This window comes from Triticum aestivum, chromosome 3B, assembly GCF_018294505.1.
Source record: "Triticum aestivum cultivar Chinese Spring chromosome 3B, IWGSC CS RefSeq v2.1, whole genome shotgun sequence".
Lineage (NCBI taxonomy): Eukaryota > Viridiplantae > Streptophyta > Magnoliopsida > Poales > Poaceae > Triticum > Triticum aestivum.
Genome location: NC_057801.1, coordinates 605,735,053 through 605,807,141, shown reverse-complemented (window position 1 = coordinate 605,807,141; position 72,089 = coordinate 605,735,053).

Genomic DNA, 72,089 nt, shown 5'->3' with positions numbered 1-72,089 from the left:
ATAATGAAAAATTCCCACTAGTATATGAAAGTGACAACATAGGAGACTCTCTATCATGAAGATCATGGTGCTACTTTGAAGCACAATTATGGTAAAAGGATAGTAGCATTGCCCCTTCTCTCTTTTTCTCTCATTTTTTTGTTTTTGGGGCCTTTTCTATTTTTTGGCCTCTTTTTTTGAAAAAAAAGCGTCTGGAGTCTCATCCCGACTTGTGGGGGAATCATAGTCTCCATCATCCTTTCCTCACTGGGACAATGCTCTCATAATGAAGATCATCACACTTTTATTTACTTACAACTCGATACTTAGAACAAAATATGACTATATGAATGCCTCCAGCGGTGTACCGGATGTGCAATGAATCAAGAGTGACATGTATAAAAGAATTATGGAAGGTGGCTTTGCCACAAATATGATGTCAACTACATGATCATGCAAGGCAATATGACAATGATAAAGCGTGTCATAATAAATGCAATGGTGGAAAGTTGCATGGCAATATATCTCGGAATGGCTATGGAAATCCCATAATAGGTAGGTATGGTGGCTCTTTTGAGGAAGGTAAATTGTGGGTGTATGGTATCGGCGAAAGTTGCGCGGCACAAGAGAGGCTAGCAATGGTGGAAGGGTGAGAGTGCGTATAATCCATGGACTCAACATTAGTCACAAAGAACTCATATACTTATTGCAAAAATCTACAAGTCATCAAAACCAAGCACTACGCACATGCTCCTAGGGGAAGGGTTGGTAGGAGTTAACCATCGCGCGACCCTGACCTCCACACATAAGGATGCCAATCAAAGAAATACATCATGCTTAAAATTTGTTACACAACGGTTACCATACGTGCATGCTACGCGACTCACAAACCTCAACACAAGTATTTCTCAAATTCACAATTACTCCACTAGCATGACTCTAATATCACCATCTCCATGTCTCAAAAAAATCATAAAGAATCAAACTTCTCATAGTATTCAACGCACTTTTTATGGAAGTTTTTATTATATCCCTTTTGGATGCCCATCATATTAGGACTAAATTCATAACCAAAGCAAATTACCATGCTGTTTAAGACTCTCAAAATAATATAACTGAAGTAGGAGAGTTCATCTATTTCTTCAAAATAAAACCACCGCCGTGCTCTAAAAGATATAAGTGAAGCTCTAGAGCAAACAACAAACTACTCCAAAAGATATAAGTGAAGATCAATGAGTAGTCGAATAATTATGTAACTATTTGAAGACTCTCTAACATTTAAGAATTTCAGATATTGGGATATTATTCAAACAGAAAGCAAAACAAAATAAAATAAAATGACGCTCCAAGAAAAACACATATCATGTGGTGAATAAAAATATAGCTCTAAGTAAAGTTACCGATGCACGAAGACAAAAGAGGGGATGCCTTCCGGGGCATCCCCAAGCTTAGGCTCTTGGTGGTCCTTGAATATTACCTTGGGGTGCCTTGGGCATCCCCAAGCTTAGGCTCTTGCCACTCTTTATTCCATAGTCCATCGAATCTTTACCCAAAACTTGAAAACTTCACAACACAAAACTCAACAGAAAACTTGTATGCTCCGTTAGTATAAGAAAATAAAATCACCACTTAGGTACTGTTGTGAACTCATTCTAAATTCATATTGGTGTAATATCTACTATATTCCAACTTCTCTATGTTTCATACCCTCCGATACTACTCATAGATCTTCTATATCTAAATAGGAGCACCCCACCATGTGATTTTCCTGCCTTCTCATCAAGCCATGTCACCTGAATTGTTCTAGCCATTGATGCAGCATAGATCAGTAGTCTATAGCCATCCAATCAAGTGTTGGTCAAATTTACTAAGAGCTGCCACCACCAAGTAAAAATATACCGTTTCATTCTTACCACTCGCTGCTGGCCCCAACACCATCTTTTGGGCTGGGCGTAAGATTTGCTAGCAGGGTTGTTCGTACGAGCCCATGGGAAACAAAAGCCCGTAAACATCAATCCAGCCCATATAACTGTTCGCAGTAGGTTTCTAGGGTCCGTCTTCTAGTTTCGATCGCCGCCGCCGCTCTCTTCTCAATGCCGCCGCTATCTCTTCTGTTGCCAGGAAACGACATCCACTAATACACATGAAACTACATCATTCATTGCCCTTTAATACCCCACCCTCCATTACCTTGCAAATGCAACCATCTGCGATGCCACAACCCACCCTTCACCGGGCAGACACAGCCTCCTCCCATGCTTCCCCCAACCAGCCGTTGCTACTAATCCTTCTGCTATCACTATCATCGGATCCCCGGTGAGCCGACGCTGAATAGATGTGCAGTGCCACCCGCTTCGACGAAGGATTCCTCCTCCACGCCCGACACTCCCCCAGCACAGTGCCACGACCGACGTTGCCCATGGCCAGCCGCCATAGGTAACCCCAACGTCGCCATGCCCGACGGTTCCCCTGCCAGCTACCGCCGCTAGACCTTCCTCCGCGCCAGATTCGTTAACTCCATCATATTCGTTCATCTTCGTGCTGCCATTTTTATTGCTGCACATCAGGTGTCTCTTAATTTTTGTACCCTCAACATGCTTCTGAATTTCAGGACATGATATGGATGAAAAGGTGCTCAGCATATTAGATCTTTTGCTGATCTAATTGGCTGCTTCACGGGTCATATCCTAATGTGATAGTCTAGGCTTTCAAGTTTTATGGTACATGACTTATAGATTGCCAATTGTTCCTTTTATTTGATGATATTACCAATTGTTTCAAGATACTATTTTGCAGATATTCTAAGTGTTCCTGCTTATTAGCTATAGCTCTTGGCTATTTTCGCACCATAGTTTATTCTGACTTGACCTTATGTTTTTGAATTTCCAAGATTATGATCAGGATCCAAAGGTCGATATTTTCCTTCATAGGTCGGTTGCTGCTCGGATTAGATTTATTCCTAGGTACGTCTCTTCCTGCTAGCATTGGTACACAAGCAGTCAAGCACTCATCTCTGAATTTAATTATTTACCTTTGCTTCTCCGTCTTTTATTTTCCTTCTTCGCATCATGTGTGGGTTTAATCCTCTTTTTGGAGCTCGTTATTAATGAAATTGGTTGAATAGAAAGAATATGAGGATATTGGGAAATATCTTCCCTTTCATTAGTATTCTCTTCATCTTCTATTTTTTTCTTGTCTTTATGTAATTGGCAATATAAGGATTTTCAATGCAATTCACCGCACAATACATATAAATTTCCTCTAGATCAATATCAAGAAATTTCTCAAGGTTATATTCTAGAATTTCCTTAGTTAAACGTTTCATTTCTTCATAACCCAAAAGCAAACTGAGTTCATTATGATGTGCAAGGGAAATCAAGTCATCACAATTTTTGTACACGATTCGATCATGAAACAATTTGCATTCGAGATTTAAATGACCATGTTCATTGCAAAGTTCACAAGTATGGCTAAGAAATATTAAATTTTCAGCACAAACATGTAGCCTCTCTTGCAACCATTTAGTTTCTAAATACTTATGCCTCTTGCAAAATCTATCTTCCCTATTTGGTGTGTACTTGCAAACTCTATGCACTCCACAAAAGTTGACATGCTTATAAGAGACATTTTCATCATGACTAGTGTAATCATCATTAGTACTATGGATATTAAAAGAGTTCATACTAAGAACATTGCAACCATGCCCGTCATTCAAAGATTTAGTGCCAAACATTTTAATGCATTCTTCTTCTAACACTTCGGCACAATTTTCATTTCCATCATTTTCATGAAAGACATTAAAAAGATGAAGCATATGAGGCACCCTCAATTCCATTTTTTTGTAGTTTTGTTTTATAAACTAAACTAGTGATAAAACAAGAAACTAAAAGATTCAATTGAAAGATGTAAAGATATACCTTCAAGCACTAACCTCCTCGGCATCGGCGCCAAAAAAGAGCTTAGTTGACGAGGTGTTAGTGTCGCTTACCTAGCCTCCCCGGCAACAGCGCCAGAAAAGAGCTTGATGTCTACTACATAACCTTCTTCTTGTAGACGTTGTTGGGCCTCCAAGTGCAGAGATTTGTAGGACAGTAGCAAATTTCCATCAAGTGGATGACCTAAGGTTTATCAATCCGTGGGAGGCATAGGATGAAGATGGTCTCTCTCAAACAACCCCGCAACCAAATAACAAAGAGTCTCTTGTGTCCCCAACACACCCAATACAGTAGTAAATTGTATAGGTGCACTGGTTCAGCGAAGGGATGGTGATACAAGCGTAATATGGATGGTAGATATGGATTTTTATATTCTAAAAATATAAAAACAGCAAGGTAACTAATGATAAAAGTGAGCACAAACGGTATTGCAATGCTTCCAAACAAGGCCTAGGGTTCATACTTTCACTAGTGCATGTTCTCTCAACAAGGATAACATAACTGGATCATATAACTATCCCTCAACATGCAACAAAGAGTCACTCCAAAGTCACTAATAGCGGACAACAAACAAAGAGATTATGCTAGGGTACGAAACCACCTCAAAGTTATTCTTTTCGATCAATCCATTGGGATATTCCTATAAGTGTCACAAACAGCCCTAGAGTTTGTAGTAAAATAACACCTTAAGACACAAATCACCAAAACCCTAATGTCACCTAGATACTCCAATGTCACCTCAAGTATCTTTGGGGTATGATTCTATCGGAGAGTCAAGATGAAAACGTGTGCCAACCCCTATGCATAAGTTCACAAGGTCACTGGACCCGCAAGTTGATCACCAAAACATACATCAAGTAGACCACGTGAATATGCCGTTGTCACCACAGATAAGCACATGCAAGACATACATCAAGTGTTCTAAAATCCTTAAAGACTCAATCCGATAAGATAACTTCAATGGGAAAACTCAATCCACTACAAGAGAGTAGAGGGGGAGAAGCATCATAAGATCCAACTATAATAGCAAAGCTCGCAGTACATCAATATCGTGCCAAATCAATAACATGAGAGAGAGAGAGATCAAACCCATAGCTACTGGTACGTACCCTCAGCCCCGAGGGTGAACAACTCCCTCCTCGTCATGGAGAGCGCTGGGATGATGAAGATGGCCACCGGTGATGGGTTCCCCCTTCGGCAGGGTGCCGGAATAGGCTCCCGAGATGTTTTTGGTGGCTACAGAGGCTTGCGGCAGCGGAACTCCTGATCTAGGTTTATTTCTGGGGGGTTTATGTATTTATAGAAATTTTGGCGTCGGTCTTACGTCAGGGGGGGGCTCCTAGTTATCCATGAGATAGGGGGGCGCGCCCAGGGTGTCGTGGTACTAAGTCTGACAGTAAATACAGGGGGTACGAATTAGGAGGCAAGGTACTATCTACGGCAAGATTGTACACAAGTGTTTACGAGTTTGGGCCCCTCTCGGAGGAGGTAAAAGCCCTACGTCTTGGTGCCCGGAGGCGGTCGACTGGATTCTATGAGTGTGTGTATGTTACAGGGGGTGCGAACCCTTGTGCCAGAGGAGGGGGTGGCTTATATAGAGTTTGCCAGGACACCAGCCATCCCCCGTTACAGAGGGTTCAATGTACATAAAGATTGGGGCGTTACTGGTAACGCCAGCCTTAAGTGCCTTAAATGACCTTAAAGACTACGGAGTGAATGCTTGCCCGTTACTATTCGGAGTGACTCCTGGTCTTCAATAGGTTGAGTCATTTCTTGTATGGTCGAGTGGTTGACTGGTCGTGTGACTTCAGGAAGAAGGGGTATCCGAGTGGTTGATTGGTCGAGTGGATCGCACTCGCCACTTTGCTGGGTACTCCCTGCTGTCTCTTGAGCTTCTTTGCTTCTAAGGTAGTGACCTTGGGTAGGGCGTATAGGTCAGGCCTATGACCCTACCCTAGGTCTGTATCATCATCATTAGCCCCCCGAATGGATTGAGGTCCAAGTGGAAAGAAGGTGGAAGTTCATCTTGCTTCGACCCTTGCGCTTCACAAGTACTTACGTTGGACGGAAGGCTCATGTTGGAACTTCGGCTTTGTTTCAGGCGCCTTGGTAGATTCAAAAGTTACCTAATGAATTTATAACATCATCCATCGAGTGTTGTTTCTGGGCGCGGAATCTTTGGCGCGATTGGTTACGGCGTATCCCGGATCTCACGGGATTCGAAATTTCGGGAAAGCGCGCGGGACGGAGCATGCCGTGGTAAGCGGGATGGATAGACAGGAGTGCCTCAATCTCTGCGCCACCTTTTTCGCCATGTACCCAGCGTGCGACTGTTGCGGGATATTACAGGATCGCCTGGGCCCACGCGTCAGCCACTCGAAAGTGGGCCTTTATAAGGCGACGAAGACGAGGAGCCTGTACTGTGCGCATCTACTTTCTCCTTTTCTCCTATGCTTCGCCACCGCATCCGGCTCCTCCGCTCTCGACACCGCCGCCCCGCCACCTTGGTGAAGGACAAGACGGCAGCACTGGAACACACGAAGAAGGCGACAGGGGCGGCAAAAGGCAAGAAGTAGAATCGTGGGTCGTCGTCACGCTCGGCGCTGCCGCTGGGTTGGATCCAGGGCGATTGGATCCGATCTTCGCTCCGGCAGGCTGATTTGGATGAGCTGGTGGAGTCCGGACTGACCACCAAGGGTGCTACGCGGTTGTCGGAGGGGAAGACGGAGCCGCAGCCGCGACTGGCTGAGTGTGTTCTGCTCGCCACCCATGTCGATCGAGGTTTCTTGCTCCCTCTGCACCCCTTTTTCCCGGGTTTCCTGAACTTCTTCGGAGCCCAACTCCATCACTTTTCTCCCAACACCATCACATACCTTGCTGCATTCGTGTCCATATGCGAGAATTTTCTGGGTTGTCGACCGCACTGGGTCTTTTCAAGCACATTTTCACCATCCGCTCTCAGTCGGTGAAGAAAGCAAATACGAGTGACGAGAAAACACATGTCACTCACATGTGTGGGGGTTTGGGTATCCAGAAGAGGCAGAGGAGCTCTTTCCCTTTAATGACCCTTCCTGAGTCAGTCAGGGGCTGGCAGTCGACCTGGTTCTACTGCCAGGACCTCGCAACTCCAGGCCAGTCGACTGGACTTCTCCATTTCACCTTTGATTTTGTTCAGCCTCCTTCCTTGCTGAAAGTGACCGCAGCTGAGAGCGTGGAAACAAACATGCTAGTTGAGAGGATGGTCCAGTTGATCAATCACAGCGTCACTGGCATGGATCTACTAGAGGTATTCCTCAGTCGACGCATCCAACCTCTCCAGGCTCGTGACCACCCTATGTGGACGTATTCTAGGGCCAACGACACCGCTCGGGTTCATCCAGACGAAGTACCGGCTAAGACAGTGGCCCTGTGGTTGAAGAGTATTACAGGCAACAAGGACAACCCCAGAGGAACCAGGAGAGTCGACCCCTTTAGTGATAACAACCAGCCAGACATGGTGCGTCCCCTACCACCGACTGTATTTGGGTACATATTCTGACTGTCTTTGAATCCGACTGACTTTTACTCGACTTCTTGTCTTGTAGGTTTATATTGAGATGTACTCGATGCCCAATGGTGAACAAGTTCTGGAGCAAGGCCGGGAGGGAGAGGACAGCACGGAGGAGAACGGTGATTGGAAATCTCTGGACGATGAAGACGAAGAGGAGAGAGACGAGTCGGATGACAAAGAGACGGTCGACTCGCCGCCTCATTCGGAACGTCGATCCAAGCTAATCCATGATCTAGCGGGCGGGTGCAGTAAGAGCATGGCCCCAAGCACCCATACGTAGAAGCGGACTCGGACTTCGACTCTGGAGTCGACAGAAAAAGTCGCCAAGCAGCACAAGGTTGCTCCTCCAAAAGCTCGGAAGACTCTACCCAGGATTAAGATGGATGTTCCTGCTGCCTCTGGGTGAGTGTCCTTTATGTGTTTTCCTCTACCAACTGACTCTTTTGTTCTGACCGAATGGATCATACACTTTTCCAGCCCCTACCTCTGCTGTGACTGATATGGACGTTGACAAGGCCCCAGGTGATGAGGAAGCCGATGACGCGGCCACCTCCAGAGCTGGTAAGTCCGCCCGACTTGAATATATTCTATCGATTGAGTTGTCGGACAATTGAATTTCTGATGTTCCTTTTTGTTGCAGCTCCACGAGACGTTGTCATGCTTCCAGATGAGGAAGAAGAAGAAGAAGTGTCGCTGAGGGAGAGGAGGAGGAGGGGCAAGGGCTCGAGCAGAAAAGCACCTGAAGTTCAGGTCCCTCAGTCGACGCTGGTGCTTGAGACAGTGGTCGAGCGATCTGGAGATCCGGTTCGGACCAATGTCACTTTCGCTAACCCGTTGTCGACTGATCGCCCATCAGGGTCGACTGCTTAGATCCCCGCTGCTCCAGTACAACTCCATGCGTCTGACCCAGTGGCTGCTTTGACAGTTCTGACACCATCGCTGTCTGCTTCATACCAAACCCCAGATGACTCGCGAAGTGCTGCTAGGGAGGCTCTTCGCCAGGTGAATCTTGTAATGGAGCAAGTGAAGGTGGTGCACAAGGCCAATCAAGTGTCCTATAATGCCAGCACCGCTCTGCAGACCAACATTAAGGTTAGTTGATTCCCGACTAAACTTTTGAGTAATGAAAATTGCCGCTGTTGCTTCGCTGCCCATATGTGCATCTACTATCATGGGTCTGTGTTTCACATCCAATCACCCACTGGGGTGTGCCTGCCTTTAGAGTTAAGCATGTCTTCCACTGCACTCAACTTATGTTGAGTCGAGTGTTTGTCCGAACCAGTGGGGGCATGCAGAGTGCACCCACTAGGTGTAGCCCCTGTCGGTGTCAAAACCGGCGGATCTCGGGTAGGGGGTTCCAAACTGTGCGTCTAAGGCTAATGGTAACAGGAGGCGGGGGACATGATGTTTACCCAGGTTCGGGCCCTCTCGATGGAGGTAATACCCTACTTCCTGCTTGATTGATCTTGATGATATGAGTATTACAAGAGTTGATCTACCACGAGATCGTAGAGGCTAAACCCTAGAAGTTAGCCTATGATTATGATTTGTTGTTGTCCAACAGACTAAACCCTCCGGTTTATATAGACGCCGGAGGGGGCTAGGGTTACACAGAGTCGGTTACAGAGAAGGAGATCTACATATCCGAATTGCCAAGCTTGCCTTCCACGCAAAGGAGAGTCCCACCCGGACACGGGACGAAGTCTTCAATCTTGTATCTTCATAGTCCAACAGTCCGGCCAATGTATATAGTCCGGTCGTCCGAGGACCCCCTAATCCAGGACTCCCTCAGTAGCCCCTGAACCAGGCTTCAATGACGATGAGTCCGGCGCGCATATTGTCTTCGACATTGCAAGGTGGGTTCTTCTTCAAATCCAGAGTACCTGTTGTAACGAGTAGTGTCCGGCTTCCCATTAGTGTTGCACTCCTCGACTTCTATGCTTTAATAATGGCTATCTCCACGTGTTGAGCGAATGCGAGAAGTCGGGGCATCTTTACATTTCCCATCCTAACCTATGTAAGTAAATCGTCTATTTAAAGAGACGGGGACCCTCAGATCCAAATCACACCATCCTTCCCCAGCGAGTATCCATCAGAGCGTGCCCGGAAGAAACCATCCCATCATGGCCGGTCGTCACAGCTCCTCCTTCTCGCTCCCATAGCACTAAGCCAGGCGATTGGGAGAAGTGTTCCATCCCCCATAGCCGATTGGTAGAGTTGTAGACCCAGGGGTTTCTCCCGCCTGCATAAATGGTCCCCGTCTGAGCCGGAATAGCCACTTATAATGGCGGGGAGCAAGCAGAGAGTTTTCCCAACCCATCCAAGGGGGAGCGGGTATGCCTTGTCCCTTACTTGCTGAGGGGACTCGGATTTCCAATCCATCCATCCCTTCGTGGGCTCCTGGAGTTCTACGGCCTCCAGCTGCATAACTTCACTCCTGCCTCCATACTACACATCGCAGGCTATGTCGCCTTTTGTGAGCTATTTCTGGGCTGCGAAGCTCATGTCGAGCTATGGAAGAGGCTATTCTGCCTCATACCCCGCACTCAGGAGGGGTCGATATATCAAGTGGGTGGAGCTGAAGTATGGCGCATCGCCGGGACCGGATACCTGTTTGGTACTCCGAAGAAGACATCCGAAGACTGGCCTTCGGAGTGGTTTTACATGGTGGATGTCCTACTTCCGGACCCTATTCGGATGGGCCTTCCTAAGTTTGCAAATGCCCCTTTGAAGAAATGCCACAGCTTGTGCCCCCAGAGCCCCCAGGAGGAAGATAACAGAGAGTTCCTTTACCTAATGGGCAGGATAAAACGCTGGCCAAATCAGGACTGGCAGTAATCGAGGTTATGTCAATATGTATAATGCGGGGGTGCAGCCACTTCAGTATCGGGGGAAACCCATGTGGCACTTTAATGGAGAAGACAATGCCACCCGCTGCGGTCGTAAAGGCCCGGACTCCACTGCCGCTCTGGTGAAGATACTGTCTGATTTGTACAAAAGAGAAGAAGAGGAGTTCATCCGTATTAAGCCACGGGATGCATTCTCCATGTACAAGCCCCCAAGCTGGGTGAGCTTCTTTTTTTTACTCCAATCCTTCCCGCATTCTTCATCATAAATATTTACCTTGCTAATTCATAGCAGGAACTGCGAAAAGCTGTGAGGGAGATCCACAGCCCGTCTCCACAGCTAGAGGACCCCGACCGGGCCCTCGACCCCGGACTCGAAGAAGATCCGAACGTATTTGTGGAGCTCATTGACAGGACGTTCTATCAGCTAAGCTGTGATGGTGCCTTGGTGGCCATCATAGCCGGTTACCCTGGCCTACTCCCAGCATCGCACATAAGTAAAACCGGAGTCCCAACTTCCGAGAAGGATCCCTTCTTTGCCTCTTACCCACCGCATACGTATTGTGTCTTACAGGGAAGGCCATCGGCGCACCGTGCCGAACCCGCGGTGACTCGTCAACAAGGGGCACCGAAGCCGGGTAGGCTCAAAAGGAAGGCAGTCAGGACTAAGACGTCGTCGCAGAGGTATGATTAAAAACTTGCTCCATGATTATCGTCTTTAAAATATAATAATGTCCTTGGTTCCTGGCAGAAAAAATGCTCGTCCGATAGTGTCCGGAGAGCCTGCTAGCCACGCCTCCACCAGCCGGACTCCAGAGACGGACTTAGCGGCAGAGGCTAATGTGGGGACAACACCGGATGGTCCTCCTACAGAGGATGCAGATAGAATCTCCGCTACGAATTCTGAAGTGGAGAGCGCCATGAATCACAGGCGTCGCCGGGCTGTACTCCGCGATCCTAGTTTCTCCGAAGAGGCGTTCAATGCCTTCAACTCAGGAGGCACGTACATCCGAGCCGCTCAAGATGGACTTGCCAGAGCCACGGACCAGTATGTAAATGATATACGGGTAAGAAAATCTGATAATTATGTATATCAGTAGCTATCGGTGTCAAAACCGGCGGATCTCGGGTGTGGGTCCCAAACTGAGCGTCTAAGGCTAATGGTAACAGGAGACTGGGGACACGATGTTTACCCAGGTTCGGGCCCTCTCGATGGAGGTAATACCCTACTTCCTGCTTGATTGATCTTGATGATATGAGTATTACAAGATTTGATCTACCACGAGATCGGAGAAGCTAAACCCTAGAAGCTAGCCTATGGTATGATTGTTGATGATGATCGTAAGTCCCACGGACTAAACCCTCCAGTTTATATAGACACCGGAGGGGGCTAGGTTTACACAGAGTCGGCTTACAGAGGAGGAGATCTACATCCGGATCGCCAAGCTTGCCTTCCACGCCAAGGAGAGTCCCACCCAGACACGGGACGAAGTCTTCTATCTTGTATCTTCATAGTCCAACAGTCCGGCCAAAGTATATAGTCCGGCTGTCTGGATACACCCTTATCCAGGACTCCCTCAGTAGCCCTCGAACCAAGCTTCAATGGCATGCAGATTGTCTTCGGCATTGCAAGGCGGGTTCTTCTCCAGATCCGGTGCACCCGTTGTAGCGAATAGTGTCCGGCCTCCCCATAAGGTTGTACTCCTCGGCTTTTGTGCTTCAATAATGGTCACCTCCACGTGTCGATCGAAGATGAAGGGCCGGGGCATTTTTGCATTTGACACCCTAATCCCGTAGGTGAGCCGTCTATTTTAGGAGACGGGGATCTTCAAATCCAAATCACACCATCTTCCCCCGAGCAAGCATTCCGTAGAGTGCGCCCAAAAGAGGCCATCCCATCATGACCAGTCGCCGCAGCCCTGCTCGCTGCTCCCCTAGCTCGAAGCCAGGGGATTGGGAAAAGTGTTCCATCTCTCACAGCCGCCTAATAGAGCTACAGACCAAATGGTTTCTTCCGCCCGCATACATGGTCCCTCTCCGATCCGGAATAGCCACCTATAATGGCGGGGAGCAAGCGGAGAGATTCCCCAATCCTTCTCTGGGGGAGCGGGTATGCCTTGTCCCGTATCTGCTAAGAGGCGTTGGGTTTCCAATCCACCCATTCCTCCGCGAGCTCCTGGAGTTTTACGGTCTCTAGTTGCATAATCTTACCCCCGCCTCCATACAACACATTGTGGGCTATGTTGCCCTCTACGAGCTGTTCCTGGGCTGCGAAGCTCATTTCGAGCTATGGAAGAGGTTATTTTGCCTCGTCCCACGCAACCAAGAGGGATCTATATATCAAGTGGGCGGAGCTGAAATATGGCGCGTCGCCTAGACCGGATACCTGTTCGGTACTCCCAAGAAGGCATCCGAAGACTGGCCCTCGGAGTGATTTTATGTTGATGACGTGCTCCTTCCGGACCCAGTCCGGACGGGCCTTCCTGAGTTCACCAATACTCCGCTGAAGAAACACCAAAGCTGGCGCCATCGGAGCCCCCAGGAGGAGGAAAACAGGGAAGTCTTTTATCTGATGAGCCGGATACAAACCCTGGCCAAATCAGGATTGACAATAATTGAACTTATGTTAATATGCATTATAAGGGGAGTGCAGCCACTTCAATATAGGGGAAAACCCATGTGGCACTTCAATGGAGAAGACGATGCCTCCCGCTGCGGTTGCAAAGGTCCGAACTCCGCCACATCTTTGGCGAAGATACTATCCGAATTGTACAAGGGAGAAGAAGAGGAGTTCCTCGCATTAAACCGTGGGATGGATTTTCCATGTACAACCCCCGAAGCTGGGTAAGTCGTTATTTGTTACTCAACTCCATTTGTTCTTACCTTCTCGACCACCATTATTTACCTTGATGTCTCAAAAACAGGAACTGAGGAAGGCCATAAAAGAATTCAACAGCCCTTCTCCACAGCCAGAGGGTCCCAGCCAGGCTCCTGACCTCGGACTCGAAGAAGATCCGGACATATCCATGGAATTCATCGACGGGACCTTCTATCAGGCAAGCAGTGGCGGCTCTTTAGTGGTCATCATCGCGGATTATCCCGGACTGCTTCCCGTATCGCATGTAAGTAATGCCGAGGTTCCAACCTTTCGAAAGGATTCCTTCATTTTGCCGTACCTTATGACCACATGCCGCACTTTTTATAGAAACGGCGGTCGGGACGTCATGCGGATCCCGCAGGGGCCTCTCAGCAAGAGGTGCCTAGACAAGGTAGGCTTAAAAGGAAGGCGGTTAGGAGCGATACGCATACGCAGAGGTATGCATTAAACTTGCCCCGTGGTTTATGTGGTCTTCTTGTCGAGGCGTGACAATTTGAATTATGCCCCGACAGGAAACACCGAACTGTGTCCGGGGACCCTACCAGCCATGCCTCCAGCAGCCGGATTCCCGGATCGGGTTCACGGGCGGAGGCTGACGTGGGGACAGTGCCGAACTGTCCTCCTATGGAGGATACATATATGCTTTCCGCCACAAATTCAGAAGTAGAGAGCGCCATGAATCATCGGCGCCGACGAGCCGTACTCCGCGGTGGTATTTTTTTCAAAGAAGCGTTCAATGCCTTCAATTCTGGACACATCTATATCTGTGCTGCTCAAGATGGACTTGCCAGAGGACCAGTATGTCAAGGATATACGGGTAAGAGATTAAATAAGTATGTGTAGTAGTAGCCCCTGAGACTTGAAACAGTTGGCAAAACTGGTTTAAGGATCATTAAATGCACAGGTTCTTGTAGAGAAGAATGCCCAGTTGTCTCAAGAGCTGGAGGAGTGTAAGGCCCAAATGAAGGCTAATGTAGCCGAACAAGGGAGATCCGAAAAGGCTTTTGTCTGGTAAGAATTTCATTCTGCCAGTTTGTGTGTTCGACATGTTTTATAAATCTGACGAAAGATTCGGCAGACAATCCTGGAGGAAATACGGAGATTATGGGAGATAATGAGCTACATCTGCGAAGTCAGCTGAAGGCGGGCGAACGCATGCTGACGCAGTCTATCCAGGAGAAGAATAAGTTGCAAGATGCTAATCTCAAACTGAGCGTCGAATTGAAAGATGTTCGGGCTCAGCTCGTGGATTCCGTGAAGGAGAACCGGAGGCTTCGACGCAGAATTTATAGTAAGTGCTTGAACGAACTGTAGTATAGTTCGGCGAGGAGGCGTATTGACAGAGTTATGTCTGCAGGTATGTTGACGGGATGCCTTGAAGAGGAGATGCCCGGGTCTGCAGGCGATATGCTGCAAGAGCTTTCACAACTGCATGAACAAGCTTAGCAGGTGATGCAGGGTATTGCCCAGGTTTTGTGGCCATCCTCTTCCCTGCCAGGAGGCATGGGCGAACTTGTAGAGATGCTTAAAGTAGCATAGCGGCGCTTCCGACTATGGAAGATATCAGCTTGCCGGCAAGGTGCGAGAGAAGCTTGGGCCATGGTGAAGACACCATACGCCAAGGCTGACCCGAACCATATGGCCGAAGTCGGACCGGTTGGGCCAGATGGACAGGAGATACCCGTTAGTTTAGTATATGATCAAGTAGCATTAGCTGCAAAGTATTCCCAGCAGGATTGTAAGCTAGAAAGCCTATTGGATGGTATAGAGGAAGAGTACAGCCAGTCAATATGATTATGTAATTTTGAATGGGCTCGTGTACTTTCTAGCCGAATTGAAAATCATTTGTCATGGCTGACCTTTTCTCTTCAGCCCCCGGATCCAACAGTCCGGGGTGTATCCGAATACCCATACAGTTATGAAAAACTGGGGCATGCGTGGAAACCAGGCGTAGGGGTCATAAGTGCATGAACAGACAAGTACCCAACTAGTTTTGTTATATTACATGGATAGTAAGAAACATCTTCCAGAGAGAGTAGTTCCATTAGGGGTTCCTTTCTCTGGGTACGCATGCATCGATGTGCATGTCCAAACTGCAAGCGAAAGCGCAGGAAACAAAACATCTGGGTATTTTCGTTGTTAGGAACGAGAACATCTTTTGTTCACCGACCGAATATTCCCTTAAGAATGCTAGCTTTCGGCTTCACCCAGTCTGAGGAACACATCCGGCTCAACCGGCAGTAACAATCGTAGAGGTGCTCCCCTTATGCCCTAGCCGAATTAACGGGAACGTAGGGCATAAATACAAGAGCCAGGAAACCCAGCATGGACAAAACTTAATTCATATCGATGCATATAATGGTGAAGAAAAGGCACATATGGAAAGAAAAATGCATATGTGTCTTGGCAAGAAGCCATTAAAGTGATTGTATGTATAGCTTCCGAATAGGAAGACCCAGGTATAGTGCGCGCGCATAATGCGGCCGGAGTGCTTAGGGCATCAGTACAGTTTTAAGGCTGTATGTATATAAAAAAAGGAAAAAAGGGGCGAGAAAGGAGGAAAAGGAACATAATCGAAGAGACGGAGATGAGAAGACAAACACTGGGTTCGGTGCTAGGCGTAGAATCTCCGGAGTCTGGCCATGTTCCATGGGTTCGGCTCGAGTCTTTTGTCAGAGGCGTTGCGCAGACGGTTAGCTCCTCCAGTGAGAACTTTATCAATGATGAAGGGACCCTCCCACTTGGGTTTGAGCTTGTCCTTCTTCTTCTCAGGTAGGCGTAGAACGAGTTCGCCAATGTTATAAGTTTTGGACCATACTTCTCTGCTTTGATACCTTCGAGCCTGTTGCTGGAATGCGGAACGGGCTTTAGCGACATCACTCTCCTCCTCCAAAGCATCTAAGTTGTCCTGCCGATCTAGCTCGGCTTCCTTCTCTTCATACATGCGCACGCGAGCTGAGTCATGAATTATATCGCAAGGCAACACTGCTTCTGCGCCGTACACCATAAAAATGGTGTGTATCCGGTGGTGCGATTCGGCGTGGTCCGCAGCGCCCAGAGTATGGAGTCGAGTTCCTCGACCCAATGCATGTCTGATTCCTTCAAGGATCGCACTAGTCTGGGTTTGATGCCGCTCATAATAAGATCATTTGCACGTTCGACCTGACCGTTTGTTTGGGGGTGATAGACAGAGGCGTAGTCAAGCTTAATGCCCATTTTGCTACAGCAGGCTTTCACCTCCTCGGTTGTAAATTTGAGCCGTTGTCGGCGATAATACTGTGGGGGACATCGTAACGGTGTACAACCTCCGATATGAAGTCTATCACTGGTCCGGATTCGGCCGTTTTGACTGGTTTGGCTTCTATCCATTTGGTGAATTTGTCCACCATGACCAATAAGTATTTTTTATTATGGCTTCCCCCTTTGAGGGGTCCCACCATATCCAGCCCCCAGACCGCCAAGGGCCAAGTTTTGGGGATCGTTTGGAGAGCTCGGGCTGCCGTGTGGTTCCCGCCTAGTCCGGAATGGGTTTCGGCTAAGAGCCGCCGCCCTTCCTCCTCATGCATCGTTGGAGCACTCCGGTGGCGCTCTTCTTGTAGAGTTCTCCTTCATGGACTTTGTAGGCTTTAGAGCGTCGCACGATGCAACGTGCCTCATTTTGGTCCTCGGGGAGCTCCTGCCTATTAAGGTAGGCCAAGAAGGCTTCGGTCTACGGGGCGATGACAACCATTATTTCATGGGCCGAAGATGTTATTTCGGTGGCAGAGCCTCCAATTACGTCAGAAGGTTCAGAAGTTTGGGTTGTGTTCGGAGTCGGACTAATGGTGCTGGACTCCCCTTCCCATGCCACGGACGGTTTGAACAATCTTTCTAAGAAGATGTTGGGTGGTACGGGGTCGCGTATAGCGCCGATGCGGGGGAGGATATCGGCCGCTTGGTTGTTTTCTCTAGACACATGGTGGAATTTGAGCCCCTCGAACCGAGCTGATATTTTGAGGACGGTGTTGCCATAGGTGGCATTTTCGGATCCTTGGCGTCAAAGTCTCCGTTTACCTAAGATATTGCGAGGTTCGATTCCCCGCGCACTTCGAGGTGTTGAATCCCCATGGAGACTGCCATCCGAAGACTATGCAATAGAGCCTCGTATTCGGCTGCATTGTTGGAGTCTGTGAATAATATTTGGAGGATGTACTGTACCGTGTCTCCGGTGGGGGATGTCAGGACGACACCCACTCCTAATCCGGCCAGCATTTTGGAGCCATCGAAATGCATGATCCAATTTGATTACACGCCGTACTCTTTAGGGAGTTCGGCTTCTGTCCATTCGGCAACGAAGTCAGCCAGTACTTGCAACTTAATGGCCCGTCTGGTTTGTATGTTATGTCGAACGGAAGGAGCTCAATAGCCCATTTAGCAATTCGGCCTGTTGCATCGCGGTTATTTATTATGTCATTGAGTGGAACTTCGGAGGCCACCGTGATCGAACACTCTTGAAAGTAGTGTCGTAGTTTCCGGGATGCCATGAAGACCGCATACGCTATCTTTTGATAGTGTGGGTACCGAGATTTACATGGAGTGAGGACAGTGGACAGGTAGTATACCGGCTTTTGGAGCAGGAACTTGTGTCCGTCTGCCTCTTGTTCGATGACGAGCACTGCGCTCACAACTTGGTTTGTTGCGGATATGTATAATAGCATGGGTTCGCCCATATTTGGCACGGTCAGGACTGGGTTGGTGGCCAAGAGTGCCTTTATTTCTTCCAGTCTGGTCGTGGCCGCATCCGTCCACTCGAAGTGTTCGGTGCGTCGAAGAAGGCGATACAAGGGTAGTGCCTTTTCTCCTAAGCGGGAGATAAAGCAGCTTAAGGCAGCCACACATCCAGTTAGTTTCTAGATCTGCTTGAGGTCTGTTGGGATATCCAACTGTGACAGAGCTCGGATTTTTGCCGGGTTGGCTTCAATTCCTCCATTGGAAACGATGAAGCCGAGCAATTTTCCGGAGGGTACTCCTAAGACACACTTCTCCGGGTTGAGCTTGATGTCGTATGTTCAGATCGGTTATCGAACGTGAGCCTCAAGCCGTCTATTAAGGTTTTGACGTGTCTTGTTTTGATGACCATGTCGTCTACGTAGGCCTCTACTGTCTTGCCGATTTGTTTTTCTAGGCATGTCTGAATCATGCGTTGATAGGTTGCGCCAGCGTTTTTTAGGCCGAAGGGCATGGTGTTGAAGCAGAAGGGGCCGTACGGGGTGATGAAGGTTGTTGCAGCCTGGTCGGACTTCGCCATCTTGGTTTGATGGTATCCGGAGTATGCGTCGAGGTAACACAATGAATCATGTCCTGTAGTGGCATCGATTATCTGATCGATGCGGGGGAGGGGGAAGGGATCCTTAGGGCAAGCTTTATTGAGGTCTTTGAAATCGACACATATGCGCCAAGATTTGTCCTTTTTGGTACCATTACCAGGTTTGCTAGCCAATCTTGATGTTTGATGTCTCTGATGAATCCGGCTGTGAGTAGCTTGGCTAGCTCTTCTCCCATGGCTTGCCGCTTAGGCTCTGAGAAGCGCCTAAGAGTCTGCTTGACTGGCTTGTATCCTTTTAGTATATTGAGGCTGTGTTCGGCCAGCCTGCGTGGGATGCCCGACATGTATGAAGGATGCCAAGCGAAAATATCCCAATTTTTGCGCAGGCAGTCTCGCAGTGCGGCGTCTATTGTGGGGTTCAGATGTATCGCTATGGAAGCTGTCTTTGAAGGGTCTGTTGGGTGGACCCGGAATTTGATTATCTCATCCGCTGGCTTGAAGGAGGTGGATTTAGGTTGCTTGTCGAGTACCATGTCGTCTCTGTCCACTGTTGCTCGTAGTGTTGTCAGCTCTTCGGCCGCGAGGGCTTCTAATAATGCCTCCAGGGCGAGGGCGGCAGTTTTATTTTCAGAGCGGAGTGCGACGTCCGGATCACTAACTAGAGTGATGATTCCGTTGGGCCCGGGCATTTTGAGCTTCATGTACCCGTAATGGGGTATAGCCTGAAAACTCGTGAATGCGTCCTGCCCTAAGAGAGCGTGGTGTCCGCTGCTGAATGGGGCTACTTAGAATGTAATTTCTTCGAACCTGTAATTCTCCGGCATGCCGAATACCACACCCAGTGTGATTTTTCCCGCGCATTGTGCCTCTCGACTAGGGATGATTCCCCTGAAGGTAGTGCTGCTTTGTTCAATGCGGCTCTTGTCAATTCCATCTTGTTGAGGGTTTCCTCATAGATGAGGTTTAGACCGCTTCCGCCGTCCATGAGCAGTTTAGTAAGCCTGAAGCCATCCACGATTGGGCTAAGGACCAAAGTGGCTGGTGCTCAAACTATCCCGAATTGGGGTTCGTCACTGGCATTGTAGGTTATAGGCGTGTCGTTCCATGGCTTTATTGTTGCCACGTGGCAAACTTCTGCGAGGCTGCACTGAGCTCGCTTTTGCCTATTATTTGAGGCGAAAGTCTCGAAGACTGTAAATACCGTATTGTTGTCTCCGGCGGGGTGTTTTATGAGGAGATCTTCACCGCTCTTTGCCACCTGTCGGAGTATCCAACATGCTCTAAGGCTATGCATTGGCGTAGTATCTGGTGTGCTATGAATCTTGCACGGCCCGTTTAGCCATTCTTCCAATACGGTTTCGCGCCTTGCGGCGGGTTTTATTTTTTTGGTACTTGAATCGGGTGACTTACGAGAGTTTACCCTTTTAGTTCGGACAGGGGATTTGGCTAGAGCCGGACTGTCCCAGAAACTTGTTTGGGTTTTACAGGCGCTTTCCATCGCGCAGTACTTTTGCACTATGGCCACTAAGTCAGCAAAGTGTACTATGTCACGGCGGCTTATAGCATTGAGAATCCCTTTGTCCGTGCAATTTTTGCAAAAGAGGGAGATTGCATCTACCTCTCGACAGTCCTTGACCCTGTTTATCACAAGGAGGAATCTGGCCCAGTAGTGATGTACTGTTTCTTGGGGCTCTTGTCTGATATGGGAAAGATTGGGTAAATCTGGGTGGGTGGGCAGATTTGAGTGCGAATCCCGACCCGATCTGAGACCCAGGGGCAAAGAAGCTTCCGAGCTTGACAGCTCGGGTTCTAGGGCATTGCCCAACTTCTTCGGCCCGCCCCCTGATCCTGAGTCCAGGACCGGGGTCATGTCCTCCCGCGAGCGGGTGTCCGGCTCGAAGAGCTTGGAAATCCGGACATAGTTCGTCCTCAAAGTGGAGGGAGAATTAGGATGATGCTCTTCCACTACCTCTATCTCATGGGTGACCGGTGGAGAGTGAATATCCCTTTGATCGGGTTTAAGCCCGATCCGGTCATAGTCCGTAGCGACGCCCAGGGCGGCGATGCGATCCAAGATCTCATTGAGGGAGAAGAGCTCCATTGGATCCATTTGTTTGGAGAATTCCGAATCAACGTGGAGGCTATTTTTAATGACCTGAGAAGTCATTGTCGGTGCAATAGCCGTTCGGGCCGTCATAACGAAGCCGCCCAGCCGGAGAGTTTGGCCTAAAGCCAGGCTTCCCCCGGCGGTGATGTTGTTTTTGACAACGAGACGAGCCATCAAGCTTTATCGTGACGACATAGAGGATCTCTCAATGAAAGCACCAATGTCGGTGTCAAAACCGGCGGATCTCTCAATGAAAGCACCAACGAAGTCTTCTATCTTGTATCTTCATAGTCCAACAGTCCGGCCAAAGTATATAGTCCAGCTGTCTGGATACCCCCTTATCCAGGACTCCCTCAGTAGCCCCTGAGACTTGAAACAGTTGGCACAACTGATTTAAGGATCATTGTATGCATAGGTTCTTACGGAGAAGAATACTCAGTTGTCTAAAGAGCTGGAGGAGTGCAAAGCCTAGCTACGGGCCGCAGTTGCCGGAATGGAGGAGTCCAAGAAGGCCCCATCTGATAATACTTGTCTTCATCAAAAAGGAATGTAATGACATGTACCAGGTAGTATTCGGCATGCATGCAAATCTAACAATAGATTTTGCAGACAATCCCGGAGGCAATCCAGAGATCGTATCGGGGAATGGGCAACATGCTCAACGACAGCTAGAGGCTGGCGAGCGCGTGCTTACACGGGTTATTCGAGAGAATAATGATCTCAAGGATGCCTATACCCGGTTGGACGTTGAATTAAAAGATGTTCGGGGCCAGCTTGCTGACTCCGTGAAGGAGAATAAGAGGCTTCGACGCGGCATTTTTAGTAAGTGCTCGAACGAACCTTTATATAGTTCGGCGAAGAAATAGGCAAACAGAGTTATGTCTGTAGGTATGCTAACAGGTCGTCCCGAAGAGGAGATGCCCAGATCTGCAGGATTTCTTCTGCAACAGCTCTCACAGGTGCACGAACAAGTTCGGCAGGTGATGCAGGGTATCGCCCAGGCCTTGTGGCCATCCGCCTCCCTGCCAGGAGGCATGGGGGAGCTTGTAGATATGCTCAAGGGAGCGCGGCGGCGCTTCCGATTATGGAAGATATCGACCCGCCGACAAGGTGCAAGGGAAGCCTAGGCCATGGTGAAGACGTGATACACCAAGGCTGACCCGAACCACATGGACGAGGTCGGCCCCGTAGGGTCAGATGGGAAAGAGATCCCCATTAGTCTGGTATATGACCAGGTAGCATTAGCTGCAAAGTATTTCCAACATGATTGTAGGCTAGATAGCCTATTGGATGGTATAGAAGAAGAATTTAGTCAGTCTAAGTGACTGTATACTTCGGATGACATATTTTGTCCCTAGCCGGATTGTAAATCATTTGTCATGGCGGACCATTTCGCTTTAGCCTTCGGACCCGATAGTCCGGAATGTATCCAAATACTTGCTCAGTTGTGTAAACCGGGGTACGCATGGAAACCAGGCGTAGGGGTCATAAGTGCTTGAACAGACAAGTACCCAACTAGCTATGTTATATTACATGGATAGTAAGAAACATCTTCCAGGGAGAATAATTCCGTTAAGGGTTCCTTTCCTTGGGTACGCATGCATTAATGTGCATGTCTGAGCTGCGCACAAGGATGCAGGATATAAAACATATGGGGGTTTATATTGTCAGTTGGTAAGAAACATCTTTTGTTCACCGACCGAATATTCCCTTAAGAACGCTAGCTTTCGGCTTCACCCATTCTGAGGTACACATCCGGCTGACCTGGTAGTAACAATCGCAGAGGTGCTCCCCTTATGCCATAGCCAAACTAACAGGGACGTAAGCCATAAACACAGGAGCCAGGCAACCCAGCTTGGCCAAAACTTAAGTCATATCGATGCATATAATGGCGAAAAAGGTACATATGGAAAAGCGACACATATGCAGTCGGCATAAAGCCCGGGAGATAATTATATTAAGCTTCTGTTTAAGAAGCCCCCAGGTATAATGAGCGCGCATAGCACGTCAAGATTGTGTAGTCAAGACACACTTTAAGCTTTTAAGGCCATAATAAAGGGGGAAAGAAAGAAAAATAGAAAGAGGATATAACTTAAAAAAGAAAGGCGAAGGTAAGGAGATGGACGGAGAGTTCGGCACTAGGCGTAGAATCTTCGGAGTTTGGCCGCGTTCCATGGGTTTGGCTCGAGTCGATTATCTGATGCATCACGCAGACAGTACGCTCCTCCGGTGAGAACTTTATCAATGATGAAGGGACCCTCCCACTTGGGCTTGAGCTTGTCCTTTTTCTTCTCCGGTAGGCGTAGAACGAGTTCGCCAACATTATAAGTTTTGGCCCATACTTCTCTGCTTTGATACCTTCAACCCTAGTGCTCCTAGAATGCGGACCGGGCCTTCACGATGTCACGCTCCTCCTCCAAGGCTTCTAAACTATCCTGCCGATCCAACTCGGCTTCTCTCTCTTCGTACATGCGCACTCGAGGTGAGTCATGAATAATGTCGCAGGGCAATACCACCTCTGTACCGTACACCATAAGAAATGGTGTGTATCCGGTAGTGCCATTCGGCGTGGTTCGCAGCCCCCATAGTACGGAGTCGAGCTCCTCAACCCAGTGCGTATCTGATTCCTTCAAGGATCGCACTAGTCTAGGTTTGATGCCGCTCATAATAAGACCATTTGCTTGTTCGACTTGACCGTTTGTTTGGGGATGATAGACGGAGGCATAATCGAGCTTAATGCCCATGTTGCCGCACCAATTTTCACCTCATCGGTTGTGAAGTTGGAGCCATTATCAATGATGATGTTGTGGGGGACACCGTAATGGTGTACGGCCCCGGATATGAAGTCTATCACTGGTCTAGATTTGGCTGTTTTAACTGGTTTGGCCTCTATCCATTTGGTGAATTTATCTACCATGACCAACAAGTATTTTTTCTTATGGCTTCCTCCTTTAAGGGGTCCAACCATATCGAGCCCCCAGACCGTGAAGGGCCAAGATATGGGGATTGTTTGGAGAACGGTAGGTGGCATATGGCTTTGATTTGCAAAAAGCTGGCAACCGACGCAATGTTGGACGAGGTCCTGTGTGTCTGCTAGGGTTGTCAGCCAATAGAAACCTGTACGGAAGGCCTTTCTTACAAGGGCCCGAGCTGCAGTGTGATGGCCGCCGAGTCCTGCATGAATTTCGGCCAGTAGCTGACGTCCCTCCTCTTCGGAGATGCACCTTTGGAGCACTCCGGTAGTGCTTTTCTTATAAAGCTCTCCCTCGTGAACCTTGTAGGCTTTAGAGAACCGCACAATGCAACGCGCCTCATTTTGGTCCTCAGGGAGTTCTTGCCTATTTAGGTAGGCTAAGAAGGATTCTGTCCACGGGGCGATGACAGCCATAATCACGTGGGCTGAGGGTGTTATTTCGGTGGCGGAGCCCCCGATTACTTTAGATTGTTCAGGATCTGGGGTTGTGTTTAGATCCGGACTGGTATTGCCGGTCTCCCCTTCCCGCACCAGGGATGCCTTGAACAACCTTTCCAATAAGATATTAGGTGGGACGGGGTCGCGCTTAGCGCCAATGAGGGCGAGGATATCCGCCGCTTGATTGTTTTCTCGGACCACATGGTGGAATTCGAGCCCCTCGAACCGAGCTGACATTTTGAGGATGGCATTACGGTAAGCCGCCATTTTTGGGTCCTTGGCGTCAAATTCTCCATTTATTTGAGATATTGCGAGGTTCGAATCCCCACGCACTTCCAGGTGTTGAATGCCCATGGAGGCTGCCATCCAACGACCATGCAACAGAGCCTCATATTCGGCTGCATTGTCGAAGTCTGTGTATAATATTTGGAGTATGTATTGGACTGTATCTCCGGTGGGGGATGTCAGGACAACGCCTGCCTGCAGATTAGCCAACATTTTAGAGCTGTCAAAGTGCATGTTCCAATTGGAGTACGCGCCATACTCTTTAGGGAGTTCGACTTCTGTCCATTCGGCGACGAAGTCAGCCAGTACTTGTGACTTAATGACTCGCCGTGGTTTCTATGTGATGTCAAACGGGAGGAGCTCGATAGCCCACTTAGCAATCCGGCCCGTGGCATCACGGTTATTTATTATATCGTTTAGTGGTACTTCAGAGGCCACCATGATCGAACACTCTTGAAAGTAGTGTCGTAGTTTCCGGGATGCCATGAAGACCGCATACGTTATCTTTTGATAGTATGGGTAGTGAGATTTACATGGAGTGAGGACAGTGGACACGTAGTATACCGGCTTTTGGAGCGGGAACTTGTGTCCGTCTGCCTCTCGTTCGACGACGAGCACTGCACTTATAACCTGGTGTGTTGCAGCTATATATAACAGCATGGGTTCGCCAATATTTGGTGCAGCCAGGATTGGATTGCTGGCCAAGAGGGCCTTTATTTCTTCCAGTCCGGCCGTAGCCGCATCCGTGAACTCAAAGTGTTCGGTGCGTCGAAGAAGGCGATAGAGAGGTAGTGCCTTTTCTCCTAATCGGGAGATAAAGCGGCTTAGGGCCGCCACACATCCAGTTAATTTCTGGATTTTCTTGAGGTCTGTTGGGGTAGCCAACTATGACAGAGCTTGGATTTTAGCCGGATTTGCTTCAATTCCTCTATTGGAAATGATGAAGCCCAAGAGCTTTCCGGCAGGTACGCCGAAAACGCATTTTTCCAAATTGAGCTTGATGTCATATGTTCGTAGATTGTCGAACGTAAGCCTCAAGTTATCTATTAAAGATTCGACGTGTCTGGTTTTGATGACCACATCATCTACGTATGCCTCCACTGTTTTGCCGATTTGTGTTTCCAGGCATGTCTGAATCATGCGTTGATAGGTTGCACCGGCATTTTTGAGCCCGAAAGGCATGGTTTTAAAACAGAATGGGCCGTATGGTGTGATGAATGCCATTGTGGCTTGATCGGACTCCGCCATCTTGATTTGATGGTATCCGGAGTATGCGTCGAGGATACCTTGGGGCAAGCCTTATTGAGGTCCTTGAAATCAACACATAGGCGCCGGGATTTGTCCTTCTTTGGTACCATCACTAGGTTTGCTAGCCAGTCCGGATGTTTTATTTCTCTGATGATTCCGGCCTCGAGTAACTTTGCTAGCTCTTCTACCATGGCTTATCACTTAGATTCTGAAAAGCGCCGAAGAGTCTGCTTGACCGGCTTGTACCCCTTCAATATGTTTAGGCTATGTTCGGCCAGCCTACGTGGGACACCTGGCATGTCTGAAGGATGCCAGGAGAAGATGTCCCAATTCTCACACAAGAACTCTCGCAATGCGGCGTCTATTGTGGTGTTTAACTATGCCCCAATGGATGCTATTTTTGTAGGGTCCATTGGGTGGACCTCGAATTTGACTATTTCGTCCGCTGGTTTGAAAGAGGTGGGCTTGGGTCGTTTGTCGAGTATCACGTTATCCCTGTCCACTATGGAGCGCAGCTCAGTTAGTTTCGGCCGCGAGGGCTTCGGATAATGCCTCAAGGGCCAGTGCGGCAGTTTTATTTTCGGCACGGAGTGCTATGTCCGAATCACTAGCTAGAGTGATGATTCCATTGGGCCCGGGCATCTTGAGCTTCATGTACCCGTAATGGGGTATATCCTAAAAGCTCGTGAATGCATCCCTCCCTAAAAGGGCGTGGTATCCGCTACTGAATGGGGCCACTTGGAATGTGATTTCTTCGGACCTATAATTCTTCGGCATGCCGAATACCACATCTAGTGTGATTTTTCCCACACATAGTGCCTCCCGACTAGGGATGATTCCCCTGAAAGTCGTGCTGCTTTGCTCAATGCGGCTCTTGTCTATTTCCATTTTGTTAAGAGTCTCCTCGTAGATGTGGTTTAATCCACTGCCACCGTCCATGAGTACTTTAGTAAGCCGGAAGCCGTCCACAATTGGACTAAGGACCAAAGCGGCTGGTGCTCGGACTGTTCAGAATTGAGGCGCGTCACTGGCATTGAAGGTTATGGCCGTGTCGTTCCATGGATTTATTTCTGCGACATGGCAGACTTTGGCGAGGCTGCGGAGTGCTCGCTTGCGCCTATTATTTGAGGTGAAAGTCTCGAAGACTGTTAGTACTGTATTGTTATTTTTCGCGGGGTGGTGTTCTACGGTATTGTTGACGTGGACATCCTCGCCGCTCTTGGCCACCTGCTGGAGTATCCAAGATGTTCTAAGGCTGTGTGTTGGTATGGTATCCGGTGTACTGTGAATTTTGCATGGCCCATTGAGCCATCCCACCAATACGGCTCCACGCCCTGTAGTGGGCTTTGGTTTCTTTGTAATTGGATTGGGTGACTTACGAGAGTGCACCCTTTTAGTTCGGACGAGGGGTTTAGTAAGAGCTGGAGGATCCCAGAAATTTGTTTGGGTTTTCCAGGTGCTTTCCATCGCACAGTACTTCTGTACTATGGCCGCCAAGTCAGCGAAGTGTGCTATGTCATGGTGACTTATGGCATTGAGGATTCCCCTGTCCGTGCAATTTTAGCGAAAGAATGAAATTGTGTCTTCCTCGCGATAGTCCTTGACCTTGCTCATTACAAGAAGGAATCTAGCCAGAAGTGATGTACTGTCTCTTGGGGCTCTTGTCTAATGCAGGAAAGATCGCTTGTATCTGGGTGGGTGGGTATATTTAAGTCCAAATCCTGACCCGATCTGAGACCCAGGGGCAGAGGAGCTTCCGAGCTTGGCAGTTCGGGCTCCGGGATGTTGCCCAATTTTTCTGGCCTGCTGTCCAATCCTAGGTTCGGAACTTGGGCCATGTCCTCCTATAGACTGGTATCAGGCTCAGAGAGCTCGGGAATCCGTACATAGTTCGACCTAAAAATAGAGAAAGAATCGCTGCATTGCTCCTCCACCACCGCTATCTGATGGGTGACAGGTGGAGAGTTAATCTTCCTTTGGTCGGGTTTAAGCCCGATCCGATCATAGTCCGTAGCGACTCCCAGGGTGGTGATGTGATCCAAGAGCTCGTTCAGGGAGGAGAGCTCCATTGGATCCATCTGCTCGGTGAATTCCGAGCCGACGTGGAGGCTATTATTGATGACCTCAGAAGTCATCGTCGGCGCGGCGGCCGAACGGGCGGTCATGACGAAGCCGCCCAGTTGGAGAGTTTGGCCTACAGCCAGGGCTCCCCCAGAGGTGATGTTGTCCTTGATAACAAGGCAAGCCATCAAGCCTTACCGTGACGGCACAGTGGAACTCTCAATGAAAGCACCAATGTCGGTGTCAAAACCGGCGGATCTTGCGTAGGGGGTCCTAAACTATGCGTCTAAGGCTAATGGTAACAGGAGGCGGCGGACACGATGTTTACCCAGGTTCGGGCCCTCTCGATGGAGGTAATACCCTACTTCCTTCTTGATTGATCTTGATGATACGAGTACTAGAAGAGTTGATCTACCACGAGATCATAGAGGCTAAACCCTAGAAGCTAGCCTATGATTATGATTTGTTGTTGTCCTACGGACTAAACCCTTCAGTTTATATAGACATCGGAGGGGGCTAGGGTTACACAGAGTCGGTTACAGAGAAGGAGATCTACATATCCGAATTGCCAAGCTTGCCTTCCATGCAAAGGAGAGTCCCACCCGGATACGGGACGAAGTCTTCAATCTTGTATCTTCATAGTCCAACAGTCCGGCTAAAGTATATAGTCCAGCTGTCCGAGGACCCCCTAATCCAAGACTCCCTCAGTCCTCGAGACCACGGTCGACTGATGGCAGTGGGCTAGTGTCACGCCCAATTTGCGATATTATCCTAAAAAGACTCAAAGGTCCCACCAAGGATAGAACCGCATATTGATACGCTTTTGCAAGGTGGATATCAGTACATCAACATTACATAATAGATGGGGATACATACAAGAGGCATACAATGCCACACGAATACAACAATACATCATACACAATATCAACATCCGACTACGGATGAAACACAAACAGAAGCTCAAATGACATCCACCCTACTAGCCCAGGCTGCCGACCTAGAACCTATCCCCTGATCAAAGAAGAAGCAGAAGAAGAACTCCAAAACAAGCAAACATCGCTCTCGCGTCAAGATCATCGAATAACCTGTACCTTTGTTGCAGTAATCTGTGAGCCACGAGGACTCAGCAATCCCATTACCATGGGTATCAAGACTAGCAAAGCTTAATGGGAAAGGAAGGGGTAAAGTGGTGAGGTTGCAGCAGCGACTAAGCATATATGGTGGCTAACTTATGCAAATAATAGCGAGAAGAGAAGCAAAGGAACGGTCGTGAAGCTAACAATGGTCAAGAAGTGATCCTGAACTCCTACTTACGTCAAACATAACCCAAAACCGTGTTCACTTCCTGGACTCCGCCGAAAAGAGACCATCACGGCTACACAAATGGTTGATGCATTTTAATTTGTATCTGGTGTCAAGTTATCTACAACCGGACATTAACAAATTCCCATCTGCAACATAACCGCGGGCACGGCTCTCGAAAGTTTATACCCTGCAGGGGTGTCCCAACTTAGCCCATCACAAGCTCTCACGGTCAACGAAGGATATTCCTTCTCCCAGGAAGACCCGATCAGTCTCGGAATCCCGGTTTACAAGACATTTCGACAACGGTAAAAGAAGACCAGCAAAGCCGCCCGATGTGCCGACAAATCCCGATAGGAGTCACACGTATCTCATTCTCAGGGCACACCGGATGAGCCAGACGTCGGGTTGGCATAGACCCTGGTTGCCCAGGGGGCGCCGGACATCGCTCGGTTTGGACCAGCACTTAGAGAAGCACTGGCTCGGGGGGGCTAAAATAAAGATGACCCTCGGGTTGGCCGACCCAAGGGAAAGGTATAGGTGGTGGTGAGGCAAATGGTAAAACCGAGGTTGGGCCTTGCTGGAGGAGTTTTATTCAAAGTGAACTGTCAAGGGGGTCCCATAAATCACCCAACCGCGTAAGGAACGCAAAATCCGGGAACATAACACCGGTATGATGGAAACTAGGGCAGCAAGAGTGGAACAAAACACCAGGCATAAGGCCGAGCCTTCCACCCTTTACCAAGTAAATAGATGCATTAATTAAATAAGAGATATTGTGATATCCCAACATAATCCTGTCCATCATGGAGCAATCTTCAACTTCACTTGCAACTAGCAACGCTATAAGAGGGGCTGAGCAAAGCGGTAACAGAGCCAAACAACGGTTTGCTAGGAAAGGTGAAAAAGGTTAGAGGCTGACATGGCAATTTGGGAGGCTTGAAGAACAAGTGATAGGTAGCGCAGCATAGCGATAAAACGAAGCAACTAGCATAGCAATGATAGTAGTGAGATCCAGGGTGACGGTCATCTTGCCTGAAATCCCGCTAGGAAGAAGAACGAGTCCATGAAGAAGACAAGCGGACGTGGTCGAACGAATCCTCACAACTCCGGAACGAAACTAAAGCTAACGGAGAAGCAACCCGGAAAGAAGCAAACAACATGGTAAACGCACAAGCATAATCATGGAATAATGCACAATCAAGTATGATGCATGTCCGGTTTAATGAGGCATGGCATGGCAAAGTGCAACAAACAATACTACAAGTTAAGTGGAGCTCAATATGCAACGAGTTGCATATTGCAAAACCCCACATTGACATATTTAGTTTAATCTCGTTTAAGCTACCAAACAATATTAAATGTTTTTAAACATGGAAAGAGGTGAAGCATAATTAAACTACCTATCCAGGCAAGTTTGAATGAGGCCGGAACAACAAACAACAATTCCGGAAAAAATCCCCATATGCAAATTATGAATTTGGTACTGTTCTGCCCTAAACCATATTTTAGAGTTGTTAAACATGCAAGATGAGTGCACCATGTTAAACTAGGAATTTTTCCACCCCGTTTACATATAAAGTTTATTAAATTTGGAGCTACGGTTAAATAGTTATGGAATAAATCATTTTAACATGCTATTTATGCAAAATAATAGCAAATAGCAAGTTAAACATTTTTAACATGGAAGAAAGTGGCATGTTATGAAACTAGATGAAATTCTAAGTATTTTACATATTTAAACCATTTTAATCCGATGCACGGTTAATGAGTTATTATATGCATGAGACTAGGGACTTTTCTGTAAAATCTTAAACTCCTAGATAAATAGCAAAATCGCAGCAGCAGGAAAAAAACAATACGGGCTGAAACTGCTGGCCCAACAGTGCACAGGGGGGCGCTGGATCTGATGCTCACTATGGGCTTGGCCCGGTCGGTGGTGAGGTGAGGCCGGAAGGGGGCACTGGGCCTAGGGTGGCTGTGACCTAGCCGGATCGGTCAACGGGCGAGGGGTCGGGCGAGCTGCTCTGCTCGTTTCTGAAGAAGGAATAGCAGCAGGTCAAGGCAGGGCCAGGCGCAGTGGCGCGGTGCAGAGGAGGCAGGGGTGCGCGTGAAGTTCGCCAGGAAAACGGCAGCGGGCGGCGGACTTGACGTGTGGGATCCGGCGAGGAGGCGACGGAGATGGCCAGATCGGGCCAGTACGTGTCGGGGAGGCAAGGAGGCAGGGGCTCGTCCTCGTCCTCGAGTGCTCGCAGAAGCAGGGGAGGCGGAGACGGGATGCAGGGGAGCGGCGGCGGCGAACTTGGCGCTCAGGGCGACTCAGCGGCTTGGCGAGGGGAGATGTCAATGCGGGCGTGAGGGCTTACCTCCTAGGAACGAGGCGGAGGCGACGGGAACCTCCAGGAGCTCCATGGGCGGCAGGTTCCTGCAAAACGGCAGCGTCGCGACACCATCAGAGGGAGCGAGAGAGAAGAAATGGAGGAAGGAAGGAGAGGAGCGACGGGGCTGGTCCTGCTGGCGAGGTCCGGGACGAGACGACGCGGACGGAAGGCTGCAAGGAACTCCATGGGAGGCATCGGACGCTCCTGTTTGAACAGAGAAAGAGAGACAGGGAGGTGAGACAATGAAGGCAGAGAATCCACACGAGGAGGAGAAGGGCAGCAAAGCTTATCTCGTGGTCGCTGGCGGCGGCGGCGGTCATCGAACGGCGAGGCGAGGAGGGGGCCAGGGACGAGGCATGGCTCGGGTATGAGAAGGAGGGGCGCTGTGCTGGTTGGAGCGAAGGGGATCTGGGAGGATCCCGAGGTGGGAGATGAGTGCGGCGGCGACAGGGACAAATCTCCTAGAATTTAGGGTTGGGGCAGATTTGGTTAGGGGTCATCCGCTATAAATAGCATATGGACTAGAGGAGTTTGGAGCAAATTTGATCACCGGATCACGATCGGACGACCCGAGATGAATAGGTTAGGATGCCCAAACAATGAACCGAAGATGCTTTGGAGGTGTTTGGGGATGATCCGGATCCATCGGTCATGACAACCCGGGTCGGGTCCGGGAGAAGTTTTCGGACTAGGTTGCGGAGGTGGTCGGTGGCTGTGCAGAGAGGGTGGGTGTCGTGTCAAAACCGGCGGATCTCGGGTAGGGGGTCCCGAACTGTGCGTCTAGGCCGATGCTAACAGGAGACAAGGGACACGATGTTTTTACCCAGGTTCGGGCCCTCTCTATGGAGGTAAAACCCTACTCCTGCTTGATTAATATTGATGAGATGGGTTGTACAAGAGTAGACCTACCACGAGATCAGAGAGGCTAAACCCTAGAAGCTAGCCTATGGTATGATTGTTGTTCGTCCTATGGACTAAAACCCTCTGGTTTATATAGACACCGGAGAGGGCTAGGGTTACACAGAGTCGGTTACAATGGCAAGAGATCTACATATCTGTATCACCAAGCTTGCCTTCCACGCCAAGGAAAGTCCCATCCGGACACGGGACGAAGTCTTCAATCTTGTATCTTCATAGTCCGGGAGTCCGGCCAAAGGTCATAGTCCGGCCATCCAGACACCCCCTAATCAAGGACTCCCTCAGTAACCCCTGAACCAGGCTTCATTGACGACGAGTCTGGCTCGCAAATTGTCTTCGGCATTGCAAGGCGGGTTCCTCCTCCGAATACTTCATAGAACATGTTGAACACAAGGATAGTGTCTGGCTTTGCAAAATAAGTTCCACATACAAGAATAATATTTGTACAAATCTAATCTGCTGACGTACTCCGTAGCGTGACATCATGCCACAGCCAAGCCTTTATTCGAATCATTTTACTGTCCCACCTCAGTGCGTTTAGAGAGGCGGTTTGCTTGGCACATCTTGTCAAAGCAGAGATCATGTCCCCTTATTTCGGGATTCTCATCAATATGGGCATGGGTAACCCAACCACGCCATTAATCACGACACTTGGGAGATAAGCGAGTTTTGCTAGGCTGGTGGGGGCACATAGTTTCGGCCGCCCATATAAGGGGATAAGGATCCACCCTTTCCATCTACGCCTTCCTCCTCCTTCGCTTATCCATTCCTGCGCACTCGAGCTCCTGCGCCCAAGTCCGCACTTCCCACCTCGACCTTCTCCAACCATGTCCGGAGCAGGAGGCAGGTGGATGGCTTCCTCCGTCATGGAGGGGCAAATCAAAAAGCTGAGGAAAGCCGGATACTTGTCCAACAACATCGCGCACCGGCTCCCAGATGAGGGGCAACTCATCCCCACCCCTAGGCCCCATGAGAGGGTGGTGTTCCTCTCCCATTTCCTCTGCGGACTGGGCTTCCCACTCCACCCATTTTTCTGGGGGCTCATGTTCTGCTACGGCCTGGATTTCCACGATCTGGCCCCGAACATCATCCTCAACATCTCGGTGTTTATCGTCATTTGCAAGGTCTTCCTCCGCATCAAGCCCCACTTCGGCTTATGGCTGAAGATCTTCAATGTCAAGCCGAAGGTAGTGGGCGGCCAGCAGGCGGAGTGCGGAGGCGCCATGGTGGGCAGGATGGCCAACGTCACATGGCTCGAGGGCACCTTTGTGGAAACCATCAAAGGGTGGCGATCGGGGTGGTTCTACATCACCGAGCCGCGTGACCCTAAATGGGCAGCGACCCCCGAATTCTGATCTGGCATCCCCACACGGCTCACCTCATGGAAAGATATGGGCCTATCATGGGGTAATTCAGCAGAGCTGACCGGACTCCAAACCTGCATCAAAGACCTGATCGACAGGAAGGTTAAACTTGTCACCATGGTCCAGGTCATGCTCTTCCGCCGGATCCTCCCGTGTCAACGACAGGCTTTTAATTTGTGGGAATTCGACCCGGCCCAGCACCAAACTTTGTCCAGGCTCTTCGACACAACGCATGAAGATGCCTGGAAGGTGCTTTTCAAGAGCTCTGAAGTTCACCCTCCCAATACCGAGGATCGCGGATTCTGCGCGAAGCGCCAAGCCAGCGCGGTAAGCTTAGTTTACCCATTACAGGGTACTTGTCTTTCATAGTTTGACTCTCTGCGGGATCTAAGCTCCCATTCCTTTAACAGGACTGGCAGAAGAAGTCCGGACATATCGACTGTCCGGCTCCTTTGCCCGAAGGCCCAACAGACGCCCGACTGGCGAAGCTGCTGGTATCGGCACCTCACGTGGTGCCGGAGAAGAAGGCCAAGAAAAAGGCCACGGGAACTCAAAAGAGTTCCCGGTGCTAGGTGGTGTCGGACTTATCGCCTGACGACCCTGAAGCGCACTCCCCTTCCGAAGACGAGGAGGAGGAAGAAGAAGCCTCTCCCCTCCAACAGGGGGAGGAAAGAAAAGGAAGGCCTCCACAACTGGGGAGGCCGGAGGGTCCAAGAAGGGGAAGACCCTTCTTCCGGATTACACCTCCGATGCCGAAGACCGCGGAGAGGAGTGGCCATCTCGGGCCAAGCCCCTGGCAACATCGTAAGTATCCGGATACCAGAATAACTCATGGTGTTCCTTTAGTGCATAGTATCGTCTAACGCCGAACATAATCATACAGTCCGCCCAAAGCCCAGCTCGACACTTCGTCGAGCGGATCCCTGGATTCGTTGGATGTGAATAGCCTTTTACTCCCGACCGCTACCTCCCCTCGCCCCACGGACGATGCCGAGGTGGAGTCCCAAAAGGGGACGGGCCCGGAGGAGGTAGCCCCGGAGGCGCCGCAAGGCGACCTTTCGGATTCCAGGCGCAAAGGGGACAAAACCCCAAAGGGCTCTAAGTCTGGTCCTGGGCCGGATGCCGCACCGGAACCTTTAGTGGTTCCGGAGTCCGGCAGGCGGCCCCTTCGTAAGAAGGGCAAGCCTATGATGCCGGTGACCTCCGTCCAACCGGAGGCACCGGATAATTTGCTGGAGGTGATCAACGGCGCCTCCATCGACGAGGAGCGCCGCACTGTTATGAGTGCAGTGATCCAGAAGGTTCAGTCCGCCAAAAGCGGGCTGACCGAAGCCTGTGCCAGCCTTCTAACAGGCTTTGAGGTATGTATTTAAAACATGTAAAAATGTTACCGCATAGACAGTAGCCCCTGATGCTCAGTTTGGTGTTCGGAAAGAAAAGCCGAACTGAGGATCTAAAAAGATATATGCAGGAGTCTAACATAAATATGTCAATATGGGAATGCAGGCTGCGCTGCTGACCTCTGCCGCACTAACTGCGGTGGTCAATGCATTGAAGCAGAGCCTCGAGTGGTCCGAGAATGAGCTCGGCTGTGCCAAGAAGCAGCTCCAGGACAAGGAAGGTAGGTAGTACCTTATGTAAGTATATATAAAAATATCTGGTTGCAAATAGTGATAGGACCAACGTGAATGTTACAGGGGCCACAACCGAGGTGGCGACCCTGAAGGAAGCGTTGTCCAAGGCCAAAGATAATGCCGCCGTGGAGCTCACCAAGCGAGAGAAACAAGAGGCACGGGTGGCGGAGGTGCGGCAAGAGCTCAATGCTCTTGTGAAAAAACACGAGAGTTTAGAGCTTGACTCAAAGACTCAAGAGTCCGAGCTTGCCTCGGCACTTGAAAGCGCCAAATCTGCCAAGGCCGAAGCCCAAAAGGCCCTCCAGGAAATTGAGGCGATGAAGAAGATAGCGGCGGGTAAGTCATTCTTTATGCAAAGCAAGCATGTGAAAGTGAATTACTTGTTACTTACCCGAATCCGGAGCTCTCCAGGAGCATTCGCAGATCTGCCCTGCAGTGTGTCCGATGTCGCCGCATTCTACCGGGCCGAGGAAGGGAGCTCGACGGAGAAGGTGTTCTGGTCCCAGTATGCTGAGGCCGGACACCCGGTGCCCCTGAGCGACCAGCGGAAGCAGGTGGTCGAGCTTCATAAGGTAGCCGAACAGGCCATGAAGGGCCTAATAGGCCAGCTGTGGCCTGGGGAGGTCCGTCCTGAGAGCTACTTTGGGCTGGTGAGGCGGCTGGTGGATGCCTGTCCATGGCTTGAAGTCATCAAGCGCTCCGTATGCATGGAAGGCGCCCGTAGGGCCCTTGCCCGTGCCAAAGTGCATTGGGGCAAGCTGGATGCTGAGAAGCCGGTGAAGGATGGGCCACCGGCGGGGAAGGAGCATCGCAGGCCCGAGATGTACTATGAGGGCATCCTGAAGGTGCCCGCCTTGTGGCGAATGAGTGTTCCAAGGATGTAATTTTTTAATAGACTCGCTCGTATTATCATGTGCACTGAAAACTTGTTCGTGTGCGCTAAGCAACGCTTTTTTAATTTAAAATATTACCTTCTATGCGGCCATTTATTAAATCTGAGAGATGCAAGTCGTCGGCTTCTACCCCCACGCCACGAGTGCTGGGGTGTTCGGGATAAACCTGAGCGCTCTTGTTCCCATTCTTGGGTCCTTTGAGGGAGGCGCTCAGCACAACGAACAAGGCAATCGGACTTATAATGTTTTATCACTCTCACTTAGCCATAGAATTCTGTAATTTTAAATTTCGGTGAAGCCCCTAGTATTCAGAAGACCAAGTTCTCGGCGCTATCCACACCTAGGCCGGACAAAGCCAGCTCCTCGCTCTAAGCGGCATAAGTCTTTAGGGACTCGAAAAACCTCTCGAACAGCGACCGGCTCTCGCCCTATCATGACAGTCAGTTTTAGCTTTCTCTACTGAGGTGTTAACCCAGCTCAACTGGGGCACAATCGCAGCTCTCCCAGCGCTACCTTAGCCGATATAGCGGAACGTAAGGTACCAAAACATGGGAGCCAGGCAAACCCAACTATTGACCCAAGACATGATTCGGAGCCGATGCATATAATGCTATAAGTTCGGGGTGCCGCACTCGTGAGAGTGTTCGGTCTTCTCACACCGTATTCTGGGGTACTTGGCCGTACCAAAGTGTACGGTTGCATAATCTCATAACTGAACATATTTAAAAATGAATGCAATAATAGACAAGAGCTATGTATTGTTTATTAAAGGGCTGCTATGAAAGCAGAACGATACAAATAGTGCGATAAGCAAGAGATGGGATTATTTGACATTTCCCCCTCCAAGGGCAAGCTGCAAGACTTTAAGTAAGACAGGTATTTAGCTCGCTATAGAGACCACCTGGACGTTCGACGTGGCTTGTTGTCTCCCTGACTGTTGCATCGTATGTTCGGCGATTGTACTGCCGGACAGGCCTTCCGAATAGTGGATTCCTAAAAGTAAAAAAAGAAATGACAAAATCGGGAGCCCCTAGTGCGGTTGAGCCGCATTCTGGGCGTGCCGTGGTTGTGCCCCTCCCCTTGTGCCCATGGTATTTCCGGAGCGTAGTTATGTATGCGTGGTACTGGTTTCGCAATCTTGCGAGGGCTGGGGTTGGGGCCGCATTTCTATGCTTGCTCGGAACGTGCCAGACGGTCTTGTTGTAGGTTACTCCGGGCGCGCTTGACGGTGTCCGGACATTTAACAGCCGGACTAGAGAATTGCCTTGAGAGGCTAATTTGTACTTCTGCCGCGAGGGCCGCCGTGTGCTCCTCTGTTTGGAGAGAGCGTTCGGTGTTTCCATTGACCGTAATGACTCCTCGAGGGCTTGGCATCTTGAGCTTGAGGTATGCATAGTGCGGCACCGCATTGAACTTTGCAAATGCGATTCTCCCGAGCAGGGCGTGATAGCCATTGCGGAACGGGACTATATCGAAGATTAACTCCTCGTTTCGGAAATTATCCGGTGATCCGAAGACCACTTCGAGTGTAACTGAGCCTGTACAGCTGGCTTCTACACCTGGTATGACGCCTTTAAAGGTCGTCTTTGTGGGTTTAATCCTTGAGGGATCTATGCCCATTTTTCACACTGTATCCTAATAAAGCAGGTTCAAGCTGCTGCCGCCATCCATGAGGACTCTAGTGAGGTGAAATTCGTCAATGATTGGGTCTAGAACCAATGCGGAGAATCCGCCGTGACGGATGCTAGTGGGGCGGTCCCTTCGATCGAAAGTGATCGGGCAGGAGGACCATGGGTTGAACTTTGGGGCGACTGGCTCCAACGCATATACGCCCCTGAGTGCACGCTTCCGCTCCCTTTTGGGGATGTGGGTTGCGTATATCATGTTTACCGTCCGCACTTGTGGGGGAAAACCCTTCTATCCTCTGTTGTTTGGTGGCCGGGGCTCCTCCTCGTCATCGCTATGCAGCCCCTTGTCTTTGTTTTCAGCACTTAACTTGCCTGCCTGCTTGAACACCCAACAATCCCTGTTGGTGTGATTGGCTGGTCGTTCGGGGGTGCCGTGTATCTGGCACGAGCGATCGAGTATCCGGTCCAAACTGGACGGGCCCATAGTATTTCTTTTGAATGGCTTTTTCTGCTGACCGGGTTTAGAGCCTCTGAATCCGGCATTAACTGTCGTATCCTCAGTATTGTTGCCGTTAATGCGGCGCTTGTGCTTGTTGCGACGCGACCTTCCATTGTTGTCCTTGGTATCCGAATTACCAGGGTTCTTGGTCATGTTATTACTACGAGCTAGCCAACTGTCTTCTCCCACGCAAAAGCGGGTCATGAGTGTTGTGAGGGCTGCCAAGGATTTTGGCTTTTCCTGTCCTAGGTGCCGGGCGAGCCATTCGTCTTGGATGTTATGCTTGAAGGCTGCGAGGGCCTCTGCGTCCAGACAGTCGACTATTTAATTTTCTTGGTTAGGAACCGTGTCCAGAATTGTCTGGCCGATTCCTCTGGCTGCTGAATTATGTGGCTTAGGTCATCAGCGTCTGGTGGTCGCACATAAGTGCCCTGGAAATTGTCGAGGAATGTAGTTTCCAGGTCCTCCCAGCAACCAATTGACTCTGCTGGCAAGCTGTTGAGCCAATGCCGAGCTGGTCCTTTAAGCTTGAGTGAGAGGTATTTGATAGCATGTAGGTCATCGCCGCGGGCCATGTGGATATGAAGGAGATAATCCTCGACCCATACCGCGGGATCTGTTGTGCCATTGTATGATTCGATGTTTACAGGTTTAAAGCCCTCGGGGATTTGATGATCCATTACTTTGTCTGTGAAGCATAGTGGGTGTGCGGCGCCTCTGTACTGGGCTATATCACGACGTAGCTCATGTGAGCTTTGTATGATGTGTTCGGCCTGGCCGTATTTGCCATATCCGGCGTGACGGTTATCGTCACGTGTCATGGGGCGCCCACGCGGTCCGTAGATCGATCTTGTTTACCTTGCCTTGTCCTCCAATATGTCTCGCAGGTCTGGCGCGTTTCCCCATGCCTTGGTACTTCTTGAGTGGCACCGGGTGCGGCTTGAGTTGATGGCCGAGAGGCCTCTCTGTCGTGGCCACGGGGTGGCCGGTTTAGTTGCTTCCTCCTCTAATTGGGGTAGCAGCCTGCGCTTTGGCTAGCTCTTGGAGGGGCATTTGAGTTTGTACTCTTCGGTAGCAAGGACTTCAGTCCATCTGTCGGCTAGCAAGTCTTGGTCAGCTCTTAGCTGCTGCTGTTTTTTCTTGAGGCTGCTTGCCGTGGCCATAAGCCTGCGTTTGAAACACTCTTGTTTGACGGGATCCTCAGGCACGACAAATTCATCGTCGTCGAGGCTTGCTTCGTCTTCAGAGGGAGGCATGTAATTATCGTCCTCTACCTCTCTGTCTGCCGCTCTCTTATGCGGGCTGGCTTCTCCATCCTCCTACGCTGAGTCCTGCTGGAGGGGGTTGTCTTCTGCACTGTCCGGGGTATTATTGTCTCCGGTGCTGGAATCACTGTTTTTGCTTTGGCGGGATTTAGAGCGGCGCCGCTGATGCTGGCGCTTAGGCTGTTTCTTGGAGGGGTCATCCTCCATTGTTCCATCGCCATTCCCTTCTTTTGGGGTGTCCACCATGTATATGTCATATGACGAGGTGGCTTTCTAGTGCCCTATAGGTGCTGGTTCTTGGTCGTCTCCTTCATCAGCGTCCATACCGTCAATGTCTTCGGAGTCGAAGTTGAGCATGTCGGTTAAATCATCGCAGTGGCTATGAAGTGGGTGGTGGGTGGGCTTCGAATTTCTTCATCGTCCGCATCCCACCTTGCTGACCATAGTCCGGCCAGAGCTCTCCTGATAAAGAGAGAGACTTTAGTGAATTCAGGATGTCGCCAAAGGGCGAGTGCTGAAAGATGTCCGCAGCGGTGAACTCCATGATCGGAGCCCAATTGGGTTTGTTCGGAAGGGGTGCGGAAGATTTGGAGTCCGGCACCTTGGAGTCACGAGCTTCACAAAGGACAAGGCTGGTATTCGGCTTGATCGCCGTAGAGACTGCAGCCCCCGAGGCGGTGTCCAACCATCCATCCTCGATTGGCGCAGTCGGCTCCGAGCTAAGGGTCAGAGCGGACACCTGAGCTGCCTTATGGGCACTGTCCGGCGGCAGATCCAGATCATGCCCATCGTGATAATGCGGCGCGCTCGGCTGTGGCTCGAATCCGTCGAAGATCAAGTCTCCGCGGATGTCAGCCGTGTAGTTCAAACTTCCAAATCTGACCTGATGGCCAGGGGCGTAGCTTTCAATCTGCTCCAGATGGCCAAGCGAATTGGCCCGCGGTGGAAAGCCGCCGAATACGAAGATCTGTCCGGGGAGAAAAGTCTCACCCCGGACCGCATCGTTGTTGATGATCGGAGGAGCCATCAGGCCTAAAGGTGACGACACAGAGGAACTCTCAATGAAAGCACCAATGTCGGTGTCAAAACCGACGGATCTCGGGTAGGGGGTCCCGAACTGTGCGTCTAGGCGGATGGTAACAGGAGACAAGGGACACGATGTTTTTACCCAGGTTCGGGCCCTCTCGATGGAGGTAAAACCCTACTCCTGCTTGATTAATATTGATGATATGGGTAGTACAAGAGTAGATCTACCACAAGATCAGAGAGGCTAAACCCTAGAAGCTAGCCTATGGTATGATTGTTGTTCGTCCTACGGACTAAAACCCTCCGGTTTATATAGACACGGGAGAGGGCTAGGGTTACACAGAGTCGGTTACAATGGGAGGAGATCTACATATCCGTATCGCCAAGCTTGCCTTCCACGCCAAGGAAAGTCCCATCCGGACACGGGACGAACTCTTCAATCTTGTATCTTCATAGTCCGGGAGTCTGGCCAAAGGTCATAGTCCGGCCATCCGGACACCCCCTAATCCAGGACTCCCTCAGTGGGCATTTAGACGAGAGGGGAAAACAAATACAATGGGGGTCTGACGAAAGGCCACGGGTACAAGGGGGTATTGTTGGTCTCAGAGAAAGAGAGAAGAGAGGGGTCCAATTGGTTTGAGAGAAGGTCAACAAGGACAAGCGGTCTGACAACAGGTCAATGAAGACAAAGAGAGAAGCGGTAACTACAAACAACTACGAGGTTTTATGAAAACATGCCGATGCAATGCGGATGATGCGATGAGATGAGATGCAAGACATGAAAAAAAACAAAACAAAAGACAAAAACCCAACCACGGAGGAAATAACATATCACATCTCCCGAAAAGGCAAGAGTTGGAGTTACAAATATGGAAAGTTCTATCCGGGGCGTTACAGCTGGGTTCTGAGAATCTACTCTCTTTTTTGACTCATGCTGGGCAGACCATGCTGAGTGTTGATCCAAACCAGTGGGCGCACGCTAAGTGCACCCACTGGGTGTAGTCCCCGAGACTACTGTTGAATGCATGTTTGATTCGGCAGTGGTCTTAGAGTAACTTTCACTATGATTGTCTTTTGTTTCTACCGATTGACGCATCTTGTTTGCTGACCGCAGAGGTCGTCATCTTGGGGATCAACTTTTCAAACTGAACAAGAAGCAAATTAGCCTCAGTCTTGATCTAGAACTAGCCAAGAAGAACCTCAAGACTACTCAGGATGAAGCGGCTATCATGGGAGGCAACCAATCGTCAACTGTCCACCTTGTGACCCGCACTCCACCGTGTTTCTCCTTTTAGTCTCTTTGAACCGAGTGACTTCACTCGAACAGATGTGCATAGTGAAAACCGTCAACTTGAAGCTCATCTGAAGAATGTTATTTCTTTATAGAAAATGAAGGAGGCTCTAGAGAAGAAGGATCGGGATCTTGCTACTGCCACACAAATCGATCGATATGTTTGCTCCGTTCTCCCGCACGCATCCAAGCACTCAGCCGACAAGGCCGACCAACGCAGCACACTGCAAAACCCACGGCGACGCCACGACCAGTCGCATATAGCCCGGGTGGGAGGCAGATGAAGATAGCAGCGGACAACAATTCTGCCCCGGTAGCGCCCTCGTCTATCTATCTTTTGCTAAATGGTTTTTGCAACGATTATTCACAATTCATGTGTGATTTGTATGAACTTATAACCAGTAGATTAATCCGAATTTAAATACGCAAGTTTTTGGAGAACCTAGGCACTAGCTAGCTAGGGTCATGTTGCCAGATTTCCGGCGTCTATGGCAGATTCAATGCTGACTGTAATCCTATCTTGAACATACTAAAACTCTCATGTATTGATCAAAATATATATAGAATTATGGTGTACTTTATTCGCTTAGGTTATTTCCACGTCCCATGTATAATTGTTTTTTTCAAATCCAGGTATACTATGGGTAAGCTTCTTCTCAAGAGAAAACCATCATGATATCTGCTCCAAGAAACATAAGTTGTGGACAAAATGTACTACTCCCTCCGTCCCATAATATAAGAACATTTTTGACACTACTGTAGTGTCAAAAACGTACTTATATTATGGGACGGAGGGAGTAAAAGGTAATGTCACTATATTTAATTACTTTCATTTGTACATCCCACTATGTTTTTCTTGAAATTTTAAGTCATAATGTAGGTTACGGACCGATGGTCTTTGATGATGACATGATGTATTTTTGAATTTGGAAATGCAGGACTCCATTTGCAAGTAATCTAGTCCTTTGTTTTATTATTGTAGTAAGCATAATTGTTACCTTTTCGTATTTATAAAAATGTCTTCTATTAAATCTGCTAATCTAAACCAAAAGTTATAAAACATACTATTACTTCTAATTTGGAACATTATTGATTTAAAATTAATGCAATGTTAAAGGGGTACATCAGGGTAAGTTTAGCTCCAGCTCCGCCCCTGCTGTCGACTCACCATTTTTTTCGACTGTGCAGAACTTTGTCAGGACTTTGAGGTTGAGACTGGGCGGGTCGAGACGGGTCTCGACCCCATCAATTATCATGTTAAAGATGATGTTGCGATGAACTTGCTGCGGTTGGAATCACGCATGGACAGCGTTGTTGCTTATCTTGCCCGACTGAAGGTGACAATGACTCGGGTTGGTGCTGAACTCTGGCCTCAGGCGAAACTTTCACAAGATCTCGAGTCGTTGATGACTCGATTGAATCAGATACCTGGCCGAGTGCAAGAATGGAAGAAATCGTCCGCTCGCTGTGGCGCTGATGTTGCCCTGTCTTTGGTACGAGTGCACTGCAAAGACACTAGAGAAGACAAGCTGGCGGCCCTCAAGGTTGTGAACACCAAGAAGCAAACGTTCGAGTCCTTCATGGATACTTTCCTTGAAGCTGCCACTCGTATTGCAGACAGCATTGATCTTGACAATTTCTGTGATCCAGCCAGCCCTTCTCCTGACGAGTGACCAAAAAGCATTATGCCCCACCTTTATTTGCCTCGAAATGCCAAGTGATCATGTAATCGTTAAACTCTTTCAGGCTTGATGCCTGTACTCCTGCCCACTGCGGTTCTGAACTTTTGCAGGGTTTATCTGAACTTGGATTTCTTTATATCATGGTTTTTGCTCTATTTTTAAACTGGTTTTGATTGTCCTTCGGTTCCAACTAGACTTGATCTTCTCACCCTTTTCCTAATGAAAGTACATTGTACGTGTGATAGAGCGCAGTCGCGGTGTTCAGTCGACACCTCGTCGTCCTTGCGGATAGGGACGGAACATTGTATTTGTGGCATAGCTCAGAGGTGGTGCTCAGCCGATGCCTTGTCGTCCTTGCGGATAGGGACGAAACATTGTACTTGTGGCGTAGCTCAGAGGCGGTGCTCAGTCGATGCCTCGTCGTCCTTGCGGATAGGGACGGAACATTGAACTTGTGGCATAGGTCAGAGGCGGTGCTCAGTCGACGCCTCATCGTCCTTGTGGATAGGGACATAACATTGTATTTGTGGTGGAGCTTAGAGCATATTTGTGACTTAGGCGATTACGGGATCGCAGCTAAGTCCTCGAGTGGGAGGATTCCTCTCCACTCAGAGTGTTTTTAACTTAGGCGATTACTGGGTCGCAGCTAAGCCCACGAGTGGGAGGATTGCTCTCCACTCGGAGTGTTTTTAACTTAGGCGATTACGGGGTCGTGGCTAAGCCCCCGAGTGGGAGGGTTGCTCTCCACTCAGAGTGTTTTTAACTTAGGCGACTACGGGGTCGCAACTAAGCCCCCGAGTGGGAGGGTTGCTTTCCACTCGGAGTGTTTCTTAACTTAGGCGATTACGGGGTCACAGCTAAGACCCAGAGTAGGAGGGTCGCTCTCGACTCGGAGTGTTTTTTAACTTAGGCGATTACGGAGTCGTAGCTAAGCCCCCGAGTGGGAGAATTGCTCTCCATTTGGAGTGTTGTTTAACTTAGGCGATTACGGGCTCGCAGATAAGCCCCCGAGTGGGAGGATTGCTCTCCACTCGGAGTGTTTTTTAACTTAGGCGATTATGGGGTCACCGCTAAGCCCCCGAGTTGGAGGATTGCTCTCTGCTCATAGTGTTTTTTAACTTAGGCGATTACGGGGTTGCAGCTAAGCCCTCAAGTGGGATGATTTCTCTCCATTCGGAGTGTTCTTTAACTTAGGCGAATCGGGTTTGCGGTTAAGCAACCCGAGTGGGAGGATTGCTCTCCACTCGGAGTGTTTTTAACTTTGGCGATTACGGGGTCGCAGGTAAGCCCCCGAGTGGGAGGATTGCTCTCCATTAGGAGTGTTTTTTAACATAGGAGAATCGGGTTCGCGGCTAAGCCACCCGAGTGGGAGGATTGCTCTCCACTCGGAGTGTTTTTTAACTTAGGTGATTCCGGGGTCGCAGCTAAGCCCCCGAGTGGGAGTATTGCTCTCCATTCGGAGTGTTTTTTAACTTAGGCGAATCGGGTTCGAGGCTAAGCCACCCATGGATTTGGACACAAGTGATTACAAGAAACCAATCATTAAGATACTATAAAGATCATGTCTTTGGAAAATAATCTAAAGTGCTTTTATTACAACTCGTCGGGTCGAGTGATTCTAGGTATACAAAGGACGAAGCAGCTCCACGTTCCATGCACGTGGCTCGTCCATTTTCTTGGCCATGTTGTAGATGTGATAAGCTCCATTGTGAAGCACCTTGGTGATGATGAAGGGACCTTCCCAGGCCGGAGCGAACTTGTGGGGTTGTTTCTGAACCACTCGGAGCACAAGGTCTCCCTCCTGAAACGCTCGACCTCTGACATTGCAGGCATGGAATCGGCGCAGATCCTGCTGTTAAATGGTCAACCGAACCAAAGCCATCTCGCATTCTTCTTCCAAGAGATCGACTGCGTCTTCACGTGCTTGCTCTGCTTTGGCTTCTGAGAACAGTTCAACTCTGGGAGCATTGTGTAACAAGTCACTCGGAAGCACCGCCTCAACGCTGTACACCAGGAAGAAAGGGGTTCAATCAGTCGACCGGTTGGGTGTTGTTCTCAGCCCCCATAGGACTGATGGTAATTCGATCACCCAAGCTCCAGCAGCATGCTTAAGATCACGCATCAGTTGAGGCTTTAACCCCTGAAGGATAAAATCATTCGCCCTTTCAGCCTGTCCATTCGACTGAGGGTGCGCGACAGTTGCGTAGTTGACCCGAGTGCCTTGAGATGCACATAATGGCTTGAACTCATCAGAATCAAAGTTGGAGCCTTTATCTGTGATGATGCTGTGAGGAACTCCATATCTGAATATCAACTCTTTGATGAAACTGACAGCAGTGCCTGCTCCAAGGTTCTTGATGGGATTGGCTCCGATCCACTTGGTAAACTTGTCGACTGCTACGAGCAAATGGGTGAAGACACTCGCCCCAGTTTTGAAGGGACCAACCATATCCAATCCCCAGACTGCAAACGGCCAAACGAGTGGAATAGTCTTCAGGGCAGATGCGGTCTTGTGAGACATGTTGGAGTAAAGCTGGCAACATGCGCACTTGTCGACTATATCTTTCGCCATCTCATTTGCTCGAGGCCAATAAAATCCCTCTCGGTATGCTTTGGCCATGATGGTCCGAGAAGACGCATGGTGACCACAGGTCCTCGAGTGGATATCACTTAGGATCATCTGACCTTCTTCCACGGTGATGCAGCGTTGGGCTACTCCTGTGATACTCTCTCTGTAAAGCTGCCCTTTCATCACAGTGAAAGCTTTGGATTGATGGACTATCTGGCAAGCCTCGTCTTCGTCCTCTGGGAGCTCTTTTCTGAGAATGTACGCCATGTATGGGACCGTCCAATCGGGAGTGATTACCAAGACTTCCATGATCAGGTCGACCACGGCTGGAATCTCTATCTCAGTCGGGTTGGTTGGACTTATCGGTTGCGGGGGCTCTTCTTTGAAGGGATATTCTTGCACTGACGGGGTATGGAGATGCTCCAAGAACACATTGCTGGGGATAGGCTTCCGAGTGGAACCTATCTTCGCTAAATCATCAGCAACTTGATTTTTTATTCGTGGTATGTGGTGGAGCTCAAATCCCTCAAACTTCTTCTCTAGCTTTCTCACTGCATTGCAGTAACCTATCATTGCGGGACTCCTGACGTCCCATTCCTTCATTACTTGGTTAACCACTAAATCTGAGTCGCCATAAACCATCAAGCGCCGGACGCCGAGTGAAATGGCAATACGCAACCCATATAGTAGTGCCTCATACTCAGCTTCATTGGTTGAAGAGTCAAAGTGAATCTGCAGGACATAACTGAGCTTATCTCCTTGTGGGGACACTAAAACCACTCCTGCACCAGAGCCATTCAACATCTTGGATCCATCAAAGAACATGGTCCAATGCTCCAACTGAATTTGAATCGGCTGTTGTTGTTCAGTCCACTCTGCGAGGAAGTCTGCAATTGCTTGAGACTTAATGGCCTTCTTTGCCTCAAATTTGATATCCAAAGGAAGAAATTCAATCGCCCACTTTGCCACTCGACCAGTTGCATCTCTGTTATTCAGGATCTATGACAATGGAGCATCACTGACGACTGATATTGAATGATCAGAGAAATAATGTGCAGCCTTCTTCATGGTCAGGTAAATCCCAGAAACAAGCTTCTGATAATATCTTCTTGGATGGGGTTAAGACTTCTGAGATGTAATACATGGAGCACTGAACTTTGAAGGCTTTTCCCTCTTCTTCCCGCTCGACTGTCAGCATTGTGCTAACAACTTGTCATGTGGCTGCGATGTAAAGCAGCAGGGGCTCCTTGCTAACCGGAGCAGCAAGCACCGGCGGGGTGGAAAGCAGGGCTTTGAGCTCCTTAAACGCTGCTTCAGCTTCGTCACCCCACTCAAATTTGTTAGATTTCTTGATCAGTAGGTAAAGAGGCAGTGGCTTTTCATCAAGGCTTGAGATGAACTGGCTCAAAGCGGCCAAGCAACCAATAAGCTTCTGAATGTCATGTACGCACAGTGGGTGCTTCATTCAGAGGATTTTGCCAATCTTCTCAGGGTTTGCGTCGATCCCTCATTCCGAAACAAGGAAACCTAGTAACTTTCCGCCCGGGACTCCAAATGTGCACTTAGATGGGTTAAGCTTGATATCATACCTTCTCAGGTTTGCAAAGGTTTCAGCAAGGTCAGTCAGCATCTCAGAACCTTTGCATGACTTAACCACTATGTCATCCATATATGCTTCCACATTCCGACTGAGTTGAGTGAGCAGGCACTTCTGAATCATGCGCATGAATGTGGCACCGGCATTCTTGAGGCCGAAGGGCGTAGTAACATAGCAAAAACACCCAAACAGGCTGATGAAAGCTGTTTTTATCTCATCGGGTCCATATAGTCGGATCTGATGGTACCCAGAATAAGCGTCCAGGAAGGACAGTCACTCACATCTCGCAGTTTAGTCGACAATCTGGTCGATGTGGGGTAGAGGAAAATGATCTTTTGGGCAGGCCCGATTGATGTGTTTGAAGTCAATGCACATTCGAAGTGAATTGTCTTTCTTGGGAACCATAACGACATTGGCGAGCCACTCGGAGTGATATATCTCGCGGATGAACTCAGCAGCCAAGAGCCGAGCCACTTCTTCACCAATGGCCTCCGTGGCGGATCACCGGAGGTACTCTTTGACGGGTTTAACTTTTGGATCGACTCGCAAATGGTGCACAGCCAGTCCCCTGGGTACACCTGGCATGTCAGATGGTTTCCATGCAAAGATGTCCCAGTTCTCACGGAGGAACTGGATGAGCGCTTCTTCCTATTTGTTGTCGAGCGTCGTTGAGATATGAGTTAGAGTGGCATTGGGATTGGTTAGGTGAACATGGACTGGCTTGGTCTCTCCGGCCGACTGAAATGCGGACTCTGAGGCAGGTCTGTTAGCATGCAGCAAATCACTCGGATCTACCGTCTTTTGATATTCTTGGAACTCTACTGCTGCCATCTGCTCATTTGCTATTTTTGCTCCATCTTGAAGACAATCTTATGCTCTCTGACGGTTATCGGAAACCGTTATTATGCCTCTGGGGCCAGGCATCTTCATCTTGAGATAAACATAGCACGGTCGAGCCATAAAGCTAGCATAAGCAGGTCTGCCCAGAATGGCATGATATGCACTCTGGAAATCCACTACCTCAAACATCAACTTCTCCTTGCGGAAATTCTTCTCATCGCCGAAAACCACATCGAGAGTGATCTGGCCGAGTGATTAGGCTTTCTTTCCTGGTATGATCCCATGGAACCGCATGTTACTCTCGCTGAGTTTGGACATCGGGATGCCCATTCTTTGAGAGCTTCAGCACACAAAATATTTAGACAAGGACCTTAGTCAGTCGGGTGCCCCCCACGACTAGGTCCACCACCAGCGACTGCCACCCAGGGGTAGCTACGCGTGTCGGGTGGTCGGACTGGTCGAATGTAATGGGAACCATTGACCACTTCAGATATCTTGGTGTTGCCGGAGCAACCATGTTTACCTCCCTGTTAATGACCTTCAGTCAACTTTTGCTCTCTATATCGGCAAAAATCACCAAGGTGGCACTGACATTGGGATAACCACCATCATCGTCCTTATCTTCTTATTCCTTTTCAGGCTTTTTGTCCTTATCACTGGGTTTACTTTCTCAAAAGCTCTGAATAAGGAGTCCACATTGTCGAGTTGTATGATTGGGGAGAATCAGATTCCCCTCCTCATCCTTCTTGGTGTGAATATGACACGGCAAATTCAACACATCATTTCCTTCTTGATCTTTCACCTTCTTAGGGGTCTAGGGCCCTTTAGGTTTCCCTTTGAACTTTCCTTGATTTAACACCGCTGCCTCAGCAAGACCTACTGCCTCAGCCTTTCGCTTCTGCTTCCAACTGGAATTTCCTCCTCCGGTGTCCTGGGCGTCTGTTTTGTGCTTGCCACTCCGGAGTCGGTCTTCCTCTTTGCTGTTAGCGTATTTGGTAGCAATCTCCATCATCTGAGTCAAAGACATATCTCCTGTCCGACCGAATTTCAGGACGAGCTCTCTGTAGCAAATGCCTTCCTTGATAGCACAGACTACTTGGTGATCTGACACATTTTCCACTCTGTGGTGCTGAGTGATCCATCTCTAGATATAGTCCCTCAGGGTTTCATTCGGTTTCTGCATGCAATGTTGCAGCTCTGGTAGACCGGCAGGTCTCTTGCAAGTGCCCTCAAACGGTCTGGTGAACACTCGGGCTAACTCATCCCAACTCAAAATACTCCCAGGAGCCAACTGAGTCAGCCAAGCTCTGGCAGACCATTCAAGCATCAGAGGAAGGTGCTTCATGGCGACTTCATCGCTGTCGCCACCGATGTGCACAGCCACTCGGTAGTCTTCGAGCCAAGTATCTGTCTTTGACTCGCCTGTAAACTTCCCGACGCCAGTTACCAGTATGAAGTTATGGGGTATCTCAGCAGCTCTGATGGCCCTTTCAAAATATTCGTGGATGGAAATGTGGACTCTGCCCCCACTGGGTCTGTACCGATCCAAACCTTCTCTGTATGCTTTGTTCCGGTCGACCAAACCTTGCACAAGGACGGACCTTGCGTCAAAGCCAGGTTCTCTAGGGTCGACTGGAACTCTGCGGTCGTTCCCGTACGGACGCCTGTCGTCATTGCGTCGGGGCGCGTATGACCCATCCCTCGGAAGGGGCGAAAGCGCCTGACGATAGTTCTCGCAGGCGTACACACGATCATATTCGCCATGAGCTCTTCCCAGGTACCGATCCTGGCGGTGATCACGGCCTCCCTGTCACAAAGGGGACCTAGGACTGTGAGCCAACTGAATGGTATCTGCTCTCACCGATCTATTGTGGATTCTATTCTGTGACTGAGAAACAACAGAGTTCTGGTCCCCCGCTGCTCGGAGCAATGTTTTGATCTGCTCCAGGCCTCTCCCAGCCTCTGAACAAGACGACTGAATAGACTCTGCAATATGTGTAGTGGCTGCCAAATTTTGAATCAGTGTATGGAATACCTAAGTTTCCGGTGGAAACAACTGTCGTGGACGTCGATTGGATTTGGGAATCAGTCGATGGGCACGCTCGTCGAGAGAATGTTCGAGATTCTATAGGCGATTGCGCTCAGGCAGAGTGGCCAGGCGCACCGCCTCCAAGGCCCGGGCCTTGGCGGTTTCCCCTATGATGGGGGTCTGGACAGCCTCCATGCTGCGGCGGTGCAGCTCCTCCCTCTGCTGCGAGCTGAGAGGTTGGGGCTGGTACACTTCATGGTCGAGTGATGGACCAGCGCTTCTGCCACCATCGCCACTACGACGGAAGCCAGGCGGACCGCGATGGGAGTCAACCATGAGGACCTTCGTCGCGGGATCACAACTCTCGCTCTCAGAAAGAGTATCTGTGAAACCAGTCGGCAGGTCGACCGATCCACGAGAATGCATGTCGGGCTCAATAGCCGCGACTTGGGGGGTGAAGGCCTGACGAGCCACCGCGTGTCTCACCCATCGCTGAAGCCGCAAACGACCAGACCGCTTGCGGCGGCGTCCAGCGGAGTGAGTCGACAACGCTATGACCGACTGGTTTGGTGAAGACGGCTCCCTAAGGAGGACACCGCAGGAACTCACGCAGAAGTGCGCCGAGCCACGAGCCGGGAGGGCCTCGACATCGAGGGGAGCCTCCTGGAGCCAGGCGAAGTTGTCGGCGATGAAAATGAGAGCGCCGAGCCGGAACTCACGGCCCATGACCAAATCGCCACCGGAAACCATGCTGATGAAGGTTGCAGAAAACGCAACCTCGCTGGAAGTCGCTAAGACGCTTTGCCCCACAGTGGCCGCCAACTGTCGTGGTACTAAGTCTGACAGTATGTATAGGGGGTACGAATTAGGAGGCAAGGTCCTAGCTATGGCAAGATTGTACGCAAGTGTTTACGAGTTCGGGCCCCTCTCGTAGGAGGTAAAAGCCCTACGTCTCGGTCCCCAGAGGCGGTCGACTGGATTATATGAGTGTGTGTATGTTACAGGGGGTGCGAACCTTTGTGCCAGAGGAGGGGTGGCTTATATAGAGTTCGCCAGGACCCCAGCCATCCCCCGTTATAGAGGGTTCAATGTACATAAACATTGGGGCGTTACTGGTAACGTCAGCCTTAAGTGCCTTAAATGACCTTAAAGATTACAGAGTGAATGCTTGCCCGTTGTTGTTCTGAGTGACTCCTGGTCTTCAATAGGTCGAGTGATTTTTTGTATGGTCGAGTGCTGGTCGTGTGACTTCTGGAAGAAGGGGTATCCGAGTGGTTGATTGGTCGAGTGGATCGCACTTGACGCTTTGCTGGGTACTCCCTGCTGTCTCTTGAGCTTCTTTGCTTCTAAGGTAGTGACCTTGGGTAGGGCGTATAAGTCATGCCTATGACCCTACCCTACGTTTGTATCATCATCACAGCGGGGTAGGGCGCGCCCTCCACCCTCATGGATGGCTAGGACTCTTCTGGCCTACCTCTTTTACTTCGGGGGCTTCTTTTGGTCCATAAAAAATCATCAAAAGTTGGCACGTCAATTGGACTCCGTTTGGTATTCCTTTTCTGTAAAACTAAAAAACAAGGGAAAAATAGAAACGAGCACATGGCTCTAGGTTAATAGGTCAGTCCCAAAAATCATATAAAATAGCATATAAATGTATATAAAACATCCAATATGGATAATATAATAGCATGGAACAATCAAAAAGTATAGATACGTTGGAGACGTATCAACAAGCTCATGACATAATATGCATCGCTAAGGAGCTTGAACTTCTTAAGTGTGATTTACCGGGCAAATTTGTCGCAGGATGTACAATCTCTAAGATCCCTAATTCATGGAGAAACTTTGCTACGACTCTGAAACATCAAAGGCATGAATTCTTAGTAGAGGATGTCATCAACCATTTTTGGGACTTTAGCGCTCACGAGATTAGCTGCCATTTTTTACAGAAGAGTGATTTTAGGTTGATTATTTTTGAAGATGATTAAGAGACAAATTCCTCAGGTCCACAAATTTATTTCAGAATTTTTGGAGTTCCAGAAGTATACGTTTGATACAAATTACTACAGATTGTTCTGTTTTTGACAGATTCTGTTTTTATGTGTTGTTTGCTTATTTTGATGAATGTATGAGTAGTTTCGGAGGGTATGAACCATAGAGAAGTTATAATATAGTAGATATTACACCAATATGAATTTAGAATGAGTTCATTACAGTACCTAAGTGGTGGTTTTATTTTCTTATACTAACGGAGCTTACGAGTTTTGTTTGAGTTTTGTGTGGTTGAAGTTTTCATGTTTTGGGTAGAGATTGATGGACTATGGAATGAGGAGTGGAAAGAGCCTAAGCTTGGGGATGACCAAGGCACCCCAAGGTAATATTCAAGGATAACCAAGATCCTAAGCTTGGGGATGCCCCGGAAGGCATCCCCTCTTTCCTCTTCGTTCATCGGTAACTTTACTTGGAGCTATATTTTTATTCACCACATGATATGTGTTTTGCTTGGAGTGTCATTTTCTTTTGTTAGTTTTTGCTTTCTGTTAGTTAGAATAATGTTTTGAATATTTAGTTTCAATAAAAATGTCAAGGATAGCCTTTGCCATGCTTATTTTGCTAGTAAAGTTTACCGCTGTTGCAAAAATTCCCCAGAAAGTTTACCGCTGTTGCAAAAATTCCCTAGAAAAGTCAGAGCATGATATAATTTTGAATATTTTTGAATAATGAGCTCTGATAAATCTTCTACAGCATAATATGTTTCTCATAATTTTTGGAGTTAGGGAAGTATGATGAATCTTGCATTCTTTACAGACTGTACTGTTTTGGCAGATTTTTGTTATGTTTGGATTGTTTGCCTATGCTTGCTTGTTTGATGATTCTATTTGAGGATAGGAGTATTAAATATGCAGATACATTTAGTATTCAATGTTGAATAATAATATTAGTGATCTTTTACAATAGAAAATGATAAGGTTTTGCATTGGTTTATACTAACCTATCTCACGAGTTCTTGTTGAGTTTGTTGTGGATGAAGCGTTTGATAAAAAGAGAAACCATGATATGAGAGGAATTAAGAAGACACAAAAGCTCAAGCTTGGGGATGCCCAAGGCACCCCAAGATAATATTTCAAGAAGTCTCAAGCATCAAAGCTTGGGGATGCCTCGGTAGGCATCCCACCTTTTTTTCTTCAACAACTATCGGTTAGTATCGGTTGAGCCTAAGTTTTGCTTCTTCACATGAGTTGTGCTATCCTTGCAATATCATTTTGTTTTGTTTTTCTTGCTGCTTGAATACAATACCAAGATCTGAAATCCTTAAATTAGAGAGAGTCTTCACATAGTTGCATAATTATTTAACTACTCATTGATCTTCACTTATATATTTTTGGAGTAGTTTGTCATTTACTCTAGTGCTCTACTTATATCTTTTTAGAGCACGGCAGTGGTTTTATTTTTTAGAAATTAATGAACTCTCATGCTTCACTTATATTATTTTGAGAGTCTTAAACAGCATGCTAATTTGAACGAAAACTATCGTAGGAAGTGAATTGGATGCGATGATCAATTTGATACTTGATAATTGTTTTGAGATATGGAGGTAGTGATATTAAAGTCATGCTAGTTGGGTGATTGTGAATTTAAAGAATGCTTGTGTTGAAGTTAGCAAGTCCTGTAGCATGCACGTATGGTTAAAGTTGTGTAACAAATTTGAAACATGAAGTGTACCTGGCTTGTGCATCCTTATGAGTGGCGGTCGGGGACGAGCGATGGTCTTTTCCTACCAATCTATCCCTCTAGGAGCATGCGCGTAGTGCTTGGTTTTTGATGACTTCTAAATTTTTGCAATAAGTATATGAGTTCTTTTGACTAATGTTGAGTCCATGGATTATACGCACTTTTACCTTTCCATCATTGCTAGCCTCTTCGGTACCGTGCATTGGCCTTTCTCACTTTGAGAGTTGGTGCAAACTTCACCGGTACATCCAAACCCCGTGATATGATACGCTCTATCACACATAAACCTCCTTATATCTTCCTCAAAACAGCCACCATACCTACCTATTTATGGCATTTCCATAGCCATTCCGAGATATATTGCCATGCAACTTTCCACCGTTCCGTTCATCATCATCATGACATACATTACTTTCGTCATATTGCCATTGCATGATCATGTAGTTGACATCGTATTTGTGGAAAATCCACCATGCATAATTTTTCGTACATGTCACTCTTGATTCATTGCACCATCCTAGTACACCGCCGGAGGCATTCATATAGAGTCATATCTTGTTCTAGTTTTGAGTTGCAATTCTTGTGGTGTAATCAATAAAAGTGTGATGATCATCATTATTAGAGCATTGCCCAAATAGAAAAAAAAGAAAAAGAAAAGAAAGGCCAAAAGAAAAAAAGGGGCCAAAGAAAAAAAAGAAGAAAAAAGAAAAAATAATAAAGGGGCAATGCTACTATCTCTTTTTCTACACTTGTGCTTCAAAGTAGCACTATGTTTTTCATATAGAGAGTCTGATATGTTATTACTTTCATATACTAGTGGGAATTTTTCATTATAGAACTTGGCTTGTATATTCCTACGATGGGCTTCCTCAAATGCCCCAGGTCTTCGTGAGCAAGCAAGTTGGATGCACACCCACTAGTTTTCTTTTGTTGAGCTTTCATTCATTTATAGCTCTAGTGCATCTGTTGCATGGCAATCCCTACTCCTCATGTTGACATCAATTGATGGGCATCTCCATAGCCCGTTGATTATCCTCGTCAATGTGAGACTTTCTCCTTTTTTGTCTTCTCCACACAATCCCCAATCATTATTCTATTCCACCCATAGTGCTATATCCATGGATCATGCTCATGTATTGCATGAAGGTTGAAAAAGTTTAGATTATTTAACTACGAAACAATTGCTTGGCTTGTCATCGGGGGTATAGAAGTTGGGAACATCTTTGTGTGAAGAAAATGAAGCATAGCCTAACTATATGATTTTGTAGGGATGAACTTCCTTTAGCCATGTTATTTTGAGAAGACATGATTGCTTTTATTAGTATGCTTGAAGTGTTACTATTTCTTTTGTCAATATGAACTTTTATTTTGAATCATTTGGATCTGAACATTCATGCCACAATAAAGATAAATTACATTGAGAATTATGCTAGGTAGCATTCCACATCAAAAATTCAGTTTTTATCATTTACCAACTCGAGGACGAGCAGGAATTAAGCTTGGGGATGCTTGATACGTCTCCAACGTATCTATAATTTTTTATCGTTCCATGCTATTATATTACCTGTTTTGGATGTTTATGGGCTTTGTTTTACACTTTTATGTTACTTTTGGTACTAACCTATTAACCAGAGGCCCAGCCCATATTGCTGTTTTATTGCCTATTTCAGTATTTTGAAGGAAAGCAATATCAAACGGAGTCCAAATGGAATGAAACCTTCGGAAAAGTTATTTTTGGAACAGAACCAATACCAGGAACTTGGAGTACAAGCCAGGGGATCATCGAAGAGGCCACGAGACAGGGGGGCGCGCCCACCCCCCCTGGGCGCGCCCTACCCTCTCGTGGGCCCCTCGAGGCTCCCCCGACCGACTTCCTTCACCTATATAAGCCTACGTACCCTAAAACATCGAATATCAAGATAGATCGGGAGTTCCGCCACCGCAAGCCTCTGTAGCCACCAGAAACCTCTCGGGAGCCCTTCCTGGCACCCTGCTGGAGGGAGGATCCTTCACCGGTGGCCATCTTCATCATCCCGGTGCTCTCCCTGATGAGGAGGGAGTAGTTCACCCTCGAGGCCGAGGGTATGTACCAGTAGCTATGTGTTTGATCTCTCTCTCTCGTGTTCTCTCTCGTGTTCCCTCTATGGCACGATCTTGATGTATCTCGAGCTTTGCTATTGTAGTTGGATCTTATGATGTTTCTCCCCCTCTACTCTCTTGTGATGAATTGAGTTTTCCCTTTGAAGTTATCTTATCGGATTGAGTCTTTTATGAGAACACTTGATGTATGTCTTGCCGTGATTATCTGTGGTGACAATGGGATATCATGTGCCACTTGATGTATGTTTTGGTGACCAACTTGCGGGTTCCGCCCATGAACCTATGCATAGTGGTTGGCACACGTTCTTGACTCTCCGGTAGAAACTTTGGGGCACACTTTGAAGTACTTTGTGTTGGTTAAATAGATGAATCTGAGATTGTGTGATGCATATCGTATAATCATGCCCACTGATACTTGAGGTGACAATGGAGTATCTAGGTGACATTAGGGTTTTGGTTGATTTGTGTCTTAAGGTGTTATTCTAGTACGAATTCTTGAGTAGATTGATCTGAAAGAATAACTTTGAGGTGGTTTCGTACCCTACAATAATCTCTTCGTTTGTTCACCGCTATTAGTGTCTTTGGAGTGACTCTTTGTTGCATGTTGAGGGATTGTTATATGATCTATCTATGTTATTATTCTTGAGAGAACTTGCACTAGTGAAAGTATGAACCCTAGGACTTGTTTCCTACCATTGCAATACCGTTTACGCTCACTTTTACCACTTGTTACCTTGTTGTTTTTATAATTTCAGATTACAAAAACCTTTATCTACTATCCATATTGCACTTGTATCTTCAGCTCTTCGCCGAACTAGTGCACCTATACAATTTACCATTGTATTGGGTGTGTTGGGGACACAAGAGACTCTTTGTTATTTGGTTGCAGGGTTGTTTGAGAGATACCATCTTCATCCTACACCTCCTACGGATTGATAAACCTTAGGTCATCCACTTGAGGGAAATTTGCTACTGTCCTACAAACCTGTGCACTTGCAGGCCCAGCAACATCTACAAGAAGAAGGTCGTGTAGTAGACATCATGGAGGACGATGGGACGACTGAGGCCCTCGCCAGGAGTGGCGTGACCGGCCTCGCGAGGATCGCTGGCAGGACCAGCCTCGCGAGGGGGCTTAGAGGGATCATCCTCGCGAGGATCGCCCACAGGGCAACGCAGGCCTTCCACCTCTGCCACCACCGTCAAGAAGGAATGACGACCACCACCAGGACGAGGGGGTTGGGGCTTCCAGGAGCCACATGCTATCGCTTGCATCTTGGGCGGAGCGCAGGCCCCAGCCTCTCAGGGCATCTTCAAGCAGTTTGCTCGCGAGGTGAATGCAGTCCTCCCCAAGCTCAAGGCCACGTGCCCTCCCAGGTGGTCCACGTGCGCCATCACTTTCAGCTCAGCGGATCAACTCAAGTGTGCGGCTACAGCTGTCATCCTCCCAATGCTTTGCTCCCCAGTCATCAGCAACGTGCAAGTTACCGGGATCCTCATCGATGGTGGCGCAAGACTCAACGTTCTGTCCGTCGAGACGTTCAACAACCTTCAAGTGTCATATGATCAACTTCAGCCAACCAAGCCTTTCTCAGGAGTCACTGATGGCTCCACCACTCTGATAGGGCAGGTTCGCCTTCCTGTCACTTTCGGACAGCGCAAGAACTACCGTACCGAGCTCATCGACTTCAATTTTGCCCACATTCGCCTGCCATACAACACCATCCTCGGGTATCCAGCCCTGGCCAAGTTCATGGCAGTGACACATCATGGTTACAATGTCCTCAAGATGGCGGGAAGCGACGGAATCATCACAGTCCCCTGCAAAGAGAGGGATGCGGTGTGCTCCCTCGAGCGCGCCTTCCAAGCTGCATCAATCGAGGACCCGGACCACAAGAGCGAGAACCCTCCTGAGGCAGTCCCCAAGAAGAAGAAGACATCGCCCAGCTCAAGGCCTCAGGAGGTTGGCATCTCCAGAGGTGCCGCGTTATGATCTGCGCCTGTGCAAGGGGCGCCTCCCTCCATCGCATAGGAAGGGGCGCCCGGCACCCTCCTTGGGCAGGGCTCGGGGGCTCTCTTCTAGAGGGCCTCAGACTTTGCCAAGATCACGAGGGAGGCGCTCGGGCACCACTTGGAGGCGTGCTTTGCGGCACGTTTCCCTCAGGAAGGCACGGGGCGAGGAAGGCCCAACCCTCAGGAGTTCATCACCAAGACCACTCAGGAGCTGCAGGAATCAAGAGTCATACGCGGCGATCACCATCTACCCGGTGTAGCTCCCCATCCAGGCGAGGATGGCGGGCTGCGCGTCTGCATCGACTACCCAGGGCTCAACCGAGCCGCGTCTCAGGAGCGCTTCTGGCCTTCGCGCGTGGGCTGTTGTGAGGGTCCGCCGCACAGCTATGTTCGCATGCCTTTCAGCCTGTCGAATGCGGCTGCCACTCACCATCGTCATCTGTGGAGCATTCTGGCAGCTCAGGATGCCAGGCACCACGCGGTCCTGGCGGAGATGGAGATGGTCCTCGAGGAACCGCCCAGACCCCCAGAGCCTCCCAAGGCTCAGGGCTTGGGTCGCTCGTGACGATCGTCCTCTTCATCACGCATCTTCAGCACCCCCTCTACAACGGTACCAGGTGACATCTTTCGAGTTCATTTCAGCTGGGAGCGCCCTCGGGGCTACATCATTCCCAGGTCGCATGGGTTTCTCCCTGCGGCATGTATACCTTTTGCTTATGTCTTTAGTTAACCCTGCTGGGGGCGCCCCTCGGGCTGCATCATCCCCAAGCCGCTCGGGCCTGCCCCAGTGGCATGTATCCTTCCTGCATCTATCTAATCTGATTTGCCTTTCATGCTTAACCTGCCTATGATTATCATCTCCCGCCTACCACGGGCCTTTTATCCCTCATGCAAATCGTTTGCACGTTAAAAGGGGGGCTCCTGAGCATCGCGACTCAGGAGCTCTTACTGGCTCTCCAGCCCTCACCCAATGGCCTTGTCCACGGCATCGCGAACTGGCATACCAGCGGCGGTTGAGCTCGCTCGGGGGCCGGGACCTAAGGACGTAGAGCATCTGTATCTAACCATCTCGTAGGAACCCTCAGTCGCCCAAGGCTCAAGAACAGGCGCAACCCGCCTTGAGGTAGGGCCTCGTGAGTCCCGCGCTGGCTCACGAGTGCCCAGATACACCTCGTCTAGCCCTGTCCTGCAAGCCACGTGTCAGGACGGGGCTGTACACGCCCTGGGGGCTCCTCCTGGAGGGGGCCCCCTCCCACGTACCAGTGGAAGCACCATGCTCCGCGCTAGCTGACGACACTGCCAAGGAGCGGCTATGCCCGTACACATACGGAAGCGCTATGCTCCCCGCTGGTGATAAACAACTGAGGGCGGCCCACGACTATATCAACCTCAGGGAGCCTAGAGCTCAGTGTGTGGCCTCAACGCCTCCCCTCGGGAGCGCCACGCGAGGGATCTGGATACGGGGGCTGCGCCCGGGTCACGCCCGGGCGCACGCCACACAGCCAGGTCCCTCGGACCTGGTCATCGTGCGCCCCTCCCCGAGCGGAGCCAAGGTATGAAGACCGTTTGAGCGTCAAGGGGGACTCCTGAGCATCGCGACTCAGGAGCCTAACTGGTCACGTAGCCCCTCACTCCTTAGTTCTGCAAGGCTAACGGCGGTTGAGGTATGCACGGGGCCGGGCCCTGCCGACGTAGAATGATAGATCTACTCCTATGTCCCTTCCCTATTTGTTGTTTGCGCGTCAGGGGGGACTCCTGAGCCTCGTGACTCAGGATCCTAACTTGTCACGTAGCCCCTCACTTCTTGGTCCCGTCCTGGTGATCCGGTCGGGGCTAACAGCGGCTGAGGTATGTGTGGGGTCGGGCCCTGCCGACGCAGAACACAAAGCAAATAGGAAGGAAATCGCAAAACCCAGAAGCAAATATTACAAACCATAATTGTCTTTACGATACCAAACGCGAGTTTAAACGCCTCCACGAGGCACACTGCATATTGCAGGAATTAAAATAGGAAAGAAGCCATGGGAAGATCACCCTTGGGCAACGTCGTCGCTCACCAGGAGCCCCACCTCCGAAGTGGTGTTACCTCCATCAGCTCCACCTCCCGAGGCCATGGAGTCAGCATCACCTGCCTTGGGCACGGTGGCAAAGGCACGGAACTTCGCCAGTAGGGCTTCTGCTCGGCCCTTCACGGCTTCGGCAGCAGCGGCGGAGCACTCGGTGTCCACGGGCTCCAGCAGCTCATCGAGGTTGGCGTCAGGCTCACGAAGGTAGACGTGGCTAAGGACACGCGTCAGCACTGCAGAAGAAAGGACGCGAGCTTCAACCTCGACCATGGGGCCGACATCGGTCACGACCTCCTCAAGTGCTTCGACCTAGAAGGGAATCAGCTGGGCGGGGCTATCCTTGGCCCCAGCCAGCGGCTTCTCCAGGCCATCGTCGTAGAGCGTCTTCAGCACCTTGCGAGACCTGACCTCAAGATCCGCAAAGGCCACGCGATCCTCGGCCAGGACCTTCACCTTGGCGTCCAGCTCGGCCCTTTCCACCTTTTGCTTTTTCTCCAGCATCTTCAGTCGGCCCTGTTCAGCAGCCAGCTTGGTGACGCGGTCCGCGATGGTGCTATCCCGAGCCTTCATCTCCTCCTCCTTCGCCTGGCGGCCGCGAGCTTCTTTGGCGAACTCATCACGCAGACCCTGCAGGTCAGTCTCCAACGCCTTGCACTGGCCCTGGGCGACCGTGGCATCCTTCAGCACCACATCGCGGGCGGCTGCAGCCTGGGTGGCGGCTTGCTTCTCCTCCTCGGAAGCTGTCGCAGCCCGGCTCAGCGCCGCTCGGACGGACTTGTCGGAGTGAACCCAGCCAGAGATCAGCTCCAGGCGCCCGACCACCAAGTGGGGGTTGGCACCCTCGAGGTCTTCTTGCAGCTAGCCTAACCCAATAAGGGCACAGTTCAAGACTGTGGAGGAGGCAGAGGAGTCAGGAACCAGTGGAGCAGGAGGAGAAGGCGGCAGCGTGACCACAACTTGGGAGACTGGGAGCTCCTGAGTCTTGGCAACCTCAGCGACAGCATCAAGCGCCGGCACCTCCAGAGTCAGCGGGGCCACAGGGGCAGGCACCCCGCCAGGGTGCTCCTCGTGGCCTCGCGAGGATGGTCGGGCAGGGGAAGTGCGAACTTCACCGCCTCCCCTTCCCACAGGCGAAGGCACGGCCACAATGGATGAGCCTGCCCCAGGCAGAGCCACCGCATCCCCCTTCAGCTTCTTCGCTGCAACCGGCGGCCTAACCAAATGATGGAGGATGTCAAGCCCCGATAGCAAAAACAAGAACAAGACAGAGTTCAAGCACTTACTGGTCAATCGCGGCAAATAGAAGGGCTAGAGGCGGCTTCGGGCGGTTCCTGGGCAGAAGTAGTCCCTCGGGAGATCAGCCCCGACCTGTCTTTCTTTGGGATCATGGGCGGATCCTCTTTCTCTCGCCTGGCAACGGCCTCGTCGTCATCCGGCAGGGTGTGGAGGATGTTGGCCCTGCGCCAGGGGGAAGTTTCCCCCGTCCCCTCAGCGGTCACCTCTGAGTTGCACTCCTCTTCTTCTTCGTCTTCCTCTCCTCCTCCGCGGGAATCCTCAGAAGACAATTCCACCGGCACCATCGCATCCTGGCCCTCGGGAGGCACCTCCGGCACCAGACTGCACTTGTCAAAGGTGGGCATGGCGTCCACCACCTGCTGCCAGTTGTCATGAAGGAACAGGGGGGCTGGAGCGCCCTCCGGACCTTCCACGTCCTCCCTGACCAAGAGGCGGAGAGCTGTGACCAGATCCTCGTCGGCTAGGGCCACCGAGTTCAGGCGGAGATCGTCGTCCGCACCCCCAAGCGTCCATAACGGGCGCGAGTGCGCCTGAAGTGGAGCCACCCACTATGCCGGGAACTCCCTCAGGAGCGTGGCCCTGGTTAGCTTCGCCGCCTTCATGTTGCCCGGCCTCATGTCGGCGTTCATCTTCTCCAGCACCGACTTCGCCCGTCGGTCGTCAAGCTTCGCACGAGACCACGCCTCGTCAGCCTGGGGCTGCTCCGTGGGCAACACCAACTGAGAGTGGATGCATCCGGCATCCAGCATGACCCACTTGCTCCAGAAGCCATCGACCTACTTCCCGGTCTTCGAGATCGCGTTGGCCCTAGAGTACGCGACGAAGCCAGCGCACGCCGAGGTATGGCTGCGGTGATTCGAAGGGAGAAGAAGTGACGCAACAAGGCCACGGACGGCATCACCCCAATGTGCTCCTCATAGTAGTAGGAGAAAATCGACAGAAGGAGGATGGAGTTGGGATGGAGATGAAGGGCATGCAGCTTGTAATGGCGGAGGACGGCGTAGAAGAACTTGGAGAAGGGAGGCACCAGGCCGGCGATGACGGTGCTCATGAAGAAGGGGTAGAAGGTGCTCCCCTTAGCCTCCGGCTGGGCGGAGCCGACCCGGAGCCCGGTCTCCCCCATCTCGCTGCCCTGCACCACCGTCATCAGGCGCGTAGCAGCGATATTATTCTCCGTCATGTTGGGGGGATCCCGGGCCAGCGAGTACCAAGTCGGCAGGGCCTCGGCCGCGGCCTTGTGGGGCGCCATTGCTCGCTGAAATAGGAAGAGTGGAGCGGATCTGGAGATTTCGGAAGCATGAGAGCAAGAGCAAGGAAGTGGATCTGGAGCAAGGCGAATGAGAGAAATGAAGGTAAGCCTAACCCAAGCCAGCCTTTTGTTAGTTGGGCAGTTGCCGAGGCAGCGTGGGGAAGCGGAGACGCCCACGCCCAATCAACTGCCACGCGGCGACCAAGGCAGCAGATTGTTGGGGCCCGCGACGCTCCGCACTTGCCCTTTGGATTCGCTGCTAAGCCAAGTCCGAGCACGCCTTGAGCCCAGGGGCTACTGTTGGCATTCTGGGGACGGGGTCCACAGACTTGCCTGCCTGTGGCCTGGAGCGTGGCTCGAGCATTGGCCCAGTATGGCCTGTCTTCACCAACCCAAGTTCAAAACCCTCGCGAGGGGCCAAGCCTCGCGGGGCAGACGACACAAGGCTTCCTCAGGGGCAGCCTCACCAGGAAGGCTCGCGAGGAGGTGGAGAGATCAAGGCAAGGAGTACCTCGCGAGGTGCTCGTGACGCAAGCAATGACGATCAAGACCAGGCGGGCGCCAGCTAGTGCAGTGTCCTTGTTTCCTCTTTGGTGCAAAGGGGGAAAGCGCAGGCGCGGAGTATCGAGGCATCAGGCAAAGGTTTCCATATCGGTGCAACGAGACCAAGACCAGCAGAGCGGCAGGACGAAGATCACCGTGGAGCCCAAGACGGCGTCATCACCAGTGCCTTTAGCAGTCGAAGACCAACTTTAGTCAGGATAGCTTATACTAGTTGTTGAAGGAAATATGCCCTAGAGGCAATAATAAAGTTATTATTTATTTCCTCATATCATGATAAATGTTTATTATTCATGCTAGAATTGTATTAACCGGAAACATGATACATGTGTGAATACATAGACAAACATATAATCACTAGTATGCCTCTACTTGACTTGCTCATTAATCAAAGATGGTTATGTTTCCTAACCATAGACATGTGTTGTCATTTGATTAATGGGATCACATCATTAGAAGAATGATGTGATTGACATGACCCATTTTGTTAGCCTAGCACTTGATCGTTTAGTATGCTGCTATTGCTTTCTTCATGACTGATACATGTTCCTGTAACTATGAGAAATATGCAACTCCCGTTTACCGGAGGAACACTTTGGGTACTACCAAACGTCACAACGTAACTGGGTGATTATAAAGGAGTACTACAGGTGTCTCCAAAGGTACATGTTGAGTTGGCGTATTTCGAGATTAGGTTTTGTCACTCCGATTGTCGGAGAGGTATCTCTGGGCCCTCTTGGTAATGCACATCATTATAAGCCTTGCAAGCAATGTGACAAATGAGTTGGTTACGGGATGATGCATTACGGAACGAGTAAAGAGACTTACCGGTAACGAGATTGAACTGGGTATTGGATACCGACGATCAAATCTCGGGCAAGTAACATACCGATGACAAAGGGAACAACGTATGTTCTTATGCGGTTTGACCGATAAAGATCTTCGTAGAATATGTAGGAACCAGTATGGGCATCCAGCTCCCGCTATTGGTTATTGACTGAGAATGGTTCTAGGTCATGTCTACATAGTTCTCGAACCCGTAGGGTCCGCACGCTTAACGTTACGATGACAGTTTTATTATGAGTTTATAAGTTTTGATGTACCGAAGTTTGTTCGGAGTACCAGATGTGATCACGGACATGATGAGGAGTCTCGAAATGGTCGAGACACAAAGATTGATATATTGGACGACTATATTCGGACATTGGAAGTGTTTCGGGTGATTTCGGAGAAAACCGGAGTGCCGGAGGGTTACCGGAACCCCCCCACCCCCCCGGAGAGTTAATGGGCCACATGGGCCTTGGTGGGAAGAGAGAGGGGCGGCCAGGAAGGGCCGCGCGCCCCCTCTCCCTCTGGTCCGAATTGGACTAGGAGGGGGGGCGGCGCCCCCCTCTTTCCTTCCCCTCCTCTCCCCCTTCCTTCCCCTCCTAGTAGGTGTAGGAAAGGAGGAGTCCTACTCCTACTAGGAGGAGGACTCCTCCTCCTGGCGCGCCCAACAAGGGCCGGCCGGCCTCCCCCCTCCCTCCTTTATATACGGGGGCAGGGGGCACCCCATAGACACGCAAGTTGATCTACGGATCGTTCCTTAGCCGTGTGCGGTGCCCCCCTCCACCATATTCCACCTCGGTCATATCGTCGCGGAGTTTAGGCGAAGCCCTGCGTCGGTAGAACATCATCATCGTCACCACGCCGTCGTGCTGACGGAACTCATCCCCGAAGCTTTGCTGGATTGGAGCCCGGGGATCGTCATCGAGCTGAACGTGTGCTGAACTCGGAGGTGCCGTACGTTCGGTGCTTGGATCGGTCGGATCGTGAAGACGTACGACTACATCAACCGCGTTGTCATAACGCTTCCGCTTACGGTCTACGAGGGTACGTGGACAACACTCTCCCCTTTCATTGCTATGCCATCACCATGATCTTGCATGTATGTAGGAATTTTTTTCAAATTACTACGTTCCCCAACAGTGGCATCCGAGCCTAGGTTTTATGCGTTGATGTTATATGCACGAGTAGAACACAAGTGAGTTGTGGGCGATATAAGTCATACTGCTTACCAGCATGTCATACTTTGGTTCAGTGGCACTGTGAGATGAAGCGGCCCGGACCGACATTACGCGTACGCTTACGCGAGACTGGTTTCGCCGCTACGAGCACTCGTTGCTTAAAGGTGACCGGCGGGTTTCTGTCTCTCTCACTTTAGTTGAACTGAGTGTGGCTACGCCCGGTCCTTGCGAAGGTTAAAACAGCACCAACTTGACAAACTATCGTTGTGGTTTTGATGCGTAGGTAAGAACGGTTCTTGCTAAGCCCGTAGCAGCCATGTAAAATTTGCAACAACAAAGTAGAGGACGTCTAAGTTGTTTTTGCAGGGCATGTTGTGATGTGATATGGTCAAGACGTGATGCTATATTTTATTGTATGAGATGATCATGTTTTGTAACCGAACTTATCGGCAACTGGCAGGAGCCATATGGTTGTCGCTTTATTGTATGAAATGCAAACTCCCTGTAATTGCTTTACTTTATCACTAAGCGGTAGCGATAGTCGTAGAAGCAATAGATGGCGTAACGACAACTATGCTATGATGGAGATCAAGGTGTCGCGCCGGTGACAATGGTGATCACGACGGTGCTTCAAAGATGGAGATCACAAGCACAAGATGATGATGGCCATATCATATCACTTATATTGATTGCATGTGATGTTTATCCTTTATGCATCTTATCTTGCTTTGATTGACGGTAGCATTTTAAGATGATCTCTCACTTAATAATCAAGAAGTGTTCTCCCTGAGTATGCACCCTTGCGAAAGTTCTTCGTGCTGAGACACCACGTGATGATCGGGTGTGATAGGCTCTACGTTCAAATACAACGGGTGCAAAACAGTTGCACACGCGGAATACTCAGGTCATACTTGACGAGCCTAGCATATATAGATATGGCCTCAGAACACGGAGACCGAAAGGTCGAACGTGAATCATATAGTAGATATGATCAACATAGTGATGTTCACCATTGAAACTACTCCATCTCACGTGATGATCGGACATGGTTTAGTTGATTTGGATCACGTGATCACTTAGATGACTAGAGAGATGTCTGTCTAAGTGGGAGTTCTTAAGTAATATGATTAATTGAACTTAAATTTATCATGAACTTAGTTCCAGATAGTATTTTGCTTGTCTATGTTTGTTTGTAGATAGATGGCTCGTGCTGTTGTTCCGTTAAATTTTAATGCGTTCCTTGAGAAAGCAAAGTTGAAAGATGATGGTAGCAATTACACGAACTGGGTCCGTAACCTGAGGATTATCCTCATTGCTGCCAGGAAAGTTACGTCCTGGAAGCACCGCTGGGTGCCAGGCCTGCTACTGATGCAACTGACGACGTTAAGAACGTCTGGCAGAGCAAAGCTGATGACTACTCGATAGTTCAGTGTGCCATGCTTTACGGCTTAGAACCGGGTCTTCAACGACGTTTTGAACGTCATGGAGCATATGAGATGTTTCAGGAGTTGAAGTTAATATTTCAAGCAAATGCCCGGATTGAGAGATATGAAGTCTCCAATAAGTTCTATAGCTGCAAGATGGAGGAGAATAGTTCTGTCAGTGAACACATACTCAAAATGTCTGGGTATAATAATCACTTGATTCAACTGGGAGTTAATCTTCCTGATGATAGTGTCATTGACAGAATTCTCCAATCACTGCCACCAAGCTACAAGAGCTTCGTGATGAACTATAATATGCAAGGGATGAACAAGACTATTCCCGAGCTCTTCGCAATGCTAAAGGCTGCAGAGGTAGAAATCAAAAAGGAGCATCAAGTGTTGATGGTTAACAAGACCACCAGTTTCAAGAAAAAGGGAAAAGGGAAGAAGAAGGGGAACTTTAAAAAGAACAGCAAGCAAGTTGCTGCTCAAGAGAAGAAACCCAAGTCTGGACCTAAGCCTGAAACTGAGTGCTTCTACTGCAAGCAGACTGGACACTCGAAGCGGAACTGCCCCAAGTATTTGGCGGATAAGAAGGATGGCAAAGTGAACAAAGGTATATGTGATATACATGTTATTGATGTGTACCTTACTAATGCTCGCAGTAGCACCTGGGTATTTGATACTGGTTCTGTTGCTAATATTTGCAACTCGAAATAGGGACTACGAATTAAGCGAAGATTGGCTAAGGATGAGGTGACGATGCGCGTGCGAAATGGTTCCAAAGTCAATGTGATCACGGTCGGCATGCTACCTCTACATCTACCATCGGGATTAGTTTTAGACCTAAATAATTGTTATTTGGTGCCAGCGTTGAGCATGAACATTATATCTAGATCTTGTTTGATGCGAGACGGTTATTCATTTAAATCATAGAATAATGGTTGTTCTATTTATATGAGTAATATCTTTTATGGTCATGCACCCTTGAAGAGTGGTCTATTTTTATTGAATCTCGATAGTAGTGATACACATATTCATAGTGTTGAAGTCAAAAGATGCAGAGTTGATAACGATAGTGCAACTTATTTGTGGCACTGCCGTTTAGGTCATATCGGTGTAAAGCGCATGAAGAAACTCCATACTGATGGGCTTTTGGAATCACTTGATTATGAATCACTTGGTACTTGCGAACCGTGCCTCATGGGCAAGATGACTAAAATGCCATTCTCCGGAACTATGGAGCGAGCAACTGATTTGTTGGAGATCATACATACTGATGTTTGTGGTCCAATGAATGTTGAGGCTCAAGGCGGGTATCGTTATTTTCTCACCTTCACAGATGATTTGAGCATATATGGGTATATCTACTTAATGAAACATAAATCTGAAACATTTGAAAAGTTCAAAGAATTTCAGAGTGAAGTGGAAAATCATCGTAACAACAAAATAAAGTTTCTACGATCTGATCGTGGAGGAGAATATTTGAGTTATGAGTTTGGTCTACACTTGTAACAATGCGGAATAGTTTCACAAAACACCACAACGAAATGGTGTGTCCGAACATCGTAATTGTACTTTACTAGATATGGTGCGATCCATGATGTCTCTTACTGATTTACCGCTATCGTTTTGGGGTTATGCTTTAGAGATGGCCGCATTCACGTTAAATAGGGCACCATCAAAATCCGTTGAGACGACGCCTTATGAACTGTGGTTTGGCAAGAAACCAAAGTTGTCGTTTCTTAAATTTTGGGGCTGCGATGCTTATGTGAAGAAACTTCAACCAGATAAGCTCGAACCCAAATCAGAGAAATGTGTCTTCATAGGATACCCAAAAGAGACTATTGGGTACACCTTCTATCATAGATCTGAGGGCAAGATTTTCGTTGCTAAAATAGGATCCTTTCTAGAGAAGGAGTTTCTCTCGAAAGAAGTGAGTGGGAGGAAAGTAGAACTTGATGAGATAACTGTATCTACTCCCTTGTTGGAAAGTAGTTCATCACAAGAACCGGTTCCTGTGACAACTACACCAACTAGTGAGGAAGCTAATGATATTGATCATGAAACTTCAGATCAAGTTTCTACTGAACCTCGTAGGTCTACCAGAGTAAGATCCGCACCAGAGTGGTATGGTAATCCTATTCTGGAAGTCATGTTACTTGACCATGATGAACCTACAAACTATGAGGAAGCGATGATGAGCCCAGATTCCGCAAAATGGCTAGAGGCCATGAAATCTGAGATGGGATCCATGTATGAAAACAAAGTATGGACTTTGGTTGACTTGCCCGATGATCGGCAAGCCATTGAGAATAAATGGATCTTTAAGAAGATGACTGACGCTGATGGTAATGTAACTGTCTATAAAGCTCGACTTGTTGCGAAAGGTTTTTGACAAGTTCAAGGGGTTGACTATGATGAGACTTTCTCACCCGTAGCGATGCTTAAGTCTGTCCGAATCATGTTAGCTATTGCTGCATTTCATGATTATGAAATTTGGCAAATGGATGTCAAAACTGCATTCTTGAATGGATTTCTGGAAGAAGAGTTGTATATGATGCAACCAGAAAGTTTTGTTGATCCAAAAGGTGCTAACAAAGTGTGCAAGCTCCAGCAATCCATTTATGGACTGGTGCAAGCATCTCGGAGTTGGAATAAATGTTTTGATAGTGTGATCAAAGCATATGGTTTTATACAGACTTTTGGAGAAGCCTGTATTTACAAGAAAGTGAGTGGGAGCTCTGTAGCATTTCTGATTTTATATGTAGATGACATATTATTAATTGGAAATGATATAGAATTTCTGGATAGCATAAAGGGATACTTGAATAAAAGAGTTTCAATGAAAGACCTCGGTGAAGCTTCTTGCATATTGGGCATCAAGATCTATAGAGATAGATCAAGACGCTTAATAGGACTTTCACAAAGCACATACCTTGACAAAATTTTGAAAAAGTTCAAAATGGATCAGGCAAAGAAAGGTTTCTTGCCTGTGCTACAAGGTGTGAAGTTGAGTCAAACTCAATGCCCGACCACAGCAGAAGATAGAGAGAAAATGAAAGATGTTCCCTATGCTTCAGCCATAGGCTCTATAATGTATGCAATGCTGTGTACCAGACCTGACGTATGCTTAGCAATAAGCTTGGCAGGAAAGTACCAAAGTAATCCAGGAGTGGATCACTGGACAGCGGTCAAGAACATCCTGAAATACCTGAAAAGGACTAAGGATATGTTTCTCGTATATGGAGGTGACAAAGAGCTAGTCGTAAATGGTTACGTTGATGCAAGCTTTGACACTGATCCGGACGATTCTAAATCGCAAACCGGATACGTGTTTTTATTAAACGGTGGAGCTGTAAGTTGCTGCAGTTCTAAACAAAGCGTCATGGCGGGATCTACATGTGAAGCGGAGTACATAGCTGCTTCTGAAGCAGCAAATGAAGGAGTCTGGATGAAGGAGTTCATTACCGATCTAGGTGTCATACCTAGTGCATCGGGACCGATGAAGATCTTCTGTGACAATACTGGTGCAATTGCTTTGGCAAAGGAATCCAGATTTCACAAGAGGACCAAGCACATCAAGAGACGCTTCAATTTCATTCGGGAGCAAGTCCAAGTGGGAGACATAGAGATTTGCAAAATACATACGGATCTGAATGTTGCAGACCTGTTGACTAAGCCTCTCTCACGAGCAAAATATGATCAACACCAAGACTCCATGGGTGTTAGAATCATTACTATGTAATCTAGATTATTGACTCTAGTGCAAGTGGGAGACTGAAGGAAATATGCCCTAGAGGCAATAATAAAGTTATTATTTATTTCCTCATATCATGATAAATGTTTATTATTCATGCTAGAATTGTATTAACCGGAAACATGATACATGTGTGAATACATAGACAAACATATAGTCACTAGTATGCCTGTACTTGACTAGCTCATTGATCAAAGATGGTTATGTTTCCTAACCATAGACATGTGTTGTCATTTGATTAATGGGATCACATCATTAGAAGAATGATGTGATTGACATGACCCATTTCGTTAGCCTAGCACTTGACCGTTTAGTATGCTGCTATTGCTTTATTCATGACTTATACATGTTCCTGTAACTATGAGAAATATGCAACTCCCGTTTACCGGAGGAACACTTTGGGTACTACCAAACATCACAACGTAACTGGGTGATTATAAAGGAGTACTACAGGTGTCTCCAAAGGTACATGCTGAGTTGGCGTATTTCGAGATTAGGTTTTGTCACTCTGATTGTCGGAGAGGTATCTCTGGGCCCTCTCGGTAATGCACATCATTATAAGCCTTGCAAGCAATGTGACCAAATGAGTTGGTTACGGGATGATGCATTACGGAACGAGTAAAGAAACTTACCGGTAACGAGATTGAACTGGGTATTGGATACCGACGATCAAATCTCGGGCAAGTAACATACCGATGACAAAGGGAACAACGTATGTTGTTATGCGGTTTGACCGATAAAGATCTTCGTAGAATATGTAGGAACCAGTATGGGCATCCAGGTCCCGCTATTGGTTATTTACCGAGAATGGTTCTAGGTCATGTCTACATAGTTCTCGAACCCGTAGGGTCCGCACGCTTAACGTTACGATGACAGTTTTATTATGAGTTTATAAGTTTTGATGTACCGAGGTTTGTTCGGAGTCCCGGATGTGATCACGGACATGACGAGGAGTCTCGAAATGGTCGAGACATAAATATTGATATATTGGACGACTATATTCGGACACCGGAAGTGTTCCGGGTGATTTCGGAGAAAACCGGAGTGCCGGAGGGTTACCAGAACGCCCCCCCCCCGGAGAGTTAATGGGCCACATGGGCCTTGGTGGGAAGAGAGAGGGGCGGCCAGGAAGGGCCACGCGCTCCCTCTCCCTCTGGTCCGAATTGGACTAGGAGGGGGGGCGGCGCCCCCCTCTTTCCTTCACCTCCTCTCCCCGTTCCTTCCCCTCCTAGTAGGAGTAGGAAAGGAGGAGTCCTACTCCTACTAGGAGGACTCCTCCTCCTGGCGCGCCCAACAAGGGCCGGCCGGCCTTCCCCCTCCCTCCTTTATATACGGGGGCAGGGGGCACCCCATAGACACAC